The 60,948-nt window shown below is 35.8% G+C and overlaps 4 protein-coding genes and 1 pseudogene across 9 annotated transcripts; 3 read left to right on the top strand and 2 right to left on the bottom strand.

Moving 5' to 3' along the window:
- The first annotated feature begins 233 nt into the window (after nt 1-233).
- LOC122295527 (KH domain-containing protein HEN4-like) lies at nt 234-14,327 on the top strand. 2 transcript variants are annotated; one of them, XM_043104565.1, is made up of 10 exons: nt 234-390; nt 1,214-1,933; nt 3,378-3,824; nt 3,946-4,200; nt 4,440-4,781; nt 5,340-5,419; nt 5,547-5,658; nt 6,133-6,289; nt 6,451-6,501; nt 13,972-14,327. In XM_043104565.1, the coding sequence occupies exons 2-8, from the start codon at nt 1,235-1,237 to the stop codon at nt 6,274-6,276; spliced, it is 2,079 nt and encodes a 692-aa protein (XP_042960499.1). In that variant the 5' UTR covers nt 234-390; nt 1,214-1,234; the 3' UTR covers nt 6,277-6,289; nt 6,451-6,501; nt 13,972-14,327. The 2 variants fall into 2 exon arrangements, with proteins under 2 accessions (XP_042960499.1, XP_042960500.1); XM_043104566.1 differs by having other exon boundaries at nt 239-390; nt 1,221-1,933.
- A 665-nt stretch (nt 14,328-14,992) lies between these two features.
- Nucleotides 14,993-21,285, bottom strand: LOC122295528 (amino acid permease 6-like). The gene is made up of 8 exons (XM_043104567.1): nt 21,124-21,285; nt 20,821-21,031; nt 20,452-20,685; nt 20,153-20,246; nt 19,723-19,940; nt 19,466-19,608; nt 16,213-16,440; nt 14,993-15,722 (listed from the first exon to the last, which is right to left on the bottom strand). The coding sequence occupies exons 2-8, from the start codon at nt 20,933-20,935 to the stop codon at nt 15,297-15,299; spliced, it is 1,458 nt and encodes a 485-aa protein (XP_042960501.1). The 5' UTR covers nt 20,936-21,031; nt 21,124-21,285; the 3' UTR covers nt 14,993-15,296.
- An 8,221-nt stretch (nt 21,286-29,506) lies between these two features.
- LOC122296920 lies at nt 29,507-31,200 on the bottom strand (annotated as a pseudogene).
- Nucleotides 31,201-33,771: 2,571 nt separating this feature from the next.
- LOC122297227 (protein FAM135B-like) lies at nt 33,772-47,709 on the top strand. 2 transcript variants are annotated; one of them, XM_043107209.1, is made up of 16 exons: nt 33,772-33,951; nt 34,824-35,294; nt 35,411-35,496; nt 36,383-36,537; nt 37,192-37,256; nt 38,437-38,631; nt 38,785-38,836; nt 41,057-41,305; nt 41,411-41,544; nt 43,991-44,180; nt 44,315-44,374; nt 44,454-44,708; nt 45,780-46,038; nt 46,116-46,321; nt 46,461-46,511; nt 46,928-47,709. In XM_043107209.1, exons 2-16 carry the CDS (start codon nt 35,119-35,121, stop codon nt 47,216-47,218), a joined length of 2,424 nt encoding a protein of 807 aa, XP_042963143.1. In that variant the 5' UTR covers nt 33,772-33,951; nt 34,824-35,118; the 3' UTR covers nt 47,219-47,709. The 2 variants fall into 2 exon arrangements, with proteins under 2 accessions (XP_042963143.1, XP_042963142.1); XM_043107208.1 differs by having other exon boundaries at nt 33,773-33,951; nt 38,785-38,839.
- Nucleotides 47,710-49,914: 2,205 nt separating this feature from the next.
- Nucleotides 49,915-55,509, top strand: LOC122297228 (xylulose kinase 2). 4 transcript variants are annotated; one of them, XM_043107212.1, is made up of 12 exons: nt 49,915-50,063; nt 50,197-50,372; nt 50,703-51,354; nt 51,478-51,566; nt 51,929-51,993; nt 53,164-53,219; nt 53,498-53,618; nt 53,704-53,778; nt 53,863-53,916; nt 54,473-54,567; nt 54,653-54,827; nt 55,102-55,509. In XM_043107212.1, exons 2-12 carry the CDS (start codon nt 50,317-50,319, stop codon nt 55,332-55,334), a joined length of 1,671 nt encoding a protein of 556 aa, XP_042963146.1. In that variant the 5' UTR covers nt 49,915-50,063; nt 50,197-50,316; the 3' UTR covers nt 55,335-55,509. The 4 variants fall into 4 exon arrangements, with proteins under 4 accessions (XP_042963146.1, XP_042963148.1, XP_042963144.1 ...); XM_043107214.1 differs by having other exon boundaries at nt 49,926-50,063; nt 50,251-50,372; XM_043107210.1 differs by having other exon boundaries at nt 49,927-50,063; nt 50,207-50,372.
- The last annotated feature ends 5,439 nt before the right edge of the window (nt 55,510-60,948 follow it).

Raw genomic sequence — 60,948 nt, 5'->3', positions numbered from 1 at the left:
TTTGATTAATCATATTAGTAGAGTCTATAAAAAATATGTAAAAATGACTCTATATATATAATAAAATTCTATTGATTGATTATAAAATAAGTTGTAAGTGTATTATTATTTTATTCAGGTTTTTTTAAAACTGAAAATAAAAAACATAATATAGTATTTGAACTTAAAAAAAAAAAAAACAAAACAAAACAAAAGAGAACCGGGTCGAACTACCCCGACCCGTATATCGACAAAATACTCCTCAACACGTTAGGGATATCTCTGCCCTTTTCTTCGTTGTGCAGAGCTATTCAATATCCAAGCGACCAAAGAAGAAGACGCAGCTCAGAAGTTCCATCGAGAATACGAGAAACGGATTCTGTTTGATTCTTCGGAATCACATATATTCCTGTGAGTGACTTAGTTTTCTAGCTCCGCATATTGTCGTTCTTATCCATTTTTTCTCTGTATGTATGTTCAAGTAGAAGTTCGTATCGGTTCTGTTGCTGATAAATAGAGAGAGAGAGAGAGGAGGAAATGAGGTTTTGAATGTATTGGAAAATGCTGTCTTGGTTTGGGTAATAGTGGGAAGCTGACCCCACTGAAGTCCATGTCGAGGTTTATGTCTTCTTGGGCTTCATTGATAGTTATAATAATCACAGCGATATCATTTTCTTAATGAATGAGATTTCCGCATTTTCCTCTATTTTCTTGGCAACCATACAGAGGTTTCGTGATTGTCTACTAATTCCTTCCTTTTTTTCCTTAAGCAATTTACAATTTCTTTTTAATTCTTTGTGTCATTGCTTTCTATATTTCATCTTCTTCCTAAGCTATTATCCGTTTCTGTTTAAAATGTGAGCAATAGTTAGAAAGTAAGCGTCGTAACTTAAATTATATAAGTAATTAACTAATTAGGTTGTAAGATATATTGATAATTTTATTAGATTAAGTGTTTGTACATATCTTTGTAGGTTCATTTTGGGTTTGCTGGCTCTTTTTCCGTGCATTTCCCAAACAGGAAATAGTTTTCGTGTATTCCTATTCAGATGGCTAGTGAAATAATATTTTTCATTTAGAAGTAACATATTGCTGATTAATATATGAACTTCACGCTATATGCTTTGGAAAATCAATGTTTCTCGATTTTTTTTGGTTGGTTATCCTTTTTTTTTTTTCTTTTCATTCGTTTTTCCGTTTATATTATAATTTATTGATTGGCTACAAATTGCAGCCAACAGGTGTGATAGTAGATATGTCTGTTCCATTGACACCTTCTAAAAGACCACATGACCGGAACCTTACAGAGCCGAATGGAAAAGGAAAGTGGCAGAAGGTACAGAATCAACCCGTGAAATCCTCTCTTGGAAGTGCTGTCTTCCGTTTGTTATGTCCTGCTTTCAAAACCGGTGGCGTTATTGGAAAGGGGGGCACCATCATATCTGAAATTCGACAACAAACTGGGGCAAAGGTCAGAGTTGAGGATACTGTACCTGGTTGTGACGAGAGGGTAGTTTTTATCTCAGGTTCTGATAAAGAGACTGAGGTGGCTACCGACCTGAGCCAGGAGGATGGTAGTGAAGAGACAAACAAGGATAAAGAGAAAAATGATGAAATGGAACAGAGTCAGAACAATGAAGATAAAGAGTCTGATACTGTGGGAGATTCTAAATCTGATAAGGGAACTTCATCTGTGCAAAAGGCCCTTTTACTTGTTTTTGAGAGAATAATAGAAGGAGAAGCAGAGGCAGGTGGAGGGGAGGAAGACACTCAAGACAGCAGTAAGTCTTCAATTGTTTTGAGGTTACTTGTGTTTTCCAGTCAAGTAGGCTGCCTTTTGGGAAAGGGTGGCAGTGTAATCAAGCAGATGTCATCTGAAAGCGGGGCACAAATACGGATCCTTCCCAGAGACAAACTTCCTCTGTGTGCATCAGTTACTGATGAATTAGTTCAGGTAGTTTTGGATGACATTATTGTTATTTAGTATATTTTTTTTGGGCTATGCCTAATTACCCGTTCTACTAAAATTTTATTTTACTTATTAAAAATAAATTTAGTATATTTTAATGGGTAACCAGGGCTATTTCACATTCTCATCTACATTTTATAAGTTTAGCTAATTCTACTTTTAATTGGTTTTTTGCTATTTGTTTTTATGATTGATAGTTTTCTGCTATTTGTCAATTCAACTTTATATTATTACGCTGTCTCTTGGGCTGTTACCTGAAGTTGGTGAGGTTTTCATGGTGCTCGATAGTTTTTTATATTTTTTAATTTTATTTATTTATTTATCGTTTTGTTTATTTGACAGAATGGACATGTTAGGCCTTTAAGCTCCAGTGGTGATTTACTGTTATATATATCTTCTTGAAGCCCTAGTTTTGCCTAAATTTTGACAAACTCAAATTAATAGTGGAGAGCTGACAATCTTTTTCAGAAAATCTTCTGGCCTTTGGGAGGTTAAGCAGTAATATAAATCCAATATGTAATACTATCTGTCATGTTAAATCCTTGGTTATTTTTTGCTGCCTGCTGGCGCTTTCTGGCTGTAGCAGAAGAGTTTGTAGCTTTATTTGCATTTGTCTGCTTGAAAAGCATATCCAACTTTATCAGTACCAAAAATAACAGCTATGATTTCCAGATTACAGATATTCTTATATTGGAAATACTTTAGCTACAAAGGGATTATACATTAGTAAACCTACAAATTGACATGGTTTGATATGGTATGTTAGATTGTAAAGTTACTTTTAGGGTGTGTTTGGGTAGTGAGGTGATATATGATGATCTCTGAATATTAGTGAAAAAGTAATGATAAAATATTGAATAGTAGTAAAAAGTAAGTGAAAAGTAATTAAAAAATAATGAATAGCAGATCACTCCACTACCCAAACACACCCTTATTATTAAGTAGATCTAACGGATCCTATAAAGCTACTTTAGTTTGTGAGTTTACTTTTGTGTAATCTCTTTGTGTCAGTAGTAGTTCTTTTCTTATAATTGGGAAGGGGACATATCTCATGGATTGTTCTTACAAGATGTATATGGTAAACCAAAAGGAGGGACAGCCTTGAAATAAAAACTGAAAATCACATTCTTTAAGACATAGTTGTCAACTCTGTAGATTTGTTCTAATTGTTCAGTCATCCCTTTATCTGAGTAGCAAACCATCATTGGCACCTTGCATCTTCATTACTTTTTTGTCTAATTTCTAAATACTGCTTAGTGAATTTGGAGGACTTCTAGAAATCCAAGTTTAACGGTAGCAGTCATGAATACTGCCTTGGTTTTCGGAAATAAGTCCACATTTGGGGTTTATTTCTAGGCAATTTTGTCTTGTTTGAATGTAATTGATGCATGAGATCTTATGTCCCATGTATTCTCTAAACTCACTGCAGATAAGTGGGGAAGCTGATGCAGTTAGGAAAGCTCTCCAATCTGTTTCTCAGCAGCTTTTGGAGAATCCGCCTAAGGATCATGACCCTTCCCCTGTCAGCTCTTCAGGGCCTCCAGCACATTCATTTGGCCATCCACCTCCAAGGCCTGATGTACATCCACCACCTAACCGATCTTTTGCTTCTGGACCACGTGATGTTTCTGACTATCATTCTGCTGTTCCCCCCCTGTTTGCTAAATATCATGAAAGTGGCATCGCTGGTCGAATGAAGCCTTCACTGGATATGCTAACCTTCCGATTAATGTGCCATAATGAAAGAGTAGGAGGTGTGATTGGAAAGGGAGGAGCAATAATAAAGACACTTAAGCAGGAGACAGGGTGTGAGATCAAAGTAATGGAAGCTGTATCTAATTCAGAGGATCGTGTTATTGTCATATCTGGTCCAGTGGTATGGTTAAGCCTTATAACATATCATAACATTTTATATCTTTATTTCCTCTTGCTGAATCTTTTCTCTTATCAGTTCATGTACAAAGTTTTAGTAGTGCTGACCACAGAAACTATTGCAGCACCCGGATGATAGGATATCAGCCGTGCAAGATGCTGTTCTTCGTGTTCAGACAAGAATAGTGAGGGCTATTCCAGATGATAAGGATCAGGGTGTCTTGGCGAGGCTTCTTGTTTCCTCAAATCAAATTGGCTGTCTCCTTGGCAAGGGCGGTTCCATCATTGCCGAAATGAGGAAGTTAACCCGGGCACATATTCGCATATTAGGGAAGGAACATATTCCAAAGTGTGCCTCAGAAGATGAAGAAGTAGTCCAGGTGTGTTTGCATGTATTCCATTGAGCGAGGTTGGACCCTTGAAAACCTATCAAGTTGTTTTGTTATGGCACACCATTCATGTGAAATTTATCATAATTTGTTAATTGACTTATGATCACTTACACAGAGATGTTGATTCAGTATTTAAACTTTCCAAAGGGCATTCTATGAACCTATTGTTTTTCTGGTTATTTTTATGCTTATTATGCTAATTGCTCATGCTGTTTCTGCTTTGACAGATAAATGGAGAATTTGAAGCAGTTCAAGAGGCTCTTTTGCAAATAACAACGAGGTTGCGCCATCATTTTTTTCGTGATGCCTTTCCATCTATTAATTATTCTTCAAATCCTGCATTTGTGGATCAAGTGTCTCCTTTCCCTTCATATATGGGAAGGAGGGAACTCTCGCCTCCAGGAATGTATTCTAATCTAGGCCCATCATTCCACAAGTTTGATGCTGTTGGTGGTGCACCTCCACATGGTGGTTTTCATCTCCATGATGATCGTTCTCCCTTCATGCACAATATGCATCGGCTTGGTGGCCCCCCTTATATATCTGAACGAAAGCCATGGGGTCCTCAGGTATTGAACGACTATGATAGTGTTTTTTTCGAAAGAATTGCTTACAAGCATTTTCTGGTTGTAAATTTGAACTTTTTTGTTTTGTTTTGATAAGTAAATTTCTATAACTTGCTTCTGGTACTGTTTCTTAAAGTTCGGCAGCATAAGCTTTAGTTAAAACAGCAATAGATTCTGAAGAATCTTACCACCCATGTACTAACCAACCAACCACAACCAAAACAAAAGGCAGCTCTATTCTAACAATCCAAGGAAATCAAAAGCCGCATCTTGGCTTACACCCCAAAAGGATTAGTCAATATTACAATTGGAGCATGCATAGGTGATGCTCTTGTATATGTCCCATGTTCTGCCTATTCTTATGATCAATAAAATTTTGTATACCTATATAAAAAAAAAAATGTTACAATTGGAGTACCTTGGAATCATTATAAAGGGCTTGAACTTTTCATTTCCAAGTAATGTGGGATCTCGTTCACCCCCTTTCTTTACACAATCACATAGTCCGAGACTTCTATGTAAGTTGGAAATTCCTTATTCTATTCCTTAACTGGCTTGTAGGGACTAAATGAAGGTGGTGGCCCCATGGGCTTGCCAGAATTTGCTGGAGCGCCGCAAAAAAGATTTATGGGATTTGGCGGGTATGTACATTGTACCCTTTTTTCCGAAGTTTTGTTTTAATTATTGTCTTAGATTTTCATTTATCAAAAAAATTATTGTCTTAGATTTTAGTTTTTGGTTTCTTATTGCATTTGCTTATCAATTTAGAGGAAGCCAACCAGCTATTATAACAAGCACCACTCTTGAAGTTGTTGTTCCTAGTTCTCTTGTTCCAACAATTTATGGAGAAGACGGTGAATGCTTGAAGCAAATTCGTCAGGTCCATTCTTTTGTCTGATAATTTATTTCTAGATTAGATTTATGTGGTCAAACTTTATGCTTCTTGGTGAAACACACATTTATGATGTAGAATTCCCTTTATGCAGTTGAGTAGGAACCCCAGTAATATGTACGGAAAAAATTATTGCATTTAGCATGTTCTATTAATTTTGGATGTATTTTGTGTCCCAGTAAGACCAATCCACTAGCTGTGATTAATTTACTTGCCTTTAAACAACTTGCACACACATGATGTAACGCTGTAACACTGACAACTGTTTTGCAACCCATTTTACAATCAACCAATGCAATCATACCACTTCACTAAAAATGAATTTCAACTTTACAAAACCGTCCCTCATTTCGTATAGAGTTGTAAGATAGTTGTAAAACAGTTGTAAGTTGATCATTTTTCTAACAGTAATAGTTATGTATAATAGCTTTATCAACTTCAATATGGTCATCACTGTTTCAGATATCTGATGCCAAAATTACAATTACGGATCCAAAGCCCGGAGCAGTGGAAACCATGATTATAATCTCTGGAACACCTGAACAAACCCATGCAGCACAGAGTCTTATTCAAGCATTTGTAATGAGTGAGACTGAGACCAGTTGATCTCTTCATTCAGGTAGGGATGCTGATGAGCTATCCATATGCTCATCAGCAGACTATGTTGCACATATGTTGGAAAAGTACTTTTTAAAATTTCTTCTGTTTTTTTTATAATTCACTGAAAAGCTCTGATGCATGGCGCTTAACATATGTTATTGAAACTTGATGGTAATGCAGTTAGAGGATCTTGAAGATTGAAGATAGCCGGAGTTCTAATATAGCTGTTCTGTGAGTATACTGAAACTTCTATGAACTTAACGAGAAACATATGAATCTTTGCAGACCCCTTACTCCTGTTGAAATCATGCTTTTTTAATCTCACTTGAAGGTATTGACTTATGTGAAAAGCATACCTTCTCTATCTCACCGGAAGACATAATGAGCCGTTCAAACTGTACCATTGATGTCCATTAAAGACTTTTGCTCTTTTTTTGTTCATGCTAGTTGGGTATATCCTTTTGTGCATTTCTTCTTTACTAAGGTTGTGCCCCACTGGGCTTTTAATTTTTTTGAGAGAAGTAATAGAGTATATTAATCAAAGAATAGGCAAAAAGCCACATTCAGTACAAAGAATGTCCTAAACTATGTAAGAACAGTAGAGATGAGGAAGTCATGTAAATTTTGGCCATTAAAGCTAACAGCAACAGCCCAAGTACAAAGAGTTCTAAAAAAGAAAACTTTCAGCTCCTCCATTGATCTCTCTTTATCCTCAAATGTCCGTTCATTGCGCTCCTGCCACACGCACCACATAATGCATATCGGAATCATCTTCTAAATTGCCTTGATCTGGTTGTTGCCTCTAAAACCTGTCCAGCTAGCAAGTACCGCCACTACTGTTTCCGGCATAACCCAACCCAAGTCTAATCGACAGAAAACCTCATTCCACAACCCTCGAGCAACCTCACAATGTAATAACAAATGGTCTACGGATTCACCCCCCTTCCTACACATACAACACCAATCCATGATGATCACCCTTCATTTTCTCAAATTATCCGTTGTGAGGATCTTACCCAAGGAAGCGATCCACACAAAGAAAGCCGCTTTGAGAGGCGCCTTGTGTTTCCACAACCTTTTCCAAGGAAAATGAGATGGTTGCTCTTGTGCTAGAGCCTTGTAAAAAGTGCGGACCGAGAATAGACCTTTTATTGATGGTACCCACCACAGCGAGTCTAGGAGCTGGTTGCTTGAATAAAAGAGACTGAAAAAGACTTCAAAATTGTCCATTTCCCAATCTTGTGCTGCCCTGCTGAAGTTGATGTTCCACTGGATTAATAATGTTGCATTTCTTTTATATATATATATATATAACAAATAGTCTAGATGAAGCAAATGCTTTTTATTGTGTATTTGCTGTTGTAAGTTAGGCAACTGTGTGCCATGTGCGTTTGTAATATTGCCAACACAATTTTTCTGACGTATTTCAGATAAATTCTTCACTGGGATGTTAATTATATTATCTTTTAAGGTTCCTGATTCAATTTGGTAAAATTAAAAATCATATAATTTGTTTGAATGATATTTATTTCTCTTTTTCCCCATATCGCAGTTGCAGTCCTTAATGGTTATTACTGAAAAACAAGGGCCCCTTCTCTCTCTCTCTCTCTCTCTCTCTCTCTCTCTCTCTCTCTCTCTCTCTCTCTCTCATGAAGGCTTTGGTTGCATTTTGCCCTGTATTTTTTGAGAATGTTTTGCATGTTTAATTTGTTTATATAATATATTTCCGTATACAATGAGAATTAAAAACATCTATTCATGAATTTGCTATCGGTAGTGGCAGAAAATCTGTATCAACTCTAATTTTGGTGATATTCTTTTATAAACAGAATTGGAGGGGGTAATCTTTTTTTTTTTTTTTGATAAATAAACAAGTTATATTGATCAATGGCAAAGCCAGTGTTACAACTCTAATGCCCTAACTAGGTAGGCACATTAAAGGCAAGAAAATCATGAAGGGCCATGCTATTAAAATCCACAGCAATAGCCTAGTTACAAAGAGTTCTAAAAAATAAAAGTTTAAGCTCCTCCAACGATATTTCCTGGTCTTCGAAAGTTCTCTCAGTTCGCTCCTGCCACATGCACCACATAATGCGTAAGGAGATCATCTTCTAGATAGTTTTAATTGGTTGTCTGCCCCTTATGTTTGATCAGCTAGCCAAAGCCGCCTCCACATTTTTAGGCATCACCCAAGTCATATCCAATTGTGAGAATACCTCATTCCAGAGAGTTATTGCTGTATCACAATGCAAAAGGAGGTGGTCTACCGACTCTCCCCCTCTTTTGCACATGCAACACCAGTATGCAATAATGATCCTCATTTTCCTCAAATTATCTGTGGTATGTATCTTTCCCAGAGATGCAGTCCATACAAAGAATGAAACTTTGGGAGGTGCCTTATGTCTCCAGATTTTTCTCCAAGGACACAGAAAATTGGGCTCTTGGGTGAGGGCCTTATAGAAAGAACGAACTAAAAAATTACCTTTGCCTGCTAGAGTCCACCACTGAACATCCTCTTGCTGCATATTTGGCCTTATGGAATATATGAGGCTGTAGAAGTCTGCGAAGCTGCTTAATTCCCAATCTTATGCTACCCTACTAAAATTAATATTCCAAAGAATTTGACCCCCCGAGAACTCCATAATTTCTACCACTGAAACATCCTTGGCACTTGCCATCTGGAAAAGAAGAGGATACAAGTCTTTCAAAGCCCTGCTACTACACCAAACATCTCTTCAGAATTTGATCCTTGATCCCGTACCCAAACAAAGCTTGACATGACGATTAAAAACCCCCCATCCTCTTCTTATATGTTTCCATAACCCCACTCCATAAGCCCCCCTTACTTCTTTAGTACACCACTCCCCCTATAAACCACCATATTTCTTCTCAATCACCAATTTTAATGGAGAGTCGTGTTCCCTAGCAAATCTCCATAGCCATTTGCCTAATGGCGCACGATTGAGAACACTTAGATTTCTAACCTCCAAACCTCCCCCAGAAATAGGACGACAAACCTACTCCCACTTAACCAAGTGAAACTTAAATTCCTCCCCCAAACCCCCCCACAAGAAATCACGCTAGAGCTTCTCAATACGAGCCGTCACACTTGCGGGTATTGGGAAGAGAGATAAGAAATAAGTAGGTAGGTTAGAGATTGTACTCTTTATCAATGTAATCCTTCCATCTTTCAACAAATACATTATCTTTCACCCTGTCAATCTCCTCTTTATTTTTTCAATCATTGAATCCCAGACCGAGGGCGCCCTTGAGGCACTCCCTAAAGGAAGTCCCAAGTAAGTCATAGGAAATGAGGTTAACTTGCACCCCAATTGGCACCAACTTTGATTTCTCCAATTGGCACCACATCTAATTTCTGCAAATTCACCTTCAACCCAGAAACTACCTCGAAGTAAAAGAGTAAGGCCTTCAACACTTGCATCTGATTTTGCTCGGCTTCACACATAATAAGTGTGTTACTCGGGCTTTGCCTATTTACGTGGATCAATAAAATCTTTTACTAATAAAAAAAAAAAAAAGTGTCATCTGCAAATAGTAAATGAAAAATATTAATAGTACCCCTATCCAGGGTGCCGATCGGAAACCCTTTTAGGAATCCATTTTCAACCATAGCCAAGAGCATCCCACTTAGGGCCTCCATAACTATCACGAACAATAAAGGTGACAACGGGTCCCCTTGTCGCAGTCTGTGGGAACTCTGAAAAAAACCCACTGAAACTCCATTTATCAACATAGGGTACTTTACCATAGATATACACCAGTGTATCCATGCCCTACATCGCTCTCCAAATCCATATCTCCTGAGCAAGTGCATAAGGAATTCTAGTTAACATGGTCATAAGCCTTTTCCATGTCTAATTTACACGATCCCTGAGTTCTTGGCCTTCAGTCTACTATCGATGCATTCATTGGCAATTAACACCCATCCAGTATTTGTTTGCCTTTTACAAAGGCATTTTGGGGTTTCGTAATAAGCTTCCCCATCACCTCACTCAATCTGTTTGCAAATACTTTCGAGATTATCTTATACACCCCATTCACTAGACTAATAGGCCGAAACTCCTTTAAATCCATAGCCCCCACATTCTTGGGTATTAGAGCAAGGAATGTAGTATTTAGACTTTTCTCAAATTTTTCAGCCAAGAAAAACTCCTGAAAAACCTTCATAACGTCCTCCTTTAGCACTTCCCAATAATCTTGAAAAAAACCCATAGAGAATCCATCCGGTCCTGGAGCCTTATCCCTAGCCATTTTCCTCACTACTTCGTAAACTTTTAGCTCTTCAAAATCCCTTTCCAAACGAGAGACATCGCTTGACCCAATGGTATCAAATTCCATCCCATTTAGTGGGGGCCGCCAACCCACCTGCTTTGCTAGTAGGTTCTCATAGAAATCAACTACGTGGTTGTGAAGTACCTGCTCATCACTACACTCCACACCGTCAACTATCAGCTTCTCAATGTTATTATTTCTCTTATGAGAATTTGCAATTCTATGAAAGAAACTCGTACTTCGATCTCCTTCCCGCAACCATAATGACCTGAATTTTTGCCGCCAAGACATCTCTTCTAGCAGTATCAACCTCTCAATCTCTGTGACCAGCTCTGATCTCCTATCTTGTTCTTCCTGAGTAAGTGGTTGTACCACTTGAAGCCTCTCAATCTCCTGAAGTTCCAGCAACTTTAATTTCCTATTTGCCCCTAATTGCCGAAAGACTCCAAGTTCCACACTTTTAGGTCTCTCTTTAAAGCTCTCACTTTATCTGCAAAAATGAAACTGTGAGTATCTTGGAACTGATAGGAAGACCACCACTATTTGACCCTCTCCACAAACCCTTTTGATTTTAACCACATATTCTCAAATTTAAACAGCCGACGACCATTATGAACTCCTCCGCAGTCAATCAAAATAGGCCAATGGTCTGAACCAACACGGGGCATACGTTTTTGCCATACATCCGGGAAATGGCTTTCCTAGTCTGGGGAAATTAAGAAACGATCTAGTCTAGACCTAGACTAATTGTTAGACCAAGTCGCAGTGCCCCCAGCAAGTGGCAGATCCACCAAGTTTAGGTCAAAGATACACTCCGAGAACTCCTCCATAGTTGTTCTCAGTCTTCTACTACCCGAGACTTCTTTTGGGAATTTTATAACATTAAAGTCTCCCCCTATACACCATGGGAGTCCCCACTAGTAATGAACCCCCACTAGTTCTTCCCACAACAATTTTATTTCCGTGTCTAAGTTGGGACCGTAAACACCTGCAAAAGCCTAGAAGAAGTTATCGGAGACACTTAAACAAGCTTCCTATCGTGTATTGCCTAATAAAATCCTCCACCTTCTTGACCACCCGTTTATCTCACATTACCACAACCCCTTCTGACACCCCATTTGAGGCCATAAATGACCAATCCACATGACTTTCACTCCATAAACTCCACACAATTCTCCTATCAATCATTTTCAATTTCGTCTCTTGCAGGCATACAATATCTGCCTTTCAGTCTCGAAGCAGGTTCCTAATCCATAGACGCTTATTAATCTTGCTAAGCCCACGAACATTCCACGACATAATCTTAGGCTTCGTTGAGGAATAGTAGCCCCTTCCCTTTCACCCTACCCCTACTAGCACTGCCCTCCATATTCATCAACCAATTCAATATTTTGAGTTCCCAATGCTTTTTCGATTCACCTTTAGTTTTTTGTTTATGTCCCACTTCAATTGTTGTGAACAGAGCCATTAATTGCTCCTCATATCCATCACACTCAATCCCAACAAATTTTTGAATCTCTCTCACCTTATGAAAGACCCAATCTGAAACATTTGGTTGCTCTGGTAAGTAGAAATTCAACGGAACAGGTTCCTCCACCCTACTTATCTGAAATCCAAGAGATTCTCCTTCTGATGGTATGTCATCCAACCCCAGCTGCCCACAAACATCGGGTAAACTCAGATCCTCAATATCATCATCCACCAAGTGCATTAAATCCTCAAATTCCTCCCCCTCTTCATCCACAACCTCAAGATCGAGATATGGACTGGTAGGAGCTTCCAACGAACCCAAATACTTAGATTTTGAGCATATCGGCACCCTCTGTCCTCCCTGCATCGGAGAACACCCTTCCCGATACGAACTCGAGTCCGATGCCTGCTTTGGAAATGTGTTTTGTTCACTTGGAGCCGCTGGGACCTCATCGGTGGTCTCCACTACCATCGTTGGCGAGGTCTGTGAAGTCGCCGTTACCTTCTCCACCGACAGCTGTTGCGGTATTGGCTCTAGTTCCATAGAGATGTTGCAGAGAACCGGGTTGAGAAAACCTGAGCTGAGAAAACCCGATATTGGCTCTGGGTCCTTTGAAACGGACCTGGGCTGTGAAGGCCCAAGCCCATCTCTAGGCCCTCCACTCAAGGAAGCCTTGTTTCCGTTAGTTAACATGGGATGGGCCCTTTCCTCAGTTTGGTTATCCAGCCCTATAGACTTGGGCCCAACCTTATTACTCCAACCGGGCCCAACACCATCTCTTGAAAACGCTCCCGTTTCACTTCTTCCCCTGACTTCCTCCCATCTCCAACTTCTTTCCTTTAACAACCCGACGTGCCTACGTACTTCATCCATTTCTTTCTGCAGTTTCCTCAACTGACCCCGGAGCTCCAGCAGACGCCTACTAGACACCCATGTCTCCTGACCCACAAGCCTACCATCCTCTACATTTCGTACATGGAGTGGGGCTCGACGCTTCTCCACTACAACGTTGCTTGCACCTTCGTTGGCCCTCCTCTGCATGTACCTTGGTCCTGTCGTGAGAACCTCCTTGAAGGACCTAACAGAGGTGTTCGACCCCCTTTCCACTTTGTTACTCTGAGCTCCTACCTGTTCCAAACCCATTTCCCCTGGACTGGGCCATATCCGAAACCAGATTCTTCAGCTTTCTCCATCCCTACCAATCTTCACCTTCTAGAAAGCAAAGCAAATGAGTTCTTCCTGCCTAACCGTATTCTGCAATTGACAGATAATGCCCACCTCTATTTGAGCAACGTTGGGCAACAAAGCTACGGTAGCCCTCCCTAATCACCAAATACAACTCCTTTCCCCTCCTCAAGCACTCCTCCAACACATATGCAATCCACAGTGTTGTGTTACGATCCACCAACACCTCATGCCTCTCCATCTAGCCCCGCTCTGAAATACGCGGATTAGCTCCCTCCTTTACAAGCACAATCAACTTGGACTCTACTACTAACTGTCGTGAGACTGCCGTTAACAACCACAGCGATACTACAATACCTTCACCGTGGCACCATCACCGATGTGAAAATTTGCATGTGTATGGAGAGAAAAGTTTTGCATGTGCACGGAGAGAAAAATTGCATGGGTAATCTTTATTGCTGATGATGGGTTTTTCTCTGTTTTGGTTGTACGTGATTGTCAAACCTAGTAAATTCTTGTGGGCATCCAGTGTTTTTTTCTTAATGTGTGATTTTCATAATAGGTTAACTTTGTCAATTATAAAAATCTTTAGAATTTCTAATGCTCACCATCATAATTTTCTTTTGGAGTCATCGATCAATAAAAGAAAAATCTCTTTTGGATTTTCCTCATTCCTTCCATTTGTATCCCTTCTCTTCGATCTCATGGTATGTCTATGATTGTAGTTAGTGAAAAGCTACTTCTGGATGCAGGTACATGGTACCTTTTATTTGATTTTTTCTTTTATGATTCCGGATGGATCCATTACAATATGGTTACTGATTGCAAGTATATGTGCTGAGGGAACCAAGGTCATGATTATCTGGCAAATGTAAAAGCAAACATGCAGCAGCAAAGTGAACATGTAATCTTTGGAAGATACGGTACTCCTTTTTGCAAGTGAAGATATGCTAGTTTGTAGCAAAATTCTTCAGCTTTTGGAATGTATTATTCTTGAACTGCATGAAATTTTCTCTCGACCGTGTGGATTAGTAGATTCATGTGAACTCTGATGAGCTATGTAGGCTAGTTTCTAGTGGAATCAATGAATATTAATCTTTTCATCGTTTATGATTGCACTGAGGGTTATGATATTTCTCTTGAAAATCAACCTAAATCGTTTGCTGGTTGTCTAGACTCCTAATCGAAAGCAGCTGCAATGTGGTGGCAGTGTGTCAGGTTGGGGGTCGAGGACTCGAGTCTCCTTGGGTGTGAATAAATTTATTAAGATAGCAATGTTCTTACAGGCACAAAAATTCATGTACATGTTATGCGCCTCATTTATTTCAGGTCCTTTTCTTTTTTTGAAGAAAACTTCATTTTATACGCTTCCATTTTTGGGTGGGAGCAAAATACCTACTGAGCCTCAAGTAAAATGCTAGCATGGGCTTTTGATTATATAGCTGAGCACACAAAAATTACCATTTAAAGAAAGTGTTAAACCCGGTTTCAAATTGCTGCATGCCTTATCTTAATGATGCATTTAGGCCTGATTTGTACAGTGAGTTAAGAGAGATGTGATGAAAGTTAAATAAAATATTATTAGTATATAAATTTTTAATATTATTTTTGTTTTGAGACTTGAAAAAGTTAAATTGTTTATTGTATTTTATTTGGAAGTTTGAAAAAATTATGATGACTAGATGAGATGAGATAATTTCGCTAAACAAACTTGACTTTAGTTCTACTTGGATTGTTTATTGTATTTTGTTTGAAAGTTTGAGAAAATTATAATGACTATACGAGATCGATATAATTTCGCTAAACAAACCAGACCTTGGTTGTACACTTGTAGGCTTGTGCTACAGGCAGCAATCGCTGCTTTTTATGTGAAATACAAGTAGACTTGTAACATTCTTTTGTTTTTGCTAAAAATAAAATAAAAATCCCAATCTAATCCAGTATAGTGCCTTGGAGCAGTTTGATATATGGAGCAGAGAGTCATATAAGGTACAGACTAGCTGCTAATTCTGATTGAAGTTGGAAAATTATATATATTATAAATATTGTTTGGAATTAGGATCTTGGAACAGAAATCCTATTGCTGAGATTGGAAGGGTTTGTACTTCTTGAGATCCTGAGCCAGCCCTTGAATAGATCCAGCAGCAGCAACAATTGATACTATCAAACAAGCCCAGCTCAATATCTTCAGCCCCATCCAAGTGAAGGAAAACTTCTGCAATTTCGACTGAGCAATGTACATCTCAATGGGGAAATACACTGTCAATGGCCAAAAGGAGGCTGCTCCAAGCAGACCCAAGAAGTCATTGAAGAATGGAAATGTCATGGCTATCAGTGCTGTGACTATCACATATGCTGTTCTCCACACCAGCCTGAAGGAGTTGACAAAATATGCACCACAGAATGGAACTTCGATTGCGTACTCACTGGTTATGAACTTGTTCTCAGGCCACTGTTTGTGGCTCCACCTCTCTACGAACCCAAATATCGGCTGGCAGAAAACCTGTTCATGAATATGGTTTTGGAAGTGTCAGAAAAAGACGTCAAGCTCTCAACCTAACATAAATTATTGAATTATTCTACTCATCATTCCTATATCACGTATCTATTAAAAAAAATAAAAAATAAATAAAAACAGATACATGGTATTGGGATGATGAGCGAGATTTTTTTAAATTATTTAAGTTACAGGAAAATAATTCCGGATAAAAAGTGTTATCATTAATTACTTGCATAAACAGTAATATTTTTGTATTCCTTTTCAAGACCTACTTGGGGAGACCTACTTTTTGTGGGGGGGGGGGGGGGGGGGGGGATGTGGTTTCCGGTCCATTCCACTATCTATGTGGTCTATTAAGGAGGTCAGTCTTTTCACTGTATATGTGGACTATTGAATTAGCTTGGTGCCTCCAACTGAATGGTGGATATATATAAAAAAACCAATAAACGGGTTAAAAAAAAGTATTAATGATGTGTGAATAAATTAAGGTTACCTGGTAAGCACCAATGAGATGGACAGCAATGCAAACATTAGCAAAGTCGATTAGCCAAAAAGGTTCATAGAATCCAAAACCAGTCAGGAAATTCCCAGGTGCATCATTTCCAAATGCTGCATAACCAACGCACCCACATAGGACATAGAACACTGTGGTGGTTGATACGCCAACAAAAGTGGCCCTCTTCATGGCCTTGTTCTCTGGTGGGCTTGATCTCAGTGTGTCCTGTGAGTTTTTTGGGTTTCAATTGTAAGTTGAAAATACAAGTTTTTGAAGAAAAAATCTTTGTAAGCTTATTTGTCAAGAATTAAACACATTAAAAGCTTACAAGATCAACTAGGTAGCATAACGAAAAATATTCAAAATTTTGAGAAGTGTTATAGTTATAAAAAGATTCTACAAAAGTATAACCACAAACTGATCTCGTAACTTCAAGTCATGTCAGTTTATTAATTTATTTTTGTGCGATTTCTTTGTGGCTAAAATATTTGTTTTTCTCAAAGAATTAGAATGATTCTTAACAATTATGACGATAGTTATCAATAATTTAGAGAGATGTAATCTAACTTTTGAAACCTAGCTTTAACATTTAAAGTCACTAAATTTAAAAAGAAAAAAATAGAAAGATTTTCATTTTGCCAAACAGTAGCATTCACAGGTTGTTTAATATGGTTGGTAGGGCTAAAGTTGAAAGGCTTTAAGAAGTGATAAACCATACACTATAGCATAAAAGGATGTGACAATTATAATGACATATTCATGAAAAACGAACATATAGTAGTCATGTTGATCGAACAGCAGATTTATTAAAAACTGAAAAAGCACTACAAAAAGGGATGGAGGAGAAGGAAAGATGAGAGATAGAGACATAAAGTTGTATTTCTGGTTCACCCATCAATGGTCCACTGGGAATCTTTGCCTCTTTTCAAGTTATCATCTTTTCTACAAATAATACTAACCCATTAAAAAAAGAAAACATTCTTTTTCTGAGAATATATTTACCATCAAAGACAAAATTGGAATCTTCTTATCTATCTATCTCACGCCCAAAACAATTGTTATTGCTCATATTATTAATTAAGTGGTTATTTATCTTTGGAACTCTAGCTTGGCTGTAGAGCATATAATATAAATAATGCTATACATTACACTTCTATCTCATTTGCATCCTATTATATATGATGTGGCGTATTTATCACATTTTAATGATAAAAAAGTATGCAATAAGTGATCATTCAATGGTAGTAAATGTACCACATCTTATTTAGTGAGATGCAAATAGAATGGTAGTATGAAGTATAAAATTTTTTTATATAATATATGTGACTAATGCTATACTCTATATTTCAATTTTATTTTCACCATACTATATAAGATATGACATATTTATTATTATTGGATGATAATTAAATAATCATCTAATAAAGAATCATCCAATGATGATAACTGTGTCATATCTTAAATAATATGATGAGAGTGAAATAATAATATGGTGTATAGAAAATTTTTCATATATATATATATACACATTAAAACTCTCTAACATTCAAGATTAAACTTTGAAAAATATATAAATTTTGCATACCTAGGGTTCTAAAATCTCAAGATTCGTATAATTATAATCTTGAATAATATTACTCTTTTTTATTAATTGAGTATTTAGTTAAAAAAAAAAAAAAACTCTGATACGTAAAACCAGATGCCATATGTCAAGTTTATCTTCTTAATCTTTTCTTTGTTTTTGTTCTTTTAGGGGGCCATGCATATGCGTCATCTTTGAAGTCTATAGTCCTCAACACAACATTTAAGACAAAACAAAAAGTCCCTATCCATTGGCAATGTATTGCGAGTGGACCCAGACCACCTCGAAAGGAAGAATCAACTTGCCCACCTGTCTATGCAGCCCTCCAAGTTTAATATATACCCCGACTCCCCAATTCCTAGAAACTTCCATAAATATTCATGCTCACCTTTTAAATATATATATATATATATATATATGATTAGATTTATTAATTCAATGTGTTTGAATTTTAAAATAATTGATTATATGTTGTATTGCAATTAAATTAAAATTTATGATAAGTTATTTATAACGAGATCAAATAGACTCATTTTTATTGAAAATAACTAACCATAAATAAGTAATTTTTTTATTATAAATTTGTTTATTAATTGATCAACACATGGCTCCACATAATTCGTGATTTAATAATAGTGTTAATTAATAATAATGTAATAAAAAAAAGACACATCATGCACCATATAATATATATATATATATATAATATGACTTGTCATGTGAACCATATTTTTGTTGTTTAAATTGTCTTTTTGGTTTCTGAATTATGGAAGTTTTATTGAAATAATATATATTATTTCACTCTATTAAAAAAATATTTTCAGGGTATTTTCTTTATTTTAGCAAGAGGATAGATAATGAATTAATCAACCAAAAAAGAGAAATTAAGAAAGAAAGAGCAAAACTTAAAAGCAACTTTTAACAAAGTTGAAAAAGTCAATTTATGTTCATGGACGTACAGAAACTTTAACAAAGTTGAAAAAGTTTTTCTACGACTTTAATTTTCTACGACGTTAAAGATCATTATCATATATATTAATAAAATATATTAAAAAATACATAATTACTGTACGTAATAAAACTCAATTATAAAAACTTGGTAATATATATATATATATAACTTCCGTATGCATGCCGACATATATTCAGGCACGCATGTCAATTTTTTCCAAGCATGAATCACAGTATTATAATATGCTAAAGATTTTCATGTTTCCGACATATACGATATATGTATTATCTATGTTAATTTCCGACATGTGCGTGCTTGCCTAGCTGGAGCTCGCATGTATGATTGCCATGCCAGAGATGCACGTACCAGATCATTAGGGCTGACAATAATTTACTCTGTCTGTACGTGAATACATGAGATGCAGCCACAATTCCAATAAATATAGAAATATTATATATATATATATATATATTCAGACTATAATTACTTACAAATCACTCTCTAACTCTTACGGTAAGTCGATGTAACGTCTTACTATCTGATACGAGGTTTCTCGTAAAAAAATGTTTTCACAGTTTCACTTGTGCCATAAAAATTCTGAAAAATCATACCTTATGATATATATATATATATGTATGTATGCAGATGATCGTACATATATACATGATGCATGCATGCTTCATTTCAATAGCATAAATTCACGATCGAGTACTTGCCTGTATCTCGATGAGGACGGTGGAGTAAGCATAAGCGAAAGCAATGTCACCGATGGCTTGGAAGGTCCTCCAAACTTTCTCATGTCCTGACACGTCAACCCCAACCGTGACTCCTGTTAAGGTTGTTCGGACATGTTCCCCACCTAGTTTCAATTATATACGGATCATCCTCTTAGTTATAAGTATATATATATGTCAGGAGATAGTTTAGTACTGTTGAGTAATTAATATGATACTGAGAATATATTTTCTTTTACCAGATGCAGCTTTTACAACGGAGAGGCCGAGGCCTATGGAGGAATAGGCGAAGGACATTATGGCTGCAAGGATTGAGAGCCATGAGAGCTTGTGAAAGTTTGGTATTTGGCTGAGCACTATTTGTATGCAGGCAAAGATTATCATGAAGGGGTAGTTTGATGTATGGCACTTCACATCGTGCCCATTTTTGTGAAAACAATTCGATCTCCTAACAGCCCTGATCATTCCAACACAAAATTAGAAGTATAAATATACGAGAAATATATATATATAATAACCTTATCCATAGTGTTCTCTCTCTCTCTCTCTCTCTCTCTCTCTCTCTCTCTCTCTCTCTCTCTCTCTCTCTCTCTCTCTCTCTCTCTCTCTATATATATATATATATATATTATATATAGAGTAAGCTGCCATCATGTGTTGAAAACTTACACCATGCTGATAGATGCGGTGATCGTGTAACCGATGGTAACCCCTATAAGATTAACATACTGAGCCAACCCGCACAGCTGAACCTTTCTACCTCCTGCCAGAACAAAAAACCAAACCCATAAATTAATAATATTCCATAGGCTTTTCGCTTAGGCAAGCGGCTTTTTGCTTTGAGCGACGTGTTAATCTTGGAACAGTAATTTCAATTTAAAATGGTTAGTCTTAGTCAGAAGAAGTAAATGGACATGATAAGGCAGAATATTATCGTTGGTGGTGATTATCAAATAATAGAGGTTTACCTAAATTTGCTCTCACAACATCCATGTAGGTGTAGTTTCTCTTCCCGGTGACGGGGTCCGGAGACCTGTAACAGTCGGCCAGAAGGGTGGAAGTGAAATAGGTAATGAAGGAGAAAGTCATGAGAACAGCCGGTCCGGCAACCCAACCCAACTGTGCTATTGCCCATGCCAAAGATAGCACTCCCGACCCAATTACAGCGGTAATGATATGGGCACTTGCGGTGAGCCAAGTCCCTTTTATCACAAAACAGTCCCAAATTATGTCAGGAAAGGGAAAAAGAAAAGAGAGTATTCGAGACTGTAAACGATAACAAGCTGTACTTGTAATTAATATAAGCGATATATATATATATATATTCAAATATGTACCAGTTCTTTTGTCTCGGCCATCATCGTCAAGGTTCTTCCGAATATTACCGTTGTCATGATATGATTCTGGGTCATGTTCTATGAACATGCTGTTCTTCTGCATCTCCCTAGCCATGATCTATCTCTATCTCTGATCTTTGTGATAGAGTGCTGCGTGCGTGTGTTTGAGGCTTGAGCTAGCTACTTTGCTTGTGGAAACGACGTTTAACGACTACAGAACATTTGCATGAGAAAAGGAGCCCGGGATCGATATATATTTGAATGGGAAAAATTGATGGGGGATCAAATGATTCTGAGACGTACCTAGTCGTCAAATGGCAGAGAGAGCTAGCTAGCGGCCAGAGAGACTTAATTGTATAAGTATCAGTGTACTCTAGTAGAGTAGGTTAGGTAAGGGTTCGGTTTCTGCTATCTGAGCTTTATAGTGGGAGTAAACAATAAAAAAATACGAGAAAAACAGTAGTAATGGAGCGTTTTTGACTTGGAGAATAGCTTTGTTGGAAGTGGAATTCTGGACAGAAACTTGAACCGTCGATGGTGGTGAGTTCTGGTCTGCTCGGGGCCCCACCCTCTTCCCCAGGGTCCCCCACACTTGTGTTCCTGGGTTTGGTCCACACACTTGGAGAATTTAAATGGTACCCATTGATTATTAATCTTTAAAGTAGGGACAGAAATCATCTTAAATGTGCAGCTGTCTGTGGTGATCTCTTGCACACTTTCTCATGGGCGGTTCTTTTTTAGTCTTGGGTGGGTCTCAAAATCTCCATCAGTCGACTCTCATACTTTGATTTCATTAGCGGATATGCATTAGTGTTATAATTAATATTGCTAATTTTTGGACCCACCTCCTTTCTAGTGATAAAATATCATATATTATATAGTTTATATATGCCCACTTTACATGCATTTTGTAACTACTTGATCATATGTTCCGTCCTTGCGAAAACAGCTAGGAATTAGAATGTATGGCCTAAATTTAGGATATTATATACTGCACATGAGGGTTTGATCAGATAACAACAAGACATGTATAAGCAATACAGTCCTTTAATTTATAAAAACATTAATCTACAAGTCTAGAGTACTGTCTAGTACTATTTGTCTAGCGATGTTGGTCTCCAATGTTCATGTTCTTACTATTTATTAATATATATTGCAAATTCTGAGACATTCGATCCACGATCTTTAATGATCTTCAGTTATTATACTATATATATATATATATAGGGAAATTATTAATTAGTGCATGTTTGGAATTAAAGCATCAATATTTGTCTTAAGACTCATATTCTATGCAATTTAATTGAAGAGAGATAATGAATACAATATAAATGTTGATCATATCATGAAACCAAAACATATTCAAAAAATGCCGAGAGCCTGATGCCCTGACGGTATATGACTTAATCTAAGTTCAAAACCCCCACCTCCTTGTATCACAAAAAAAAAAACATATTCATTACACCGCGGATGCAAGAAAAAAAAAATCTAGACATGCATCCCTATCAGTTAGAGTAATTAATGCTCGATATAAGTTTAAGATATAAGTTTAAAGTATGCAAGTCTTACACAATTATTTATAAGAAAAAATAGTGGATCCTACTAAAAATAGTAATACTTTTTTAACACTTTTCCACAATAAAGTACTCTTCTCTTTTATAAAGAAATTAAGCGAGATTTGTATAATTAGGTAGTACAAAATACGTGTAAACATTAATATCATGCATGCCTGCAGGTCTACCTCGAATGTTGTTGAGATATTACATGTCATTTATTATTTCCTTAAAATAGTAATAAAACAGTATTCTAAGCTGGCTATATATGTAGGCATGCAATTAGAATATTATATGAATCAACATGATTTAATTCTTGTCCAACCAAATTAGCAAGAGGTCATGAGAAATAGATAGCTAGCCAGCCAGCCAGATAGCGTAATTTACTTAACATCATGATCAAGGGCGGGAAAATGACAGCCTACCTAATACATGATTCCTTTGATAGAATTTTCATTATATTTATACTGAGTTGCGATCACTAGTACTGACTTCTCTTGACCTATATATGTACATCGTTTAGCGATCAGAAATTCTTCTATCAAATATGTCAATTAACATACGTACTTACCCCATATGTCTCGAACCGTAGCCGCGGCCCCATCATCATCGATGATTCATCAGTACTAGTACTATTATGCATTTGAAGTTTATATATGGTATGTGTGTGTATATTTATAGTATATATGGTATATTTTTGAAGAAAAGTGCTACAACTACAAAATTATCTAACAAAAGTAATTAATTCATAAACTCATATCATTATGACTTCATATGATGCGTTAGATGATCTGTTTTACAATCAAATATGTTACATTAAATCACATCAATTTGTAATTTTATTTTTGCGAAATTTTAAAGAATGAGTTCTCATTTATGAACCGAAGTACACATAGGTTTGGCTTCATTTTTTTTTTTTTTTGTATCCAATTAATTAAGAGTTCTATTATATACATTTAATTTTGCGTACTCTTTATATATTTTATTGATGTGATTGACCAAATTAACTATTTTATATTAAAAGTGATTGCTAATAGAGTTTTTAATTAATTAATTATTGGTATGATGCAAAACTATATATATATATATATATGGAACATGTACTGCATTTGGCCAAAAGTATATTATTAAGTCAAAATATCAAGAAAAATGATAGAGTTACTACTCTACTACTACTATTTTTTTTATTAAATTTTTTTTTTAATTTTTAATTTTACTTAATGATTAAGGAAGTGAGTATTAGTAAAGTTATATATATTTTTAATTTTTTTTAATGATTAAAAATGTTAAAAAAATATTTAAAAAAAATTAAAATGTATTTAAATAGTAGATGGATAGTATCACTACCCCAAAATCAATTGTACTACTTTTGATGTTAATGTGTAGTACTCGGGTCGATCGGTTTATATATAATATATTATGGGCTTTGCTACATACAGTTGGCAGATGCAGTCGGCGTGCAGTCTGCTGTACGGAATGAATAAAAAAAATTATAAAAAAATATTTTTATATTCAGGGGGACCTACATGAATTATAAAAAGTTATAAAAATAATTTTTTTTTTCATGTAGGTCCCGTATTAATTTTTTTTTTACAACCGACTGCATGCCGACTGCATATGCCGACTGCAAAAAGTATTTCTCATATATTATATTATGAATAATGATAGCCTTACCACTATTTTACTATTCTTTTGCCACCTTTTTTTAATTTTTAATTTTTTAAAATTTTTTTTTTACTTAATAATTAAGCAAGTGACTATCACTAAAATTATATATTTTTAAAATTTTTTCTTAATGACTAAAGATATTAAAAAAATACCTAAAATAAAATAATAAAAAAATAAATACATTACAAGTGATAAAATAATAATAAAAAGATGGTAAATGTATCATTATCTTTATATTATATTAACACTTGTGCTGGCCAGGGTTAGTCAAGCAGCCCTCAGCTTTTGACTATTAACTTTGATGAGATTGCCTTTTTATTAATTCCATCATGCATGACATCATGGGGTCGCATTATAATTAACTCCGTACTGTTGCTGCAGCCAGCATGTTATACATCAGAACCGTGGTACTACTGCTGGCTGCACTTTATACAACTTGCACAAGCTTGCATGTGGTCTACTGTGCATGTCCTTGTTGCCTCGTGTGCTCGTTTTCACGTTCTTTCTACACAAGTATATATATTACTTGGAGTTACCTTGAAATTACCCCAGCTTGCTTCTGTTAGAATATCCTTTCTGACCCATACGTTCATAGCTAGCTTGACACAGCTAAGTGTGAAGATCATTCAAAATGATCATGTTCATAAACAAGGATGCATGCATGGGTTTAAAACCCAAAAGATCAGTCCGATGCATGTGGTCCCGACGGGAATATCTAAACTAAGCTCCCATTAATTACGGTGGGAATGCTAGCTAGTTAGGTGTGTGATCCGTGTCGTGTTTCGATCGGCTCTGTTTACTTAATGCTGTCGACTCGATCTCATCAATTCTACTAAGAATATTAAATATAACTTTTCTATGATGTCTTTAATTTCTGCAACTGCATGATCTTTGATGGCAAGGATCATTGGAGAAAATTTTTAATTAATTTAGACGCGAGTTTGTAAGAGATAGGAATATGTAAGGATGAGAATAGAGCATGCATGCTGAAAAAGGACCACTGCAGATTAGATATATCTATGATGGAAGAGAGCAATGATTGTGGTGGGCAGCAGAGAGATGACAAAGAACTATGCAAATGAGGGAGAAAAGCCATGCATGTTTAGGTCGATCGGTTGAAGTAGTTCGTGAGTCAATTTTGTATTAAAAAACGATCAACATAAAGTTGAGAACTTGAGATCGATCGAGAGAGAAGCTAAGCTTGGAGACACGGCAATGGGGGGTCCTGGGCCCTGCCTCTTAAACGGGTGATGCCTCTGCTGCAACATCTGAGGCCACGGCTCACGAGTTCACCTCGAGCCCCATGCATGCATGCAGCAATCATAGCGCCCGGTCTCCATGTCCAAACAAACAAAACCAATTATTATATATATATATGCGCATGAGACAAGTCGTTTCTTTTTTTTTTTTTCTCTGCCCCGGAATGTCACCCTTTTCATATTTTTCTTCTCACAAGGGACCACATTTGTTGCTACGTACCAATCCAGTTTCTGGATTTTAGTCTGCGTTTTCATCTGCTTTATGTCACCCTTTATATATATTCCATTCTAATCGTTTACTTTCTTCACGTAGTAGTAAAGAACGTCAACTGAACGGCGTCAATGGATATGTATGAATTAAGCCAATAATGAATATATATAGCATTATCAATATAGGATAAAAGTGGAGTGAAAGTATACCATATAGCATTAATCTATCACTACTCATTATTTTTTGCATGAGTGATCGATAGGCAGTGAAATCCGCCTTGACATGTACGTAAATGGTTAAAATGTAACTAAAATAATTATATATATATATATTTATATATGCATGTCGTTTGTTTGTGGTCGGTCGTTACGTGGTATCAAAATATTCTTTCTTATTAAAATGAGTTCATTATGGTTATTAATAATTATTCTTTTCGTAAGTACTTGAAAATATTTTTATTTTAATCATTTACATTATAAAAATTGTTTTTTATATCAAAATTGTTTTTTTTTTAATTTATGTTGCGTTTAAGTAGTCATGTGATCTCAAATATTTTGTGAATAATAATAAAATATTAAATAACAATGAATAATAATAAAAAATAATAATAAAATAATTAATAATAATAGAGTATTCTCTAAAAACTCTATTACCCATTATCCAAACGGAGCCTTAAAAGCACGTACTGCATGAAGTTTCGTAAAGGTTTCCTGGAATTTGCCAAGACATTAAAAAGCTTGATAGATAGAGATCATGATAATTAAAGATGGTGACGGGAGATTAATAATATAAAAGCCAATCTAAAAACTTGGGACTCGGCCTGGAATTATGCTGAACTAGTAATTAAAGATAAAGTGTTATAAACTGAATGAGAAAAGAGAGAGTTTCGAAGATAGAGAGAGAATGATATTCTTATTGATTCATATTCTGAACTTAGAAACACCCATATATATAGGAGTATAAAAGTCTTAATTGACGACTACGACTTGGTCAATTACGACGACTAAATGTGGTCATACAATACAACATGGTTTACAACACTTCCCTTTTGGATGACCATATTTAAAGAATATGCCTCGTTAAAACCTTGCCAAGGAAAAACCCTGTGGAAAAAAATCAATGGCGAAGGAAAAAGAGTACAGTATTCATGTGTATCACCGAGTGCTTTAGGATTGCCTCATTAAAACCTTGCAAAGGAAAACCCAGTGGGATAAAACCTTAGCGAAGGAAAAAGAGTACAATCAGCACAAGTCTTCAAGACATTACTTCTCCTGAAAAGTGCATGATAACAGGTCTTCAAACTTCCGTATTCCAATGTTCTGCATAATCTTCTTAAACGTTGTAGTTGGTAGTGCTTTAATGAATAAATCTTCCAGATTTTTACTTGACCGTACCTTCTTGATATCAATTTCAACTTTCTTCTCATGAATTGCAATGATCTTCTTGTGTGTATCTGAAAGATAACTCGCATCTGTACATCCAACTAACTGTGGACTTGATCCATGTTGATAAAATAATCACGACTGGATCTTTCTGCTCATCACTACTCTTCTGGAGTTGTACTCTTCTGGAGTTCTTGTAAATAACACAGTTAGTGGAGAATTCATCAACATTAAACCGCTAACCTCATTTTTTAATAAAAACGCTGGCCAGCCTTTTAAGATTAGACAAGCATTGCAAATTTTCAACTCTTCTGTAGGTGTCAGGCGTGCTGTCAGGCACCGTAGCTGTCAGGCGTGCTGTCAGACGCCGCAGAGCTATGAAGCTATATTCCATCTCTTTTCTCTTGCTTCACGAGAGATGTTGTATCATAATTTTCTCTATAAAAGAGATATTCAGCTCATCTTCATTCGCATCACATCTTCTTCACTTTTCTGTAATCATACTGCATTTTTACTCTGCAATCTTTTTCTGCATTCTTATCCTGCAATCTCTCTCTGCAATGGCTCAGCAATCTTCTCAGGGTCAATATATGAGGTATTCTGCACCTCGTTCATCAGCTGTTCCTGCTTCTACCACAGGTGTTATCATGCAATATAATGATCTGACTCGTAGGTCAGATAATGAAGCTATCTATGAGCTTGTGAGTCTCGGTACCCGATACTCATCATCCATTGTCGCATTTTCTCAGCGACTGCAATCCAGAACTTGTGGAGTTGATAATCTCCACGAAAATATTGCTATACTTCAGCGACTTCTTCTGGAGTCCAACATGAAGATAGAATCAATAAAGAAAGAGAATAGGAATTTAAAATCCTTACTTAAATCTTCTTTTCGATTGCCCACCCTTTTAGATAGGGATGCCATGCAGATTCTTGAAGAACAAGAGCGTTTGAAGAATGAGGCAAAGTGTCTCAAATTTTTGTAATTCTTGCTTCAAGATAATAAAATAATATTTCACAAATATTCATATTTGTGTTTCTATCTTCTGGTAGATGTTCTGTGTGCTTCATTTTATTTTTTCTTTAATAATGCACACTTCTTATCAAACCTATAATATGAATCTGAAATACTAATTGTATTTAAAAGATGGTATTTCATGACTAATAACATCATCCATCTTCCCCTTGAAGCCGCAAGGGTTTCAGATTTATATTTCAAATATGTGCAGTTTCATGAACTCTTCTGGAGCCTCAATGACATTTAGATCATATATATAAACTGCAATAATAGCTTGTTTCCATTTGTGTTTGGATTGCTTTAGATCATATAAGGATCTTTGAAACTTGATAGAATACATATTTCCAGATGTATTCATATTAGAAGTTTCAGACATTTTCTATCCTTCAGGAGACACTCTTTAGGAGATTTATACTCTTTAAGAGTTTATATAGGAGAATTTTATACAGAAAAATTTGGATGGACTTTATTGCTTGTTCTGTGGGTATGGCCTCTTCAGGAACACCAAATTATTTGTGCTTTTCTCTTTTGAGATGCTCTATCTTTTGTATCAATACGTCTCACATGCCTTTAAACATGTCTTTAAACTGCTGAATTTCTTAATTGTCCTACAGGGACTTCAATCATCGCTGGGATTTTAGCAGCTAGAATATGAGACATTTTTATCTTATTGTATCCAAAATTTAATTATCATCTGAACTTCTGGTTCACATATGATAATCAAGATAGCGTCGAATTATTTCATCTTATTTGCTTCTGGCAAATTTTTCTTTCCACTTCTGATGGTAAAACTTTATAGTAAAAGAATCTTCTGGTTCTTTTATGGACGTCCATATGAAAATCATTCGACTTATCGTAATTGATTTTGGATGATCAAGATAACCATGAAAAAATACAAATATTTTGAATCATATCACCTTTTGATGCATCATAATATTTGATTCAATAATTTGTATAATATCATCTCAAAGAGAAAGCTTACAGCTTTTCCAATACGAGCTTCTGGTCCGAAAAGATATTCATTATTACGTCTAATCTCTTAGTTTCTTTGAATGAAACGCATCATTCTTTTTACTTTAGGGAATAGAATGATATAAATTCATTATCATTCACTTCAGGAAATGATGTAGATATAGTAAGACGTGACTAATGATTCTCATCAAAAGCTTATTATTTTGATCAGTCATTAAAAGACCATATATAAATTTAAAATATATTGTGAACGTTTGCATTTCATATTGCTACTTCAGGAGCATACTTGATATTACTACTTCAGGAGCACATTCGAGACGTTCATTCAAAAATATATATTCTTTCCACAATTTCAATTATGCAACTTCAGGTGCATAAATCATAATGAGCTTTTGGTACAAGTATCAATCATTTAAACTATGAGATACTCAAAAGCTATTATTGATTTAGGGCGATCCGTCAGGGATGCTCCATTTCCATTCCAAGATTAATCTTATCAACAATAATTCATAACAAGTATAAATAAATAAAACTTGTATATAAACTATGTGAATAAAAATTAATCACAGATATAATTAAAATATGAATTATAAAAATTTAAATTCATCAATACACACCTTAAATATTTCAAATGATATTTAAAAAAAACTTACTTGAAATAGAAGATTACAATCTTCAATATCATATGAACTTCGTGCACTCTATCTCTTATAAAGAGGGACCATCAGACTGTTGCCCGTAAAGATGTCTCATTTATCCATCAATGGTCAGACTCCTTGCTATCAAAATTATGGACACGCAAAATAAATACACTTCCTTTAAGTTGATGCCATAATTGCTCCTGCAGAGGCTACCTACTAACAAGTCATCTCTAGAATAAGTCTAAGAAATTATATATTGCTACTTTAATAAAGCTACGGCCACCTACTAACAAGTCATTTGTAGAATAAGTGTAAGAAATTGCATGTTGTTACTTTAATAAAGCTACGGCTATTCCCTCATGCCATTTTTCATAAATTAATGTGCAAAAGTCATACTTTTTCCAACAACCCATTTTTAACTTTTATGCCAAGTTCCTTTTCTACCATATTTAATTAATGAATCTGGTCACAACTTTAAAGCTCTTGTTTGCCACTAAGTTGTGTTTGAAACAACTGGTTCTACGTTGACAAATCATGAGCAGCCACCATCATCATCATCATCACGTCTCGCTAGAAACCTGCAAAAAGTCACACGTGACAGAAACAAAATTACTAAGCTTTTGCATAAATATGAATTTCTCATTTGCAGCAAATATAGACTTTTCAAGAGCCGTAATATTTGACAATGAGGCCGAGAAGTTTCTCCCCAGTCATGGCCGACAAAGAAGACCTGCTCCTTTTTATTTTATTATATATATATATATATATATATTTTTTTTTTTCATATGTTGCCGACAAGCCTCACGCCTCTTGACTTTTCTTTTCATCTTTAACCAAAAGGTCAAGAACTGGGAGAGCAGGGCCTTCTTTGAATTCGATCTTGTGGGCAACACCGGTTTTTTTTTTCGATGATGGGCAGGCCTAGCTCGTAGTTTTCTCTGTTGATGTCCATGGCCAGGATCTTTCTGTCGTCAGGAATCGCTAAGGCTGTAGCGAGGAGGGAGTAGCCGGTGTAGACACCGATCTCCATGGTGTTCTTGGCATTGATGAGTTTGAGTAGCATGTTCAAGAACTGGCCTTCATCGGCTGAGGTGGTCATGATGTTCCATGGATGCTTGGCAGTCACCTCTCTAAGCTCCTTCATGGGTTCAGGCTCTCTCGGGTAGACACTGGTCTCCAATATATACTGGTAAAGAGCATCACTCTGCAAAAGGCTCTTGTGACCAACCTCCTGGTGCCTTCCGCTGCCATGCACAGATTTCTCCCTCCAACGTAAATCTCCATGGAAGCAGCTCGTACGCACGGGTCCTTCCTCCACATCATCAGCTCTTCACCGTCCAGACCAAGGTGGCGTGAGCCAGAGAGATCACAGCCGTGAACCACCGTCCATGCCTCTTCAAGACCACGCAAACCATCGGTCGCATGCACAAAGAACACTTCTGTTTCTGCTCACCAAAACAGAGAAACTTGCCCCACCATGAGCTCTATGCCGTCCTCCTCTCAACGCTGTACGCTTCAGCGAGATGGAGCTTTGACCAGCCTCTGAAAACAAAGGCTTGCATCATCGGAACATGGATCTGGATTTGGGCGAAAGAGTGAGTACAAGCAGCCATCCGAATCGAAATACGGGTCTGGGTACGGGTGTCTATGCCCAGATCGGAGGCCAGCACCACCATCGAGCTCTCATGGTTGAAAAATTAGGCGTTGGGTTTTTCACGCTTTTTATTCAGAGATATCGTGCTGATAACGTGTTATAAACTGAATGAGAAAAGAGAGAGTTTCGAAGATAGAGAGAGAATGATATTCTTATTGATTCATATTCTGAACTTAGAAACACCCATATATATAGGAGTATAAAAGTCTTAATTGACGACTACGACTTGGTCAATTACGACGACTAAATGTGGTCATACAATACAACATAGTTTACAACATAAAGAACATATATTCCTTTTTCGATTTCAATTTTAGGCATCTTCACTTTTCCTCCATTTTTGACCGATCAGACGCATTGATCGATATCTTGTGAAATATTATTGGCTTCTTCTTCTTCTTCTCTGTAAAGAAAAAACTTTGGAGTTTTAGTTGCCAAATCTCAACTTACTTCGTACATATATTCAAAAACATATCTTAATATATTTATATTCAAACATATTTCAATGGGACATATAAAACGCTCATTCATATATCAATTTATATCATCTAAAATCATAATTTTAGCATTCAAACGAAGTCTAAGTAATTTGAATCCTAATTTTGATCATGGGTATAAGATTCCATTTTTTACTTCAACATTTGAGATCTTGCAGTTTGTAAACCTCACGTTCATATGTATATTTCATTACAAGAAAAATATTTATTTGTGGCTAGTTATTGTACGAAATTGTCATTGCATTTCCTATTAAAAAGAATCTATTCTCATCTTAAATAATTATTCTCGTCACATTTTCATGATTATCAAATCAAAATGAATTGATATCATCTTGATTTTAAGATATTTACCTTATTTGTAATTTTTTTTAATAAATATGGATCTAGGCCTTGTATTTAATTATACTTAATGAGAAATTATATTGAAATGAGATATTTACAAGGCACATATTCTTATTTATAGGAAAATATCTTACCCATTATGAAAATTAAATCAAGATATATAATATCAAATCAAAGTGATTTGACTATAATAATGAAGATAGAATTTATTTGATATTATTTTCAATATAAATGTATACATATGAGAAAAAGACATCATATGATTGCATGGTCGAGCTTGCTTAAATTGTAAAGAAAGGGTACTCATGATCTTCCAAATTAAAGGCGATCTTGTAAATTAAGATAGAGGAGTACTAGGTTGCCCCCAAAGAGTAAAAAAAGATGGTAACGGTCAGTTTCGACAACTACCAACGATGTTGTTGCTACAACATAAACAACTATAGTCATTCCTCAAGGCCGCTCGATTTCCCGATATTTCAGGCCACTAGGATCGACATCCATCGAACACATGATGAGCATCCTCGATCTGATCAGTTTTACTTTTTTCTTTTGTTTTTTAAATGTTTTAAAATAGTTATCACTAAAGGCAGATTTGCCAACTTAGCATCACTCTAATTTGATGAATATATACATCAAAAATAATTTTACTTATCATTCTCACACACCACACATCACGTTTATTTAATTTTTTCTATAACAAATATGTCATGATGTATGGATGATAAGTATAATAACTCAATTAGTTTAACAAGAATAAAATAAAATAAAAATAATTTTAAAATATATAAACTGTGTGGTATGAGATGATGCGTAACATCTCTCTAATTTGATATTATTTTATAAACTTGTGTGTAAAGTACATATTTCAGGTCGTTGAGTACATGACAAAACTTGATTTGCAACAGAAATTTAAAATTCAAATTTGTTATTAATTAAATCTTGACATGTCAGTAGTGTAAAAAATATGTTATCCACACCGGCTTATAAGTGGAATTACTAAAATAAAAATCCTCGCTTTGCACCACATTTCATTGCATTTTAGTCATTCATGAATAAATGAATAAAAAGGGATGCATGTATGGAGAAGACAGCTTTAATGGTCTTCATCATTTTTTATTGCCTTGTTTGAATTTTTTTTTTAAACTATTGTGTCTTAAAAAAAATCATCTGATACGCGCTCTGGTTCTCAGCCATTATACTTGATAGAAATAATGCGCATGACTTTTTATCCCTAATCTAGAATATATTTAGGTGTTCTTTTGTATACTTCCTATGTACATGAACTATATCTATTTCATTCGTATCAATAAAAATTATTTTTTTATGTAAAAATCATCTTTTCATGTAAGAAATAGCGAAATTCAAATTTCATATATTTGATTAAATAAAAGTCCCATTATTGCCTTTTATCAAGAAAAAAAAACCTAATAAATCAATATTTCAATATTTTTTTTGGAATTTAATTTTTTTCCCTTTCCTTTTCAATTCAGGACTTTTTTTTTAACAGAAAAATTGCCATTTATTTTTAAAAAATCCATAATTATTCAAAAAAAAAGCACAAAAGGCCAAAAAATAATTGGATCAAACCCTATTGGGCTGAAACCAAGTGGGTCTGGGCTGGCTTTGGTCGTAAACCTACGAACTGATTGAAGCCCGGCCTGAAAGCCATCTGACAGACTCTGACGGACCGTTACTTTTGAGCGCCTAACGTAAACGCACCGGCGCTGAAAACAGGCCTTGTGTTAGGGATAACACCGTAAAAGTCAACATTAGAAAATGAAAAGGAAAAAAGAAGGCGTATATTTGTACGATCGATACCGTACAACTCCAAGATCTCCTTGTTTCCTCTGCAATTCGAGCCCTTTCCAGAGCTACGAACGAACCCTAGCGCAAAAAGGCTTCTAGCTTCTCCAGAAATTGCAGATCTCGACGCGGTATTATGCTCCCTTTATTCGGTTTTCAATTTGCCCGTTAATTGCTTATATTGTACGGTCGATTCTGTTTGCTCTTTCTTGTGATTCTCTTGTTTCTTTGTCAGTCTGCTTTCGCTTTAGTTTACGAGGATATCGTTTTTAGTTATAAGCTTTTCTGGTGAAACGAAATGCTGTCAAAATGGGGAAAAAATCGGAATGTGTAATTGGGTTGAGATTTAGGTTGTTGATGGTCGAGGTGTATTTTCTGTGGGGGCAGATTTCCAGTTTGAATTAATGCTGTTATTAATGTTAGAAAAGTATTTAAAAGAGTCTCTAATTAATTAATGCACAAACTATCCGACTCCAGCCTGTAATTAAAATGATAAAGCAGCTTCTACTTAATTTTGAATAATAGGTTCCCCGGTCCCCCAGACGGTCTCAACGCTGTAATTTCTCACGGATTTCGCTAGGGCACCCACTATGGATTGTTTATTGCTCCTCTACATTCTATTTTTTTTTTCAACCGAAACTCAATTTGCACACAAATGTATAATATATATATATTGAAGAAACCCTACTCACCATGAGTTTGTGCACGGTGAATAGCATATTCTAAAGAAGCGTTAGGTGTTTCTTGAGGTGCGTATAAGGGCACCTGTTTGCAGGATTCCGATTGTGTCCATCTGCAATTGTTATGCACATCTTTTAACTTTCATTTCAGTGTAAATTTATAATGATAAGCATTTGATGTATAATCGTGGGAGTAAATAAAAAATCTTGCTTTCCAGTTGCCATAAATAATGAATCCGTAGCTTTTGAACTTTCTATGAATCTCAGAAGTACCTTAGTTTTCCCCCCTTGAGGCTGATTATGTTGCAAGCTTTTTCTCGCAGCTCTGGAAGTTTCTTGTGATCTTGAAGATTGAGAACTTGCAAAACGGGATACATAGAGCAAAGTGTGAGACTGAATACTTTTGTAGTCTGCTGTGAAATTCTTGCATCTTGGTGAAGTGAGGGTTGAAACCGTTCAATGATTTGTTGAGAATTATACCTATAAAAAAACTGTTCATTTGATTTGTTTGAGAATTATGGGATCCAGAAAGGAAATGGGGAGATATGGAGGGGAATAATAGTTGTAACTTGTATTGATTAAATAAGGGATGCAAGTTTTATTAGAAGTGGGTTACATATGTTTCGGCGTTTGGGGTGGTTCATTGGTCTGAATTATACGAGTTGGTCGACAAAGAGGTTGCCTGATGCAAAACCCCGCCCGGCTAGGGTTAAGCCGGTGGCCATGTTGGACACTGTGCAGGAAATTGCCATTTACATTCATAGGTTTCACAATCTTGACCTGTTTCAGCAAGGGTATGTGCTTATTGATTTATCACTTCTTGTGAACTCGTTTTCTCTATGTATATGTTTCCTTAAATAGATCTCTGAGATGAGTTACTCTTAACCCCAGTGAGTTTTTGTTTTTTCAGGTGGTATCAAATTAAGATTACCATCAGATGGGAAGACAGTGAGTACACTTCTTTGGGAACTCCAGCAAGGGTTGTTCAATATGAAGGTACTTTATTGGAGTTTTTAGTAGCTGTTTTTTTTTTTTTTTTTTTTTTTTTTTTTTTTTTTTTAATTTTTAATTTTATTTTTATATATGTGGAGTTTTTAGTAGCTGTTCTCTCCTTTTATTATCATGTATCTGGTTTTTATCATCCATTTCTTTTTTGTTTGTGGTTTTTGAAATATGATACTTGAAATCATGAAAGTTTCATCTATTGGTTCACCGAAGATTGGAAGTGCTTATCAAATTACACACAAACACCCACGCACCAACACATGTAGTTAATACACACTATATATGCACCTGTGAATTGGAAGGATACCATCGCAAGTACATGGTATGAAAAAACTCTTTTTAAACTAAAACATGAACATTGCAGATTATACAATTGGCCGATATCTTTGTCGACATGGTTCAATCTATTTACTTGTTGGTTAACCTGCACTACAACTTCTACTAAAACTTTGAAATTATGGTGTTTAATATCATTGAGGAAGTATATTCTGATTTTAATATCTAGCTTCACCAGTGGAGATTAACTTGAATTAGAGCTACCCTTTTTCAGATATTTTTGTTTTAAGCCTCCATTTTTACTGAGAGTGTGATCAGGTGGTCCAAATATGTATTTTATCATGTTTACTGAGATAGACCAGTTCAGTTCCTTGTACTAACGATGAATTGCATTACTGCTCCAGAAATTTTTACATAGGGTTGCTCGGTAAAATTAAATGATTTCCAAGCATCTTTATTCTGTTAAATACCTTGTCATTGTTGACACTTGAATATTTTTCCCCTTCACTTAAGTGAAAGTATCTGCTAGCATGGCAATTTTGATATTTGTTTTCAACGATGAGCTAAGGACTGAGGTGGTAAAGTTTTTTTTGAGCTGTAGCCCCTGACCTGGGTTCTGATGATGTATGTGGAGTATGGAGGATTGACGATACAGACAACAGCTTCTCAACACAGCCTTTCCGGGTCAAATATGCGAGGCAGGATGTTCTTTTATCTATCATGATTTCATTCAATCTACCTCTTGGTATATATGAGGTAGTGCTCCTCTCTCTCTCTCTCTCTATATATATATATATATACCTCTTGGTATTCACTCAATAACATTTACTATTTGATGTGTGTATGTGTGCGCATGTTGCCTGCGTGTGTGATAAAATTTTCTTAGTGGAGTAAGAGATTCTCTCCAAGTATAAGATAGACTTTGAGATAGCAAATAGATGATCTCCACTGCAGTAGCATCATTTCAAGGTTGGCATCTTGAGTCAGCTAATCTCCTTCCAGTAAGAAGCAGTCCTAGTTTGTATGCAACAGTCTTAATATATTCCCAGCCAAAACCTTTGCTAGCTCACTTGATGGAATTAGAAATTTTTTTAATAAGTTATTTTATTAATATAAAGTAGGCATAGCCCAGGTACACTGGAAGTATACATGTGAATACACCTATTTAAGAATTAGAGACAGTTGATGGAATTGGAATTTGTCTTTGGATATCAACGTTATGAATCATTGGACATCTGAGTGTTTCAGGATATATGGATCCCGGCTCTGAAAACTCTTGGGCTATACTCTTTGAGAGATTAAAACAAAAAAGCAAAAGCAAAAGTGTTTGATTGTTCCATCTGGCTAGTTGTGGCTTTTTCTGTTTTTAGTATCTAATACCGTCCATATAATGTCTTGGCTATTTTGCAGGGTCCACCCGCATCTGCAGTTATATTGAAGTTTGAGCTTATGTATGCTCCGGTAATAGAAAAAGGGTGAGTTGAAGGTCTTCTATTATTATGCTTTTGTTTTTGAATATTTTATGCTCGAAATTCAATTAGAAATTAACGAGTCCAGAATGCTTCAAAACGGAAAGGCTTAGGAAGTGAGGAATGAGTACCCATGGTATCTGGGATGATGGGAATGTGAGGCCTTTCCTTCGAAAGGAGACCCAGGAAAGGAGCCATGCTATTGACAGACCCTTTCGTAGTGACTTCGTTTCTCATTTATTTTTATGAGTAAGAAGACACTAAGATGCACCCACGACAAACCACACACTCAGATGACTAACGTGGTCCTTCCCCCATTGAAGAGCCGTGTATCCAGGATTGACCACATCATCACTGTTTTCTCAAGGTGTGGCCACGGTCTCAATTGGGTCAGTGTTAAGTATGTCCAAGCTTGACAATGGTAGTGGAGATTTGTAGTCCCTTGGAATGCGGCTCCCTAGGCAGGTTTCTTTCCCTTACCTCCATACTAGGCTAAGGGCTGCCCTCTCTGTTAACTGGATGTGGCCGTATCCTATCTTCTATTAGGCAGCTATCCTTGGATCTAGTCTGAAGTAGGACAAGCTACGTATGGCTGGCTTACAACCTACGGTCTGCTTTGCCAAAATAAAAACAACAAAAAGGGATGCGCCAAAATAAAAACAACAAAAAGGGATGCCTTGTTTTGTACCTTTTGTCCAAACTTAGACAAAGAGCAAGGAGGATATGAAGCACTGCTGGGTGGACCATGGCTCCAACCAGGGTGGTTCGTGACTGAGCTCATAACGATGGGGGGTCTCATACTTAGCAGCTCTAGAGATGTGAGGCTATCTCAATCGTTTGTGCGTATCTCAGGATACTCACTCACTGAAAGATAAGAACTTTATCTCTAAAGAGGGAAGGGAAATTCAGTGAAGAGGGCACATTCCCCCCCGAACCCCCTCTGAATCGACTTGACTGCAGAGCTATATGCGAAGCAGCAAGATGCAGGTAGCTTGCTTTATAGTTAGTTCTTTCTTTCTTTTTAGTTCTTCCAAGGGTTGGTTCATAGGGGAGAGTAATCTGAAGGTCTTGACCTGGAAGGATTGAATAGAGCGCTAGTAGATCGAGCTGTAGGTGCATTTACTTGTCTAGTGAAGCACAACCACTCTTCTTTCTTGTTAGTGGTGATTTTAATTCTTTTGTGTAGGTCTGAGGTACTTGCTTCTCTTGATGCTTCCCCTGCCGCAGTGCATGAATTTCGAATTCCTCCTAAAGCTCTTCTAGGATTGCATTCTTATTGTCCTGTTCATTTTGATGCTTTCCATGCTGTGCTTGTTGATGTAACCATACACACAAGTCTGCTAAAGGCTGGTTCTTCCGTGTCCCCAATGAAGGTACCCAGGTTTGTCACATATTCTAGTTTCTAAAATAGATAACCTGGTCATTGTCACATTCAATTATGTAATTCTTTTGAATAGTTAATTGTTATAGGTTTTGGTTCTGAACTAGTTTTTATTTATTTGTTGAAGTAACATGATCAGTTGAATTATTTCAGTGATTTCTGCACTACCGAAGATGATGCTGGTGACAGTTATTTTGGCTCGAATGTAGTATGTTCTTCTCACACATTGTATTTATCTGTTTGAATCCTTTACCTGGTTCTTGGCATGGTTCTTGGCAACATGGACCTATCTATCTTTGCTCATGAGTACTAGTTTATATGTTGTTTGAGTTCTTTGCTTGGTGCATCTATCCCATCATGACAATGTGTTTGCCAACAATACTGCGTTTGTGTGTTTTGATTGGGATGTGTGCATAGCATATCTGTGCATGTTGATGGATGTGCTTGTTAATGTTAATTGTTATTGTATAGGTCTAGTTTTTGGGTTTCTTGGCATAATATTAATAGCTGCGTAAGCAGTAGGATAACTTTGGATCCAACTTTACCATTGAAATTTATTTTGTATTGTTATATCAACGTAATTACTATATTATATATGAGTAATGATTGTACAAGCCCCAAGTATACAAGCCCTGAGCAGGCTCTTTGAAAAAAAGTGGACCCTACCATAAAAAGGTATAAAAAAATCACTTCTTTCTAGTAGGACCCACTTTATTTACAAAGGGTCTGCACTAAGGCTTGTATCTAGCATTACTCATTACATATATACACTAAGAAGACTACCGGATCAAAATGTTGTGGAAATAAACTTGAATCGCCTTTCAGAGTGTATTTACTTACCTCGTTCATTGATTACCTAGTATCCCTCTTTCATAATATCCCTAGGGTTGCCTGTAATTTTTTCTTTTCTTTGTTATTCAGTATGTTTTTGTAAATTCAAAACTTTTAAATTTCCAAATCTAGTCCCTCAATAAAAAAAAAAAAAAAATGAATTAATTGCAGTTAAACTAATCATATGCCAGAGCTCCATCTATCCCTCTCATAATTTAAAATCCCCTTTTATTGTTGGCATTTTCCCTTTTTCCCCTCTTCTTTTTCTTCTTTCTCCTGATTCTCTCTCCCTGAATGCTTCTCTCTTGCTCTTTTGTCTTTCTGCTGCCCTGGGTGGCGGGCTATCTGGTTAGCCAGTGACCCCTCCTCTCTCTCTCTCTCTCTCTCTCTCTCTCTCTTTTGCTTTCTGTCTCCCTGTCCGCCTATCACAATCGCCATGGACGGCTTGCTACCACTGCAAGTGGCCTGTGCCAAATAGCAGGACCTTACACTACCTCTCTCTCTCTCTCTCCCTCTCTCTCTCTCTCTCTAATCAAACTCTCTACAAACCTTTCTTCATTTACCATTCCACACAAAAATCATTCTTACAGGAAAAAAATTTGCCTGGGTGTCATGTATCATTGCCAATATAAAAAGACTTATCCCAAAAAAAAAAATATTCCACTTAAAATCAAAGATCCATTTACACACAAAAAAAAAAAAAAATCATAATATAACAACAGAATAATAAAAACAAATTCCTAATTTAACAACAGAATAATCAAACTACCAGTACTTTCTTAAGAGAAGGTTTGGATGTTGAGATGAGAATTGTTAGTTTGAGATGAAATTTGAAAGTTGAATAAAATATTATTTTTTAATATTATTATTATTTTGGGATTTGAAAAAGTTGAATTGGGATTTAAGAAAGTTGAATTGTTTATTATATTTTGTGTGGGAATTTGAAAAAGTTGTAATAATGAGATGAGATGAGAATTATGAATCTCATCTTACTTCCAAACCTATCCTTACTCTTTTCTCTTTAATGTTTCCTTCTCTCTCTCTCTCTCTCTCTCTCTCTCTCTCTCTCTCTCTCTCTCTCTCTCTCTCTCTCTCTCTCTCAACAGTGTACAAAGAGGGTGAGGGAGAATCTTCTTGTGGGTCGAATGGAGGAGGAATGGGAAAGGGGAGGGAGACTTGAAGGGGAAAGGGAGGGGAACCCCTCTCTCTGTATGGGGAAGGGAGGGGGAGGGGTGTTCTGCACCTCACCTCATGTTTTCTCCCTTTATTTTTATAATAAATATATGTATATATATTTTTGTCTGTGCATTATATAAGAGCTTCACATGATTCCATCATATCATTCAGAACTCCACAAATTTCTGACTGTATGATATAAGAGCTTTGATAAGGTAGAAAACTGCCATACTGGGTAATGGATTTGTGCCTGATGCAAAGGAGTAGGAAAATGAAATCTGAATGGTAAACATTTTGTAGAAATGTGCTTTAATGAATTTACTTTGGAAGTGCTTCCGTCACTCGTGATTATAGTGACTATTGTTTCTTTGAACACTGCTCTTTCACATATTGACACATGAGTTTTGTGATTGGCTAGGCGTTGGCTGGTCGGGTGGCTTCTGTACATTTAAAAGAGATCATGCTTCTCAAAGCTTTATTAACTTCTCGTGACATTTTGCTTGAGGAGCTACAAAAACTTAGCCGAGAAATTGACAAAGCTGTTGATTTGACTGATTTTATATCCAAAATGGATGATATGAAGTTGTTTGATCCTGTCCTGCGAGCAAATCTTGGTGCTTCTGATGGTCAAGTTTCAGGACAAGGCAAGCCACGAAATGGTCTTGAGGTCCTTACTTACTTTTATCCATCAGAATCTTCTTGATTCTTTTTGCAATTTTCTCAGGTTTTAAGTTTTTTCTGTTTACTTAATATTTTCTTCTGTTCTTGACAGAAATCAAATGGTACTCTAGATCTTCGGAGTGAGGAATTGCTTCGCTGCTTATCACAGTGTGATTTATTGAACTCTTTTAACACGTTGGGAGATCAAATGTCATATTTATGGAATGCTTTTCTGAAGTTCCACAGGTTAGATATACCCAATATCATTAGAATATTGTGTAGACTTTGGGTGGTTTTAGTTATTTTTTATTTCGAGAGCCAAATAAAATTCTGTCAGTCGGCCATGTTATTTAAGGCTCAACGTTCTCTAAGCTGCAAAAGTGCATAAAGGCAAAAGCCTGAGTGGCGTAAAGTGAATGTTTTGGAGATACAAAGTAAATGAAATTGCACAGAATGCAAATGGTTTTGCAATGGTGCAAAGCATGCTGGTAAAATGCATAGCTATACATTTTTTTGGTAAGTAATGCAATTTTATTGAATGAATCCGAGTACACAGGAAGTGTACAAATATGTTATTATACCAAGACCTCGTATTCTTTTTTAGTGCTTAGGAATAAGCAAAAAATATATGGCTTTTGCTCTTAACCTGGACCTGATTGAAGGTGCTTGGCTTGGAACACTTGAATAACTTCATGTGCACTTCCCCACATTTTGGACTTAAAGCATGCCTCAGTGCACTCATAATAACATCAAACTTGCCTATAGTATTTTATTCTTTAGTAACCTATTTAGCGAGAATTTTTATTATTTAGTAACCTAAATGTAGTGGTGAATCTATTGATCACTAGCTAACTCATTGTATGGCTGTTAAACACTTTTGTTGAATGGGTGATGACTGGGGTTGAAGGGGTGATGGCTGCTACGACAATAGATATGTGACTTTGTTGGAAAAGATTGATTGGATGGTATAGGAACAGTTTGATCTGGAATGCAGCCCTCTACCCAGTGTGGATGGTTTGAGAGGGAGGAAGAACCTCATCTTGCTGACATTGAGTTAGCTACCATTGAGCACAACCTTTTCTGTTTTTTTTTTTTTTTTTTCAATATTGAGCTCAACTTCTCATTTATACGAACTTTTCATGTGTGGACTAATATGTTTGACAATGAGTTATCTACTAAAGTTATCTACTTGATTGTAGTTCTTTAGGGTACGCCACTATACTTGATTATAGCTCTCTAGGGGAATCTGAAGATATACTTCATGTTAATATTCTATGCAATAGTTATTATCATTATTTTTGTTTGGCACTAGGTGTCTAGGAACAAGGTTTTGACTAATCCCCGAGGTGCACAGGCCCTTGGCAAGGAGTTTCCTGTAAGTGTACCTTGGGTAATTCAAGGGTAAATTCCCCTAGTCCGATGGCCTATAGAAATTGTTTGCACCCAGGGTTTAAATCTTAGGCCTGGAGGGAGCATACCATCAAGACTAAGGCCCTTACCACTTGAGCCAACCACTAGGAGTTAAACAGGGATGGTTATTAACATGATCTGGTTTTTATGTCATTTTGTTTCAAATGGTAAGCTTAGGAAGAAGAAAAACAAAAAGCAACTAGGCTATTTAACAGCAGTCTGGACCCATGAAAACTTTGTGTGACAAACTCACCAAAAATAAAAAAGAGACGAAATAGCTTAAACAGCTTGAATTTGAGATAAATAATTTTTTTGTATTAGAAAATGCGTCCAAATCTGACTTTTTTCCCTTTGAAGTTGTCTGAGAAGTCTCTTACACGAATGTCCATAGGGTTTTATACATAATGTTGATACCTGCATATGTGCATCGATTACCTGCATACACGTATGTACGTGCACACAAATACTTGCATCTCTTAATACTCTATGGCATGATTTGCTTGGAGAACATTTCTTTTGACGCTAGTTATTTAAATCTGACAAGTATTGTAATTATTGGTGGTGCATCTATGATAATACGTTTAGAAAAATTCTAAACATAAGCCCATACACCACACACCATCTATTTTTCTAAATTTTTTTATTTTTTTATTTTATCAAATGTTTAGTATATGAATAATGAATAGAAAAATTGAATTAGTTTAAAAAGAATAAATCTAAAAAAAAATTTAAAAAAATTTTAAAAAATAAAAAATATGTGGTGTGTGGTGTATGAGGCTTATGAGTAGCAATGCTCATACGTTTATGGATCAAGTTCATGTGGATTGAGATGGCTAATGAGTGGTTAAATAGTCTTATAAGAAAGTGGTTTCTTTACCAAGATACTAAGTGGTTTCTGGGTTGCTTGATATGTTGCGAGGAGCAACCTGAGTTTCTTCTAAAACATCGAACAACCAGCTTAGGACCTCTTTCTAGGTGGAATATGCCTATCCTTACCCATAAGTTAATGAAAAGAGAGTTCAACCCACTTAATTTTTTTTTTTGATAAGTAAATAAATTATATTATCAAAAGAAGGCAAAAGCCTGATACAATGTTTAGTGGCCACATCTAGGTATGATCAATGGATATAAGGAATTCATGTAACCCCAAACCATTGAAATCAACCCACTTAATATATATATATATTATATATATATATATATAAAGAGTTCAGCCAGTTGTTGCTTTGCCTCTTCTTTTTCTCTTTTTCTTGTTTATGTGCTGATCAATAGTTGGATCTAGGGGTAATGAAAGGAAGATATTGGAATTCTTGCGTGATATATGGGCTAAGGATCGGAGAGCTGAATGGTCCATATGGATGGTATATTCTAAGGTTGAAATGCCTCATCATTATATAAATGGTGGACTTGACGAGTCTTCTCACCATGGTGTACATAAAAGAGTTTCAACTATGTTGAAGTTAACTGATGATGTAAGTGCTCATATTTGTCCTACATTTTTGTATTCACTTTGTACAGAATGTTTCTTGGTTTAACCTTAAGATGTAGACAAATGGATTCTCTATTGTAGAGTCTTTGACTTGAGAATTTTCTTTTATCTGTACAGCCTGCCCAGACTGCAGCCATGCGGGCTGAGCTTCATAGGCGAAGTATTTCACAGATGAATGTGAGCAATTTTTTTCTAGTGGACCGTTTTATTTTGCTTGTTTTTAGTCGAACTAAAAACAGGTGATTTTTTCATACAGATCAACAATAGGTCAATTCAAGACATGCACCTATTTGGGAATCCTTCACAGATTCCTATTGTAATTATAGAACGTGTGACGAACGCTCCACGCCGTACTACTAGTGCAAATTCATACCTGAGACATCTGGATGTGATAGACTCACAGGGATTGCTCATTGGACCAAGTTCTGCATCTGCCATCAAGCAATCCGACTTTAGCTTACACCAAAATGTCCGAGCTTTGAAGATCGTTGTCTTTGTGCATGGGTTTCAGGTAAGTTTTGTTCTCTTGGAGCTTCTCTAAAATATATACATGCCATGTGGTTATCATCCTCATGTGTGAAGTTTCATTGCCACAATGAATATTTTGTTTGTGAAAGGTGCAGATACATATCATTGTAGAGTAATATTTTTCATTAAGTGTGTATATTTGTCATGGTTTTAAAGGTTATGTAGTTGGAATAAATTCATTTGTTATGAAGTTGTTGGGTTCTGTAGCACTTTGTAGGCAGGCCTTCTTGTCAAGGACATTTTATATTAGATCCATGTGGTACGGTAGAAGGTTTCATTCAACTAATTAACAAGATCTTGGTATATTTCACTTCCAGCTAATTTAGAGAAAGAGCTATATTCAAAATTACATAGATTCTTCAAAAGAGCCAACGAGCTGCTTCATGATTTGCTGGAAAAAGAAAGTTATTTTCCGTGTAATATAGTGAATATTTAGCTAAAACTAGAGTCAAATTTTTTTGAAATATTTTCCATTAACATGGTTTCATGTTTCAAGTTTTGGTGCAATCTAGTTATAGAGTAATATTTTGATACACCCCTTCCTTGAAGAATACCTAGGAGATTTCAGATGTTTTTTAAAAATAGATATAAACTGAGGAGTTTACATCTTGATTCTTGGGATTGGGATGCTTCTTGTAAAACTGCTTAAGATTGGCACCACATTTTTATCAAAAAAAAAAAAAAGAAAAGAAAAGAAAGAAAGATTGGCACCACATTCAGATTGCCATCCCAGATTCTGCTTTGGCTGGACCAATGCTGGGCATTGACCATCTGGGCTTGTGAGCCTGAGTTACTTTCTTTGAATCAGTTGCATGCAGAATATTTTACAAGTATTTAATGTGGGGCTTTATAGATATGTTTGGTCATGTTGCCCAGGTATGCTGTGCTTGCTAGTGGGAGTCTGATATCAGTAATTACTATGATTTAAAAGGACTCAGTTTGGTTATCGGACCATTATCTTTGAAGCCTTTTTTGTTCATGTTTTGTACTCTGTTGTAGGTAAAAGCATAAACCGGAATAATAATATTACTTTTGGTATAACTCAACATTATAGGGGCATCACCTGGATTTACGGCTTGTTCGGAATCAATGGCTTCTGTTAGATCCGAAGACACAGTTTCTTATGTCAGAGGCAAATGAGGACAAAACATCTGATGATTTCAGAGAAATGGGACTAAGGCTGGCGCAGGAAGTGGTTTCTTTCGTTAAAAAGAAAATGGATAAAGTTTCACGATCTGGATCCCTAGGAGATATCAGACTTAGTTTTGTGGGACATTCTATTGGAAACATCATTATCAGAACAGCATTAGCAGGTAGAATCCTAGCCTTGGACGCCATGTTTTTCTCCCAGTTCTAGACTGGTACTAAATCTTGGCCTTTGTTTTTGCAGAGAACATTATGGAGCCATTCCTAAGATACTTATATACTTATGTTTCAATATCTGGTCCACACTTGGGTTATCTTTATAGTTCAAACTCTTTATTTAACTCTGGGTTATGGATTTTGAAGAAGCTCAAGGGTACACAGTGCATTCATCAGCTAACTTTCACAGATGATCCAGATCTCCAAAATACATTCTTATATAAACTGTGTAAGGTAATGGAAAATTCCTTTGTTTCTTAATCAAATTTAGGTGTTTTGTACTCTTTCAAACACACGAGAGAGAGGGATATGCTCTTTTCTTACAATCTAATGTTTGACTGAAGACTAAAACAGTAGTTTTATGTTATTTCAGGAGAAAACACTGGAAAGATTTAAGCATGTAATCCTGTTATCTTCTCCCCAGGTATGATTATGGTGCTTTGTATTTAATGATTGGCAGGCTATTTTTTATTCTCTTGTACTAGTAATTGAAGATTTTATTTTATAAACATAAAAAACGTAGTCCAAGAACACAAGACGTATACAAGAGGAATACCTATTAGAAGTAGAAAGATACAAATAATTCATGAAAACTCAGCATTAACATACGTAGTGGCTGTCCAAAGAAAGATAGTATCAACTAGGAAAGAAAGTATTAATATTCATCTTGACTTTGGCTCAAAAGATGTTTCTTGACGACGTGCCAAATTTCATTAAATCTGCCTTCGTTTTAGTTGATTGAGTAAATGGGAGAGACCTAAATACTTGTTCATTTTCTGGTCGCCAAAGTTTGATGTTTTCCCCTTGACCATGATGCTAATAATTCATTATACCTCTCAGGATGGTTATGTTCCATATCATTCAGCCAGAATTGAATCATGCCAAGCAGCTTCCTTGGACTCCTCAAAAAAATCGAAAGCATTTTTCGACATGCTAAATAATTGCTTGGACCAAATACGAGCTCCTTCTTCTGAGTATCGTGTGTTCATGCGCTGTGATGTCAACTTTGATACATCCTCCTATGGAAAGAACTTGAACACCTTTATTGGACGAGCCGCTCATATCGAGTTTTTGGAGTCCGACATTTTTGCAAGGTTCATAATGTGGTCTTTCCCCGAATTTTTTCGTTAAATGGATGAGGGAGGACCTTTCTTCCTAGGCATTCTTCATGCTTCTATGGCCAGTCTTCAGTGGGACAGCCTTGCTATTCCAGCATCAGCGACCAATGATGGTGGGTGGGGGTATCTATTTTGGGGTCATGAGGGACAGTCATGCCATTGCATATGGGATGGGGAACTTATGTATCCATTGGCCACTGTGAATTGTTTGGTTGAAGCAGGTTCCACGCGAATGAAAGCTGAATCTGAGACTAGGATGAATGTGAATTATAATGTGCTTCCCAAGAGGCTTTGGGATTGACGGTTCTAAGGAATAGTGATGTAATTATTTGTTATAGGAGAGTTAGATTCCTACTAGTGATTATGCTTTTGACTCAGTTTCTCTTAGATACAGCTTATTTTATAGTGAACCAGCGAATTAAGAACGGGTCCTGCATAAACTATTATAGATTTTGGTACAGGGTAATGTTACTCATAATCACAATTCTCATCATTCTCATATCATCCCGTTATGTGACAATAGATGATTGAAGATTATTTATAATATTTTACTTGTGAACTTATTATCTAATAACACATCATGGGATGATATGATGAAAAAATAGACGACGAATAGATCTTTTTTTTTGGATATAAGACAACCTGTTTGTCCTCTATCTCAATGGACAAATTAATTGTTTTTCTTGAAGGATAGGAGACTTGACACATCAAGAGTGGAGGATCTCAAGAATCACCCAAGAATACCAGCATAACAAACAATTTGGGAAAGTGGTACCAAAATTTGTCTTTTGCTGAGGGGATCTTAGATAATCTTTGAATAGTAGGGCAAATGAAATGATTTTGAATGAAAAAGTAATGAATAGTTTGTAAATGGTAATGAACTGTTCGTGAATAGTAGTGAAATAGTTTAAAACTACTTTTCCAAACACAGCTTTCATATCATATAAGTTGATCGTTGCTTAGGGAGGTGTTTGTTTGAAACATTTTGTGTCATGTCACCTATAGTTAAGAGGCGAAACTGTTGCCTGCAAGGACTATGGCCCCTGTTTTAATTGTTTCAATTACTTAAAAACTATATATAATTGAAAAAAAAATACTTTTATATTTATTTGATACCATAATGTAAAATAAACCAGGAAATAAGCAACTTGATATTATTGAAAACATACTAATGCATAATGTATAATAAACCAGAAATTAAGCATGAAGTACTTGATACTATTGAGAGCATACTTACAAGAAAATTAATTCTCAAAGAGTAGTGGTAGCGAAAGACATTAAGAATATATTTTTAAGAAGAATATTTATTTCCACAAAGGAAGAGGGAGGGTAAGATCACAAGAAGGAGGATTTTTCTGAATGTCTTCCCTCCAATCGTTGAGTCCCTTTTATAGACATCCAAACAGTAAAAATGCACAGTAAGGATAATTGATGCGTAAGTTGAAACGATAATTGATATGGCCATTTGCCTTGGTATGTTCGGTTGGAATGATAATTGATGAGATTGTTTGTCTTGTGCACTAGCTAAAACAATAAAAATTAATTATGATGATTCCTCTAGCCAAAAGTTATTTGTCTTATTGTATCGATTGGAAGACGATAATAATTGATAAGATTCTTTTGTCTTTTTGTGTCTTTTGGAATGGTGAAAGTTGTTTTGGATAATTAAAGAGTTTAAATTTTCTTTATGACATAATTTGAGGATCATAATCTGAAAGATCTAAATCAAATGCTTGAATTAGATGTACTGGTTGGAAAGAAGAAGCCTCTGAGGGGTAGGAGACTTGCTAACCTGGAGATAATCTAGCATATTGTGATGGAGAGGCCTATTATGCTGGAGATAATTTAACTACTGGCCTAATGATGGAGAGGCATGCTGTGTTGTAGCAAGTCTTCGACAGTGATGATAAGGAAGATCGAATTATCCAATATGCTAAGAAGATATTAGAAACAATACCCATGAGAACCAACTTTGACTGGTTCAAATTCCTTTTCAACCTAGAATCAGCTTCAAAGCATGGAAAGAGGGCCTCAAGTGAGAGGAGTTGGGTTCACCCCCACAAAATACCAAGGTGCAAAATGAGCACACCAAGATTGATAGTCCCCATAGAAAAGCTAGAGAGAACCCCCATAGAAGTGCTAGATTCTGATGCAAGTTTTTGCATGACAATCTTCTATCTACCCAATTACTGCCCTTTGGTATTTCAAGAACATGGTGATAGGTTTAGTTTTCACAAAGTTCTTGAATGTAGAAGATTTGGGCAATTTCTTCTTATTTTGAAAAAACTACTTTTATATGAATTTGATGGATATATAATTGGGAAGGACAAGATTAAATTTAGCCCAAACAAAATCAAAAGTCATCTTCATATAGTTGGTAAATTGTTAAAAAATTTAACAAATTACCATAATCTATCTACTTTTATAAACTACATAAAAAAGATTTAGAAATATTTTAATCACAAAAAGATGACATAAAAATAAATTTATAAACTGACATGGTTTGATATAATATGTCATATTATAAAGTTACTTTTAATATAAAATAAATCCGATACATTACGTAAAATAACGTCAATTTATAAATTTATTTTTATATAATTTTTTTGTGTCTACAGTTTTAAAAAAATATTATTCATTTAGTCTAGTGTAGGGTATGTGATATTATTCAACTTGTGATTGTAATGACCCAGCCCATCAGGCCCAGGCCCAAGGTCTCAGAAAATTTTTTCTCTCCCCCCCTTCTTCCGCAGACCAATTCTCCAAGCCGCTGACCTGAGACTCGCCTATCAGAGTTACTGTTGCCACATTTCTCTCAACAGAAATGAGATGAGGATAAGATAAATGTAAAAGACTACGTAAGGAAGATAAACTTTATTCTTTTGTATTTTCAGTTATCTCTTATCATATCGGTTCAAAATCTAGCCTTTAATGTTTTTTTAAAAAAAGAAATCCAGTATTTAATGTCCATAATCTCTATATATTTACAAGTACCGTACAGAAAGTGAAAATGAATATTTTTCAAGGAGTTTCCACATTTGTCAGTCGCCGGTAATTACTTCTCCCCCTCTGCGTTTCTTTGAAAGCGACTTGGAGTTGAGTGTTGCGGCAATGGACTCGTCTCTCCCTCAAGACTCATATTTTCTCGGATTTGACAGTTCTACTCAGTAAGCCACAATTTACTCGTTGTTGTTCTGTTTCCTTCTTCTTTTTTATTTATTTATTTATTATAATATGAAAATCAAAAGTACCCAGATCGCTATTTGAAGGGATTGGTGTCTTTATGTTAATGATGATTTTTTTATAATTTTAATTTTTTTATAATTTTATCATATTTGGTTTGGAATTCTTTCATATAATGGGATTGAACCGTTATTGATCAGGGGCTCATCTCGGGGTACAATTGTTTTAATTTGTATTTATGATAATTATATGTGTGAGATTGGAATGTTTGTAATCGGAGTTGAATGAAATAATTTTTTTTTTTTCCCTCACAGGTCCTTGAAGGGAACTGTATTGGACTCCAATCTCAACGTTTTTACTTCAGAGCTGGTTCATTTTGACACTGATTTGCCCCATTACCAGACCAAAGATGGGGTTTTCCGGGACCCCTCCGTTAATGGCAGAATTGTCTCACCCACATTAATGTGGGTGGAAGCTTTGGATCTCATGCTTCAAAAACTCTCGAAAAAATTGGATTTTGGGAAAGTCGCTGCTGTTTCTGGCAGTGGACAGCAACATGGTAGCGTGTACTGGAAAAAGGGCAGTTCTGCAATGTTTTCTTCATTGGATCCCAAGAAGACATTGGCGGAACAGCTTAGCACTGCCTTTTCCATAAAGGAATCGCCAATATGGATGGACAGCAGCACTACGGCTCAATGTAGAGAGATTGAGAAAGCTGTTGGTGGGGCATTGGAGTTAGCTCGACTTACTGGGTCGCGTGCACATGAAAGATACACTGGTCCACAGATTAAGAAGATATTTGAGATGCAGCCGGAAGTTTATCATGATACCGAGAGGATCTCCCTTGTTAGCTCTTTTATGGCGTCTCTTCTTATTGGCACTTATGCTTCCATTGATGAGACTGATGGTGCAGGGATGAACTTGATGGACATTAAGCAAAGGACCTGGTCTAACCGAGTTTTAGAGGTTTGTAATCTTTGGGGACACCCTTGTTTATGACCAAGCCGTGATTATTCTGGAATTGATGTTGAATTGCATTGGAGTCTCATAGTTTGATTAATGTTCATTGAATTCTTTATATAATTACAGGCTACTTCCCCTCGTTTGGAGGAAAAACTTGGGAAATTAGCCCCTGCCCATGCCGTTGCTGGTTATATTGCTTCATACTTTGTGGAGAGGTTAGGGGTACATAAATCTTTATTAATTAACCAAGCATTTGATTCTCTTTAAATATCAAAGTGTTTGCTTTGCTGAGCTTTAAGTATTTGATGACTGCATTGAGGTATTTAATATTTGCTGTGAAATGCTATCTTTGTTAACTGTTTCTATTCATTAAAAACATGTAAATTCAAAACAAAGATTAGTGCCTATCAAATTTTAACATAACCAAAGCGTGGCATCTGCATATGATCACATTATCAGACCTTGGATTGAGAAGTACCCTTGGATCTGCATGTGCATGTAGGTATATACAAGACACATGCATCTTGCTGTAACATATTTTAGTTGACGTCTAGAATTCAAATTCATCTGTTTTCAGGTTCCACTTCAATAAAAATTGCTTGGTTATTCAGTGGTCTGGGGACAACCCAAACAGCCTGGCAGGTGCATGATCCTTTCTCATCCCAACTTCTGTTATCATATTTATTTGTTAGTTATTCTTATATTTGTTATGTTTTTGTATGTGCGGCGGCATGTTCCACAAAATGCCTTGCAATAATTGTCTGTAGTAAATTTATCTTGAACAGCTTTAGACGTATTTTGATTGTGACCATCGTCTTTCTCTGTGCCACGAAATTGTACCATCAGTCTCTAAATCGTTGATCAGTGAGAATGCCTCTTTAAATGTTCACTTTAGCAAGTTAAAATTTCACTGTCTTAGAAAAGTGATGGTTTTCTTTACATGGTAATTGAACAGCATAACATTCATAGATGTTGAGTCAGTTTCTCAAAATTTAAGACTTTGTAGAAGATTTGAATTAACGTGTTTTTAACCTATATTATGTTTTGAGCCTGGTCTCTAGCAGTATATCAATGCGTGTGATGCATGTAGGTGGGTAAAGGAGGTAGCTTAAAACTAAAGAAGAAGATATATAGTTATTTCCGTAAAATTTTAATTTAAGTTTGGCCTTCAGTAATCTCTTGGCTAATGGCAATCTATGTCATATCTCCCGGTGACAAGAAACAATTAAGCATGCACAATGTCAGCATCCAATGTATTCATGTCTCCAATTTAGTGTCGCAATATCTTGTATGTAATCGGAAAGCATACAAACATGCATCAATGGCTATCAGAGTGAAAGTCGTGGTATAAATTGTATTGTCCCCAGTATGCCAGTTTTTGTAAATAAAGAAAGCATAAATCAGGGCCCATCTGTACTTGCAAACATTCTTTTGAAGCTACATTTTGTAAAATGGGATTACTCTCTTCTCTTTGCAACATTATATTTTGTTCTACCAAAACTCCTTCCCCGTATACCCTTTCACACAGTCAAAGTATGGCATTTACTAGAGATGAAGTGAAAATGTAAAAGAAAGCATTCTTGTTTTATTTATACCTTAGCATCTACTAATGGTTCTGTGCTACTAGTTTTTCATTTATGTTGTTATTAAAAAGGTTCTAATCATTACTGAAAAGATTTGGCTTCACATCCTCTTCCCCCCCCCCCCCCCCCCCTTTTTCTCTCACCCCCTTCCTTTTCTCTTCTAATCTTGGCTTGCAGTCGTCTCCAGTTTCATTAATTTTTTATATCTAAGAGCACTTTGGACCTGCAGGTTTAACCCTAAATACTCCAGGAGATTTGGCAATCAGTCTTGGCACTAGTGACACTGTAAGTTAAACATACGAACTTATTGTTTGGTCTGTGTATTTGTAAGAGAAACTGTGGACTTTGTTATCTTTAGACCACAAGTGACGATGGCAGAAGCATTTCTTTAAATGCAGATACATACCATCATCATTAGGTGCTTGATTAGTTTCAATATTGCATAACATAAATAATTAGCTGAAACTCAATATTAATTTCTTTTGGATAGTACTGAACCTACTGTTTTTATCTGTATATATAGTGTTGGCTTTAGCTTTAATCCGGCCATGTTTATTGCTCAGGTCTTTGGGATTACCACTGAGCCTCAACCCAGACTGGAAGGACATGTTTTCCCCAATCCAGTGGACCCTGAAAATTACATGGTAATGTTGGTCTACAAGAATGGGTCTCTTACTCGTGAAGGTACTTTGTTGTCTGATACATATTCCCATGGGTTCCAGTTCAGCCATATTATTTTTCTCTCATGTGATCCATATTTTGACGTCAGATATCCGCAACCACTATGCGGAGAAGTCTTGGGAAGTGTTCGATAGATTTCTGGAGCAAACTCCACCTTTAAATGGTTTGTTACTACGTTCCTTTTGTAATTATTTTGGAGTCAATTGTTTATTGCTTTGTTTCTTTCCTCATTTTAGTTTATGAATAGGTGGGAAGATGGGTTTCTACTACAAGGAGCATGAAATTCTTCCCCCCCTCCCAGGTAAGATTTGGACTGAGGCCAGGCATGTTTTTTCAATGGAAGGTTCTACATACCACACTCCTATCCCACTATGGTGAGTAGACATTGTCTACTAACCTTTGAATTTTTCTTTTTTCTTTTTTTTAAAAAAATGATCCAAGGGTGATAAAAGTGCCACATTTTATATGGTGGGATGGAGATGTGGTGTGTAGCATTACTCCTATTCAATATGCCTATCCTGTTGGAAGTTTACTTATCACCTTCCATTTAAACTAAGTTGCAAAAGAGTTGCAAAAAAGGTTTTATGTGTATCATTACCCATCCTGCTGAATTTCCCCAAATTTTGGGATGGTTCTTCATAAGCGATAGTTGTGCTTAACTTTTGAAATGCATTAAAAGCACTAAGATCCACCATCAGGTGTTTCCTACCACCTGATACGAACAACTAGTTTAAACTGAAGGTAGTTTCGGATCTCCCAAATAGGCCAATGAGGATCCCAGTGACTGGTTGGACAGTTTTATGTAATTTTGACAGTTTATGAATCAAATGCCAAACTCACAATTCTTTATGCTCCAGTTGGTTTCCATCGCTATGTTCTTGAAAATTTCTCAGAAAACACTTTGGAGAGCCTGAATGAGAAGGAAGTTGAGGAATTTGATCCTCCATCTGAGGTTAGTAATTGTATATTGATTGTTGACATATGCCAGATGAGATCCTACATGGACTCTTGATGAACAAAACTCAATCCATTTACAGGTTCGGTCATTAATTGAAGGTCAGTTCCTCTCAATGAGAGCTCATGCAGAAAGATTTGGGATGCCTTCTCCTCCAAGACGAATAATAGCCACTGGGGGAGCGTCAGCCAATCAAAAGATCCTTAGCTCAATAGCTTCCATTTTTGGATGTGATGTCTATACAGTTGAGAGATCTGGTAAGGAAGTGTAAATCTTATCGTGTCATTTCCCATCTGTAATGTTATAGTTAGAAAACTGAACAGAGACATGTTCTGGTTATGCAATGAAAAAAACATTAGTAAGAACATCGAACACCTTGCTCCTTCAATATCCCAGTCTAAACAAGTCGGGTAGTGCAGTGCCTTTTATAAGTTTCAAAATGGCCTTTTTCTTCCCCAGAATAACATCCCTTTCTTTTATCTTGAGCTGTGCCTGATGGAGAAACCTCTGAATCTTCTTTCTTTGTTACAGATTCGGCTTCCCTAGGAGCTGCATTGAGGGCTGCTCATGGTTGGCTGTGCAAAAAGGGTGGTGGTTTTGTACCCATCTCAAGCATGTACAAGGACAAGCTAGATAAGACATCTCTCTGCTGCAAGCTAGCTGTGAGTGCTAGTGACCAACGACTAGTTAGCAAGTATGCCTCATTTATGAAGAAGAGAATGGAGATAGAGAACCGCCTTGTGCAAAAGCTAGGACGTTTCTAATTTTTATTTTTCATTTTTTTAAAAAATAAAATCTGCTTTATTTGGCTACCGAATAAACTAAATGAATATAATTATATAGGGAGATTTATCATTGCTTTTGAGTTTTTATTTCTTACAAAACAACCAAGTAATTATGTTTATTAAATTAATAATAGTATGAGACTTTTGAGTTGAATCTGTCGAGAGAAATGAGGTACATATACGCTAATGAACTGACCTGGCCATGAGCTCGTTCATCTTGCCATTACACATTCTGTTCTATCTGCTATCACATAATCACAAAGTTAAGTGTGTTAAAACGCTAGTTGTAGGATCTATAATTGTTGAGTTATTCTGTTCTCAAGTCTGTGTTAATGGCACATCATTTAAATTACTATGCAAACACTTTACTATCTATAATTGTTGAGATATTAAGGTTCAACTTTTAAAATTTATATTTCAAATAAAATTATACCATATAAACTACTAGATGTGTTCTATACACGGCTTGAAAATATATTTTGTTGGCATAAAAAATTATTGATATTTGGACTTTCTATTAACAAACCAACTTTTTAGTAATAAAATTTTATTAAAAATAATTTAAAACACTAATACTTTTTGTAAAGGGATTGGGGCAAAAGGCCCAAATATAAAGGGGGCTCAGGTCAGTTGAGCAACCCATCGACTCATCAGAGGACTCTGACCTTAGAGCAGATGTTGGCCTACGACTTCGAATGCATAAAAAAACCCCCCATAACACAAAGGAAGGGGGAACACGTCATCTTGACATTCCTCTTCGGAGCCTAGTCTCATGTAACCCAAAGTGGACTTGTGGGCACGAATCACAGGGGACCCTTGATCTTCTAACAAATAGAGAAGGAAGAGCCTGATGGTGAGTACCCGAAAGATGAATAGGACATGGAGTCATGTTGTATTAAATGAACTTGACTGAAGAAGCTACCAAAGAGACACATTCCTCTAACATAGGACATGGGCAGTTGATTCCAGAGATCAAATATAAAAGGCAAACCTCCAGGTACTAGAAAGTCTCTTTGAACTCCTTATTCACTTGCACAAAATACTAAAACGATACTGACTTTAGCATAAAGTCCTCGACTTACACAAAGGCCCCTCAATTCTTTGCATTTTCTCAGTGCTTGTAGACTCAAGACCGAAGACCAAAGTTGTTGAGAACCTGATTCAAAGGTGTGCAAAACACGACGTTAACACTTTTCATGATAACTTTAATAGTATGACGTGTATCATTTAGCAAAGTTGCAAATAGATATATATATATATATATATATATATAATATTGTTATAAACTATCTTGAATTGTATGACCACATTTATCTAGTCGTTAAATGCATAGTACATAGTACTAGCATAGTAACTGGCATAGTGAATGGTCGACATATGCACAATGCATAGTGCCAGCATAGTAACTGGCATAGTGAATAGTCGACATATGCACAGTGCATAGTGCCATCATAGTACTGCATAGTAACTGGTATAGTGAATGGTCGACATATGCACAGTGCATAGTGCCAGCATAGTACTGCATAGTAAGCTACCATAGTCCCCTTTGTACGCCTATATATATCGTTGAATTCTTTAAGAAATTCATAAGTTTCATAACCTTTCTGAGCTCTATCTCTTTCTCTCTCCTTTTAAAAGTTTTATAATACGTTATGACTCTCTTTTTTATGATTTTATAACACGTTATCAGCACGAAAGTTCTGACGATTTTGAAGCTAGTAGTCCTCAACTTCAAGTAAGTTTTTTAATATATTTTTATATTCCTGATTTATATATGTAAAAAATGTCAAATCTTACAAAATTGGAATTCGTTGCTCTTGACATTTCTGGAAAAAATTATTTATCTTGGATCCTTGATGCTGAGATCCATCTGGATGCGATGAACCTGTGAGATACAATTAAAGAAGGAAATCAATGGTCCCTGCAGGACCGTGCTAAGGCAATGATTTTCCTTCGGCACCATCTTCATGAAGAATTAAAAATTGAGTATCTAACGGTGAAAGATCCACTTATTTTGTGGAATGATTTAAGGGAGAGATATGAACACTAGAAAACTGTAATCCTCCCAAAAGCTCGTCATGATTGGATGCACCTGAGGTTGCAAGACTTCAAGAGTGTTAGTGAGTATAACTCTGCACTCTTTAAAATTAGCTCGCTATTGAAATTATGTGGTGAAAAAGTCACTGATGATGACTTGTTAGAGAAGACATATACTACTTTTCATGCCTCGAATGTGCTCCTGCAGCAGCAGTATCGAGAGCGAAAGTTCAAAAAATATTCTGAACTTATATCTTGTCTTCTATTAGCTGAGCAAAATAATGAGATTTTGTTAAGAAATCACCAGTCACGTCCTACTGGTTCTATATCATTCCCTGAAGTGAATGGTACTAGATTTATATCATTCCCAGAAGCGAATGGTGCATCTTTTCAAAGAAAACGAGGGCGTGGATGTAGTAGGAAAAACTATGGAAATGGAGGTCTTAGAAGTGACCACACTAAAAGGGACAATAATAGATATACACCGTACCACCAGAAGTGGTTCAACTTAAAAAAGGGCAAAGGTCCCCAAAACAAATTTTTAAAGAAAGATGAAGATGGATGTCATAGATGTGGTATGACTGGACATTGAGCTCGTATCTGTCGTACAGATAAGCACTTGGTTGACTTATATCAGTCTTCTATAAAAGAAAAAACAAAGAAATTTGAAACAAATTTTACTGAACCATCATATGCTTTAGATTCTATAGATGGAGAAGATATTACAAGTCTTGATGTTTCTGATTTCTTTGAGGATTCTAGTGGTAGAGTTGATCATGAAAGTGTTCCTTTTTAATTAATGTATTTCCTTTATCTTATTATAAAATATTTTTATATTCTGCAATATTTTGTAATAATGAAAGTTTTATTTATTCTTTTATACTTGTTATAAATTATTGATGATATGATTTATCTGAGAATGGAAATGGAGCATCCCTGAAGGATCGCCCTAAATCAATAATTTTATTGAGTATCTCATATGAGTGATACTTGTACCAAAAACTCATTATGATTTATGCACCTGAAGTTGCATAATTGAAATTGTGGAAAGAATATATATTTGAATGAACGTCTCGAATGTGCTCCTGAAATAGCAATATCGAGTATGCTTCTGAAGTAGCAATATGAAATGCAAACATTCACAATATATTCTAAATCTGTATCAGTGACTGAGTAAAATAATGAGATTTTGATAAGAATCATTATTCACGTCTTACTAGATCTACATCATTCCCTGAAGTGAATGATAATGAATTTATATCATTCTATTCCCTGAAGTGAAAAGAATGATGCGTTTCATTCAAAGAAACTAAGAGATTGGACGTGATAATGAATATCTTTTTGGGCCAGAAGCTCGTATTGGAAAAGCTGTAAGTTTTCTCTTTGAGATGATATTATACAAATTATTGAATCAAATATTATGATGCATCAAAAGGTGATATGATTCAAAATATTTGTATCTTTTCATGGTTATCTTGATCATCCAAAATCAATTACGATAAGTCGAATGATTTTCATATGGACGTCCATAAAAAAACCAGAAGATTCTTCTACTATAAAGTTTTACCACCAGAAATAAAAAGAAAAATTTGCTTGAAGCAAATAAGATGAAATTATTCGACGTTATCTTGATTATCATATGTGAACCAGAAGTTCAGATGATAATTAAATTTTGGATACAATAAGATAAAAATGTCTCATATTCTAGCTGCTAAAATCCCAGTGATGATTGAAGTTCATGTAGGACAATTAAGAAATTCAGTAGTCTAAAGACATGTATAAAGGCATGTGAGACTTATCGATACAAAAGATAGAGTATCTCAAAAGAGAAAGGCACAAATAATTTGGTGCGCCTGAAGAGGTCATACCCACAAAACAAGTAATAAAGTCCATCTAAATTCTCTGTATAAAATTCTCCTATATAAACTCTTGAAGAGTACCTCCTGAAGAGGTTTTTCATGAAAATGTCTTCCCTTGAAGAGGGACAGGTACCTGAAAATAACGAGATCTCGTTACATTTCATGAATAATGGAGAAATTATGGATAGAAATAAAATTGTTGTCGACAATGTATTTCCATATGAGATGACAATTGACATTACCAGAAGTAATGATGAAAGTGAATCAAGAATCGTCGAAGAATACGACTTAAAATATTGGCCAAATTTGAAAAAAATAATTCCTGCAGAATTGATTCACTAGTAAAATATGATGCATCGGGACTTATAGTCCAAACATCTAAAGAGGTGATGCTTGTTGAATGTCAGTGGGTATTTATGGAAAGAAAATAAAAATGTGATATATAAATCACGAGTCAGTTTCTCAATTCCTGCAGAATTGATATCACTAAATAAAATGTGATAAATATGGACTTGAAGTCCAAACACCTAAAGAGGTGATTTTTATTAAATATCAGTGGATATTTATATATATGATATAAAAAGCCTGAAACTTTTAATATGAAAATGTGATATAGAAATCACAAGTTAGTTTCTCGAAGAAACAATATTGATATGATTTTAAAGTGGTTGAAATCATATTGAGATTTTTATTAGCTTGAAAGTTACCGAGAGTTTGGATATGCATCATTAATTGCATATTTATATGGATCATTGGATCATGATATATATATATGAAAATCCCTGAAGGATAGAAAATGTCTGAAGCTTCTAATATGAATACATCTGGAAATATGTATTCTATCAAATTTCAAAGATCCTTATATGATCTAAAGCAATCCAAATGCAAATGAAAATAAGCTATTATTGCAGTTTATATATATGATTTAAATATCATTAAGGCTCCAGAAGAGTTCATAAAAACTGCACATATTTGAAATATAAATCTGAAACCCTTGCGGCTTCAAGGGGAAGATGGATGATGTTATTAGTCATGAAATACCATATTTTAATACAATTAGTATTTCAGATTCATATTATGGGTTTGATATGAAGTGTGCATTATTAAAGAAGAAATAAAAGGGAGCACACAGAACATCTACCAAAAGATAGAAACACAAATATGAATATTTGTGAAATATTATTTTATTATCTTGAAGCAAGAATTACAAAAATTTGAAACACTTTGCTTCATTCTTCAAACGCTCTTGTTTTTCAAGAATCTGCATAGCATCCCTATCTAAAGGGGTGGGCAATCGAAAAGAAGATTTAAGCAAGGATTTTAAATTCCTATTCTCTTTCTTTATTGATTCTATCTTCATGTTGGACTCCAGAAGAAGTCACTGAAGTATAGCAATATTCTCGTGGAGATTGTCAACTTCACAAGTTCTGGATTGCAGTCGCTGAGAAAATACGACAATAGATGATGAGTATCGGGTACCGAGACTCACAAGCTCATAGATAGCTTCATTATCTGACCTACGAGTCAGATCATTATATTGCATAATAGCACCTGTGGTAGAAGCAGGAACAGCTAATGAACGAGGTGCAGAATACCTGATATATTTGTGACGCCCCCAAAATCCCCACGCCCGAACAGGGGGAAATTGAGACGTCCGGATGGTGACAACCCGGGTCACCACCCCAACGACGGGTGCC

The sequence above is a fragment of the Carya illinoinensis genome, chromosome 15 (genome assembly GCF_018687715.1).
Source record: "Carya illinoinensis cultivar Pawnee chromosome 15, C.illinoinensisPawnee_v1, whole genome shotgun sequence".
Taxonomy (NCBI): domain Eukaryota; kingdom Viridiplantae; phylum Streptophyta; class Magnoliopsida; order Fagales; family Juglandaceae; genus Carya; species Carya illinoinensis.
This window is presented reverse-complemented; position numbering and strand designations above follow the sequence as displayed.

Bases quoted from the DNA above. Each gene is read 5' to 3' on its own strand.
- LOC122297228 (XM_043107212.1), top strand. From the start codon at position 50,317: ATGGACTCGTCTCTCCCTCAAGACTCATATTTTCTCGGATTTGACAGT. The intron at 51,567-51,928 runs GTTAGGGGTACA...ATCTGTTTTCAG, and splicing joins GCTTCATACTTTGTGGAGAG to GTTCCACTTCAATAAAAATT. The intron at 53,619-53,703 runs GTACTTTGTTGT...TTTTGACGTCAG, and splicing joins TGGGTCTCTTACTCGTGAAG to ATATCCGCAACCACTATGCG.
- LOC122295528 (XM_043104567.1), bottom strand. From the start codon at position 20,935: ATGGCTAGGGAGATGCAGAAGAACAGCATGTTCATAGAACATGACCCA. The intron at 19,941-20,152 runs GTAAGTTTTCAA...TGGAATGATCAG, and splicing joins ACCGCATCTATCAGCATGGT to GGCTGTTAGGAGATCGAATT. The intron at 19,609-19,722 runs GTAAAAGAAAAT...AATTGAAACTAG, and splicing joins CGTTGTAAAAGCTGCATCTG to GTGGGGAACATGTCCGAACA.
- LOC122297227 (XM_043107208.1), top strand. From the start codon at position 35,119: ATGTTTCGGCGTTTGGGGTGGTTCATTGGTCTGAATTATACGAGTTGG. The intron at 44,181-44,314 runs GTAAGTGCTCAT...TTATCTGTACAG, and splicing joins TGTTGAAGTTAACTGATGAT to CCTGCCCAGACTGCAGCCAT. The intron at 46,512-46,927 runs GTATGATTATGG...TATACCTCTCAG, and splicing joins TCCTGTTATCTTCTCCCCAG to GATGGTTATGTTCCATATCA.
- LOC122295527 (XM_043104565.1), top strand. From the start codon at position 1,235: ATGTCTGTTCCATTGACACCTTCTAAAAGACCACATGACCGGAACCTT. The intron at 4,201-4,439 runs GTGTGTTTGCAT...CTGCTTTGACAG, and splicing joins AAGATGAAGAAGTAGTCCAG to ATAAATGGAGAATTTGAAGC. The intron at 5,420-5,546 runs GTATGTACATTG...TTATCAATTTAG, and splicing joins AGATTTATGGGATTTGGCGG to AGGAAGCCAACCAGCTATTA.